The sequence below is a fragment of the Leiobunum rupestre genome, chromosome 4 (assembly GCF_980474605.1).
Source record: "Leiobunum rupestre chromosome 4, qqLeiRupe1.1.hap1, whole genome shotgun sequence".
Lineage (NCBI taxonomy): Eukaryota > Metazoa > Arthropoda > Arachnida > Opiliones > Sclerosomatidae > Leiobunum > Leiobunum rupestre.
This window is the reverse complement of record NC_143387.1, coordinates 64,012,832-64,084,920: the sequence shown is the minus strand read 5'-3', so window position 1 is coordinate 64,084,920 and position 72,089 is coordinate 64,012,832. Positions and strand designations below refer to the sequence as shown.

Sequence of the window (72,089 nt, the reverse complement as noted above, 5' to 3'; positions counted from 1 at the left end):
GGGTTCTATTTATTAAGTATGTATCACGGAAGAGCTAAAACCGGATTCGAACTTATAACCATGTAGACGGAAATCTTCCCGAACCATTTTCATTATTTATACCAAAGCCAGAAGAATAAAACTGGCCTTGAAAGTCATTTCGGAGGTTAATAACAAAAACACTATAGCGCAGCACACTCCGGAAAGAAGGGAAAGACTGGTATACCAAGCAACAACAAAAACGGCGGAACTAACGCCTCGCTTTACTCACGCGCTTGGGGGCGCCACCCGATAAGCGAGAAGGCTCAATAGACGGAGAAATAAACTTATGCAGAAGGTTGACTTCTCCGTGATGCTTCCAAAATTCGCAAAGGAGCTTATCGCAATCCCGAAGAGGAGCCCCGGGATGATGCCCCTCCCCGCGCCCCCGGGAACAGGAGGTGTTAGGTCCTTCCTACCCGAAGATAAGATCCTCGATAACTGGCTGAGGTTAAAACATTCTTACTATTTTTGGAGTTCGAAACTGACATTAAATACATAAAAAAAAATAAAAATTCCCAAGGGCGATACAAAGTCGAAAATCTGTAAACATGGTTTAAGCTAGGAGCAACAAACACAAGGAGAACGCAGCTAGCCTTTAAACACGCGAACGCAGTGTTGTGTACAAATTTCATTGGACGAGCCTTTTCGCTGAATATTTTACGGAAAGGGGGAAGACAATAAAAACTTGTTGAGGTTAACGGTAATAGTTAGTGTAGGGAGCTGTTGGCTCGAACGCGTGGCATGCAGGGCTTGCCACCACCCTCCTACGCATTGTAACCCGGCCACCTGAATTAATGGCTTCAAAAGTCGCTCGACGACTTAGGCCTAAGGTGGTGCCTTGGGTATTAGCCTAGCTGATTATTATTATTAATTTCCGAATTTCCCCCTTCCGACGGCAGCGGGCGCTATAGCGTTTAACCAATGAAAAATGTACGCAACAAAATCCACGACTTTTGACGGGTTGCGTTCTCCTTGTGTGGGGTGCTGTGTTTGTTGCTCCTAGGTTTAAGGAACTTAATAGTATAATGAAAAAATTGAAAGGATTACTTAAAATACTTCGTAATTCGGAATTCCCTTGGAAACCGAGTCGGAGTGCAACCGAGCGTGGCCCCGCTGAAGAGACCGAAATCGAGATTACAGCGTGGAGATCTTTTTCATCGGAGATTTCGCGAAATCCTACTGAAAATAACGGATCTGTTAAATATTTAAATAAGGATTTGGCATTCCACTTAACCAAATCAGAGACTTAGTTGAAATAAAAGCAAGAAATAATTATAGCCATCACGTTACACTCATTTGAGGGTTTCCATAGTCGTGATACATTAGGAGGAGATTCGTTTCAGAGAAAAGGAATTTCAACAGTTAAGCTACGTGTATCACCGCTATGGCGACCTTCTGTATGGGGGATTGTGAGAGGGGGAATAAGCTCGTAGCCATGTTTCTCAGGCTTCCACCTAGGAGCAACAAACACAGCACCCCACACAAGAAGAACTCAACCCGTCAAAAGTCGTCTATTTTATTGTGTACAGTTTTCATTGGTTAGGCCTAGGAGCAACAAACACAAGGAGAACGCAGCTAGCCTTTAAACACGCTAACGACGGGTGGTGTACGAATTTCATTAGACGAGCGGCACGAGCCTTTACGCTGAACGTTTTACGGGCGAGGGGGGGGAAGACAATTTCCGAATTATCCCCTTCCGACGGCAGCAGGCGCTAAAGCGTCTAGCCAATGAAAAATGTACGCAAGAAAATCCACGACTTTTGTCGGTTTGCGTTCTCCTTGTGTGGGGTGTTGTGTTTGTTGCTCCTAGGCTAGACGCTTTAGCGCCTGCTGCCGTCGGAAGGGGTAAATTCGGAAATTGTCTTCACCCCCCGCCCGTAAAACGTTCAGCGTAAAGGTTCGTCCAATGAAATTTGTACATAACACCGCGTTAGCGTGTTTAAAGGCTCGCTGCGTTCTTCTTGTGTTTATTGCTCCTAGCTTCCACTGTGTTTTCAAATACGATTGATAAAAAAAATATATACAGCTATTACACCAGAAACAAAAGGTTTGTAAGTAAGCGCAATAAGCAGTGAAATTTACATCGTTAGGCGTGAAATGTTCACATCCGCTGTTTGAAGGGAAATTGGCAGCCTTTGGAAGGTACGTGTTTCATTTTTATGGCGTAGTTGGATGTATTATTAACTTCTAGTATGACTTTGTTCCCACGAAGATAGATTTTTTATCATAGTTCACCTTACATATTTAATTACTTATATGCCATAAATCTAGTTTTCGGATCTAATTTATTTGAAGATTTATAGCCAAATTTCGGCGCATAGTCAAAAAGGCGGCAATATCTGGGAACTAATGTATTTCTCGAGCTTGCTTACAGCAGCGTTTGCTAAGAGGCTTCATCCAGATTTGGGACGATAACTCCGCCTATTATAAATCAAATCTCGATACACGCCAGAAATTGTAATACCACCAAGAATTAATTGGAAACCTCGGGTGCGTCGAGTTAACAATAAAGTTTTCTTATTTTAAGAATAAGGTTTTGAATAAATCTTTAAATAAGAACCCTTTAAAATCGTGTGGCAATTTGGCATAGTCTTATATATCCGTTTATAATCTGAAATGCTAAGCCTTGGATTCGTTTAAAGTTCGTGTAATTTCAATAATAAGTAAATACTTATGAAGCATCCTCTATTTGAGAAAAATTCTGTTAATTTAAAACAGTTCTAAAGGTTTATGAGCGGTAATTTTTATTATTTTTAAATCGCAATTTGTAAAGTTTTAAGGGCGTGGCCATCTTGAATTCTTGTTATAAGCGTGTTATAAGCTATCTCCAGAGCAATCTTAGGAAACTGGCAAGGTTTCTAATTAACTTGACGATGTTTGTCAATCAAATTGTTAATAACAATTTTATTGTAAAAAGGAAGAAACATATAAAGCGCTTCTTCTTTAGGAACCTCGGGTTCCAGATAGATGGGCCTAGTTAGTTGAGGTTGATAACACTTGTAGGGGTGAATGTCACCCGAGGGACATCTTCCCGCGGCGAGCAGGCTTAGCGAGTTAGCGTATTAAAATGCCGAGGCCCGCGAAACTATTCGCCGAGGCCTAACAAACCGCTAATGCTTAGAAGAGCAAAAACGTTCTATAGCTACCACATAACTTTCGGACATATTTCCCGCAGTCTAGACAGTTCGTATATAAATAAAAGTATTAAAACATAAGCCTCGGTTCGTTTTCCTTTAATTAAAAATAAACGAGTGAAATTTCGCGGCCGTGTTTATTCCAGTGAAAGAATTTTTCGAGCGGTTCGAGTGAAGTTATAGGCCTAAGAAGGATGAACGGGGTGCGTCGTAATTGATGATTTTATATTTTAAGCGAGTCAAAGGCTTAGCAGAAATTTACTCGGAAAGAATGTTTCTAGCAAGTTTTCCGCCGAACTTAATTCGGTGTCAAATAATTCCGCCTCTCTGCAATGTAATTTATATAAGTACCTATAAATATACGAGGAGTACCAGCTTTCGCGTCCCGTCATTATCTCTATAGCGGAAGGCTAATGCTATCCACCTTTTCCCGCCTAACGCCATCGCTTAGAGTGCAGGCCCGCCATTTTGAATGAAACTTCGTGAAAGAGATTGTATAGAGCTTACTCTCCCGAAATGCGCTCTAGGCTTGTTTTTATAGGAAATGAGAAAGGGAGAAAGCTCAGAACCGCCAATAACAACGTTTGAACGAAAAGCAAAGGCTATTTTATCGGAAGAACGAACCTTAATCATTAAATTTGGTAGGCAACTTATAATCGCGACCTTCGCTCGCTATACGCAGTGAAATTGAACAATTTCTAATGATTTGCTCTCCGAACGATTATGGACTCGTTTACAATAGAGAACGGGCGATATCGACAGCCTATAAATTAAATTGCTTAACGCGTTGGAAATTCTGCCATTGGTATCAATTGAGTTAATGTACGCTTAAGCTTTTGGAGCGCGTTTCTCGCCACGTATTCCAACATTGTCTCAATGGAAAACAGGAATGAAAATGGTGTTAAAAGTGTAATGGTTCCGGCTATACAGAAAGTTTTATAAGCGACGTAAAAATTATCTAATCCTAAAGCCCCATTTTCATGCTCGCTGGTAGCGGATAAAAATCATCAAAATTCGCATCCGCCACTCGCAAGCGTGAAAATAAAGCTAAAATATCTGTTTGAAACAGATCGACGCGGAAAGTGATAAAGTGTATAGCTGAAGCGGAATTTTCGATTTTTACGCGCTACCAGCGAGCATGAATATGGGGCTTTACGTCTGGCTGTCACTCGCGCTACCCCCTCATTGTCGTTCCCCAAATTTTCTATTTGGCTGCCGCTGCTACCCTTCGTCCGATTTGTCCAATATCTTTCCGCCGTTACCCCCTTGTTGTCTGGCCCCAACTGCCTTTCCCGCCAGCCTGAGAGGTTACTTTCAAATTTTTGTCTCTTTTCATTTAATGATTTAGCTATTAAATTTAACGAGAAATAGCTTTAAATGTTAAACGATCGAATGTTTGGAGTGTTAGGAATCCAATGATGGTTCTGGAATGTCTCTACGATGAGTAGCCACTTCGCTAGATCACTACCAACGATTTAGCGTAAAACGTTCTCGCTTCTTAATGAATAGCTTCGCTTTCTCTACCAATGATAGTTGATTGAGTTTACATATTATATCATAAGCCTATCATAAGGTTCCCATAAGCAAAGATCTAGGCCAAATTTTTACGATCACATGCCCGTTATTAAGAGGTAGGTATCCAAAATCTGCACCTCCTAGTGGCTACGTCCTCAACTATGCATTTCTTAAATAAATTTCGCGAAATGCATTATGAATACGTAAAAATTTTTCAACTTAGAACCACGCGGGTTAATCTCCCCCGCGAGCCCTCAGCACCGTAGCCAAGGCTTATTCACATTTTTTTTGCTTTAAAACTTAAAATTAATACTTATCTTTGCAAAATGATTCATAAGAACCTAAAACTGGCTTTTAGAAATAACAGTTGTGTTTATGAAGGTATTTATTTTTAAAATTTGAGATTTAGACGCGTTTTGTGTGGCATTTATCAAACCCGAGCGTGGCTGCTCTGCCAAGTAAGAGAATATTTTCGATGTTGAAATTATGAAAACGAAGATGGCGCTACTGCCCTATCGTCGTACGTTAAGTTACTTCTCTCGCATGGACAACGCCGTTAGCATGGGACCCTATGGTAGACTTTTACTTATTATAACAAAAACAGTTCTTCGAATTGAAAAAACAGTTTAGAGCTCGTTAAATGTGCAGCCTTAAAGGGACATATATTATTTTTATTGTCATTCCGCCTTTCAAATCACAGTCCACTGCTCCTCCAATTTTGCCCACAAAGGTATCCATATTTATATTTATTTCCTTCCCTACACATTTAACATAAAAAATTTAAAATTTATTCTTATTATTATTTTATTTTTGTTGCAGATTATTGCAATAAATAAATAATAAATAATAATAAATTTTAAAATTTTTATGTTAAATGTGTAGGGAAGAAAATAAATATAAATATGGATACCTTTGTGGGCAAAATTGGATCAGAGATTTTGTTTAAAAATTGGAGGAGCAGTGGACTGTGATTTGAAAGGCGGAATGACGTCATTCTGTTGTTCACAGGAATATTTTTTAATACTTTAAATGAATTTGACATATTAATCAACAATAAAAATAATATATGTCCCTTTAAGGCTGCACATTTAACGAGCTCTAAACTGTTTTTTCAGTTCGAAGAACTGTTTTTGTTATAATATATGCCCATTTATGAGACGTGGTGCTTTACAAGAATTACATCCCAATTTTATAATTTGTTAAAAAATTAGTGCTTTCTAAAATTAAAAATTAAATGTTTGTAGTGTCTCTAATAAAAGTGCATAGAAAAATAATTTAAAACTCAAAAAATATTGTTATATTAGCTCAACCACATAAAACTTATTACCTTTGCTGCGCAAATACTCAGCCCGTCGTTTTGCCTCCTTGGAATTTCAAATTTTAAAGCTCGAAAATTATTAGTTGTCAAACTTATCAGCCGTCAAAAAATTAAACATTCAAAAATACTGATAGTTTAGTTCCACCAAAGATAATACGTACCCTATATTCGATATCACGGTGCTTTTACATTGACTATACGCCATGAAGCTATTACCGAATTCCAGGCGAAATTCCGAAAAGTCGGGCTCCTAAATTATGGCAGTGATAATACCCAAGGCCCAAAATGTTAACCTAACTTTTATTTAAATCGATTTAGAATTACCAAATACCGTAAAGTGACAGAACTTAGGTTGAAATGAAAGCCAACTATATTATTAACCTTTTATCATCGAAGATTTGTTCGTTTTAAATCATTATGTTTAAACATGTTAGAATATGAAATATAACATTTCACGCGGCCAGTTGGGCACGCGGCATTAAAACCGCCGTCAAAACGAAGCCGTGTCGGCAAGTTGGCAACTTTTTTCCGACTTCCACCCGTTCCCGTTGCGCATGCACGCCAATCTGAAACGTAAAATGGAAAATGGATGCCTCGAAACCGTAATTTCTTGGCTTCAAAAACTTATAATTTCTCGGCGTTATTGATTAAATTATAAATCGTGAAAAGACGGGCCTATGAAGTGAAACACGCTGATTTTAAATCCGTTTACAGAATTAAAATACGAGAAGTGGTTAGGCCCAAAAAAGGCCTAAAAGTAACTCAAGCTGAGTTGACGTCTTCCACGACCAAACCGGTAAATTGCCAATATACGCGCAGCAGAGGTGGAAATGGGGGGAAAAGATGAGCTCTAAATATACTCCGCGGCCGCGGAGTATAATGGGGACCTTACGATAAGCTTAAGATTATATGCATATCATATTAAACATGATTTGGTCTCAGGCCTGTAGCGCACAAGGGAAATTCCTTAATTTCTACTTAAATTCATGATAATAATTAAATCTGAACGAAACCAGATCGTAGAACAGATTAATAAATAAAAATAGCACCCCTCCGCTCGTACTCAAGGTGCCATTACTATACAAAACGTTTCCAGTTGTGTTGGTCGGTTACAAGATTAGCCTGGTTAGCCAAAGAGTCCAACTACAATCCATATTCAATTAAGAACAAGTCAAATAAGTTCGACATTCCCTTTATACACGCAATTTTTTGCTGAAGGCCGATTTTATTCTTCCAAATGAAAATAAAACAAACGTTACGAAAGTGAGAGCATCGACGCAAAAAAATCTCCGTTAGCGATGGTTTTCATTAGGGCAAAAAACCTCGAAAGCAAGCATCGACCCAAAAAAATATCCTTTATGGCTGGTTTTCATTCGGGCAAAAAATTTGAAAAAAAAAACTCCACGTCGGCGAGCATTGACTCAAAAATATTTTATTAGGCCTATCGGGGAAATTATAGAGTCGACGCAAAAATATTGTTTTAGTCTAAAGCATAGTTTCCACTGGGCAACGAAAACAGATTTTCGGGGGACGAAAGCCAATTTCTATTTTTTTCGCCCGTAAAGTTTTTTAGTTAATAAGGGCTCTCAAAAATTTCACGTGACTTCTAGACCATTTCCTCTCCCTGCAGCATGGCGGCCAAGGCAGCCAAGGCGGCAAAGCCGAACAGATGGAAAACTGTAAATAATGAAAAACTAATAGAAATTTTTTTAAAAAAGACCGATATTATATGACGCAAGTTATCCTGACTACAAAAATTTTATCAGGCCTAGAATTTTATCGAACTGTTCAGGTGACATTCGAAAGAACCTACATGGAAATGTAATAACTTAAATTTTTTTTTATAAAATTGATATTTTTCAACAAGGCTTAGCTAAAATAGCTTTCTCTGTCACTAAACCGCATTTCAAGGACTAAATTATTAAAATATCCCTGTTTTTCGCGTTTTCGAAGAATTTCTCGAATCAAACATCTTTTCTTATATTTTAGTTTCTTCAAAATATTGGTCGCTAACAAAAAAGTAGCTATAGATTACAAATTATGAGATTAGCTCGAATCGAGTCATTTCTTCTGGGTGCCATTTTCTTTTCCACATACAAAATATCGGCCGTATACTACATCCAAAAATATCGGCCGTAAAATATTTCAGTGAAAATGCCAAATCGTCACAAAACCGAAAACGAAATATTTTTGTTACGAAAAACGAAAAATTTCGGACGAAAATTATGCCCAGTGGAAATTATGCTTTATCGAGGAAATTATAAGGTCGACGCAAAAATATTGTTTTAGGCCTATCGGGGAAATTATAGCGTCGACGCCAAAATATTGTATTAGGCCTATCGGGGAAATTAAAGCGTCGACGCCAAAATATTGTATTAGGCCTATCGGGGATATTATAGCGTCGACGCCAAAATATTGTATTAGGCCTATCGGGGAAATTATAGCGTCGACGCCAAAATATTGTATTAGGCCTATCGGGGATATTATAGCGTCGACGCCAAAATATTGTATTAGGCCTATCGGGGAAATTATAGCGTCGACGCCAAAATATTGTATTAGGCCTATCGGGGAAATTATAGCGTCGACGCCAAAATATTGTATTAGGCCTATCGGGGATATTATAGCGTCGACGCCAAAATATTGTATTAGGCCTATCGGGGAAATTATAGCGTCGACGCCAAAATATTGTATTAGGCCTATCGGGGATATTATAGCGTCGACGCCAAAATATTGTATTAGGCCTATCGGGGAAATTATAGCGTCGACGCCAAAATATTGTATTAGGCCTATCGGGGAAATTATAGCGTCGACGCCAAAATATTGTATTAGGCCTATCGGGGATATTATAGGGTCGACGCCAAAATATTGTATTAGGCCTATCGGGGAAATTATAGCGTCGACGCCAAAATATTGTATTAGGCCTATCGGGGATATTATAGCGTCGACGCCAAAATATTGTATTAGGCCTATCGGGGAAATTATAGCGTCGACGCCAAAATATTGTATTAGGCCTATCGGGGATATTATAGCGTCGACGCCAAAATATTGTATTAGGCCTATCGGGGAAATTATAGCGTCGACGCCAAAATATTGTATTAGGCCTATCGGGGATATTATAGCGTCGACGCCAAAATATTGTATTAGGCCTATCGGGGAAATTATAGCGTCGACGCCAAAATATTGTATTAGGCCTATCGGGGATATTATAGCGTCGACGCCAAAATATTGTATTAGGCCTATCGGGGAAATTATAGCGTCGACGCCAAAATATTGTATTAGGCCTATCGGGGATATTATAGCGTCGACGCCAAAATATTGTATTAGGCCTATCGGGGATATTATAGCGTCGACGCCAAAATATTGTATTAGGCCTATCGGGGAAATTATAGCGTCGACGCCAAAATATTGTATTAGGCCTATCGGGGAAATTATAGCGTCGACGCCAAAATATTGTATTAGGCCTATCGGGGATATTATAGCGTCGACGCCAAAATATTGTATTAGGCCTATCGGGGAAATTATAGCGTCGACGCCAAAATATTGTATTAGGCCTATCGGGGATATTATAGCGTCGACGCCAAAATATTGTATTAGGCCTATCGGGGAAATTATAGCGTCGACGCCAAAATATTGTATTAGGCCTATCAGGGAAATTATAGCGTCGACGCCAAAATATTGTATTAGGCCTATCGGGGAAATTATAGCGTCGACGCCAAAATATTGTATTAGGCCTATCGGGGATATTATAGCGTCGACGCCAAAATATTGTATTAGGCCTATCGGGGAAATTATAGCGTCGACGCCAAAATATTGTATTAGGCCTATCGGGGATATTATAGCGTCGACGCCAAAATATTGTATTAGGCCTATCGGGGAAATTATAGCGTCGACGCCAAAATATTGTATTAGGCCTATCGGGGATATTATAGGGTCGACGCCAAAATATTGTATTAGGCCTATCAGGGATATTATAGCGTCGACGCCAAAATATTGTATTAGGCCTATCGGGGAAATTATAGCGTCGACGCCAAAATATTGTATTAGGCCTATCGGGGATATTATAGCGTCGACGCCAAAATATTGTATTAGGCCTATCGGGGAAATTATAGCGTCGACGCCAAAATATTGTATTAGGCCTATCGGGGATATTATAGCGTCGACGCCAAAATATTGTATTAGGCCTATCAGGGATATTATAGCGTCGACGCAAAAATATTGTATTAGGCCTATCAGGGAAATTATTGCGTCAACGTAAAAATATTGTCCTAGGCCTAGCGGGGAAATTATTGCATCGATGCATAAATATTGTATTAAGCTTGGTTTCCACTAGGGTGAGTGATAAAGTATTTTCTTTACGCGAGTAAAAATGATTGTACGTTCCAAGCATTAGGCCTAACAGCGATTTTTTTGTCGACGTTCCCCTTGAGGCCCTTTTGAAAGCTAGTCCTTACTTCTGGGACCTCTTTAAGCTCAAGCGGAAATAAAATTAGGTTGCGCGTCCAGGCTCTGTAAATTAATATTTCGAATTGCTGAATCGCTTTTATCGAAGCGCTTATTAGAGGCGAAGAGATTCCGCCTCGTTCTCATTCTGAGCACCTTGAATTTAAGGTATCAGGTCTAGTCCGAATATTAATTTCGCTTATTAAAAACCAGCGACAAACAGTTCGCGTTAAATTTTGAAAAGACAAAATTGAGGCTGTTGGGGAGGGTTTTCCCATTCAATTTGAACTTCCCTTTCTCTATCGGCCGCGTTAATGCGACACAAAAGCGATTAACGGCAGCGAAATTTTCGTCCTTTCGAAGACAGCAGACAAGGGGGACGATTGTTCGCCTATTTCCAACTGTTTTCCAAAGAAATAAAACGTCAATTTGAGCAGAGTCAAGGACGTCAGAGCGGACGAGGGGGCTTCGCGAAATTAAAAAAGGAGGGCTATTCTTTTCATCCCGAGCGAGAACAAAATTTCGAGTCTAATCTAAATTGAAAATCTTGTATTTGACAGATTCAATTAGTTGGCGGCTAATAGCGTTCGAAGATTTACGATTATTAGCCTCAATTCTTTCGCTAAAAGTACGAATTAAACTATAGATTTCTACAGAAGGAGACGAAATTAGCGGAAATATAAATCCTCTAGTATTTTATAACTAAAAATGCGCGCCGAATACCCTGGTTGTCCCACCTACTTTTGATTATAAAACTGTTTTTCAACGAGTGGGTTTTAAGTTTGCAAATCAAATTTAAAGAGTTGATTCATTAACATTTGTAGACTTTTACTTGGATGCTTAATGGGAGTATAACCCCTCTTGTTTGGTAGGGAGCGCTTAGACTATACCGAGTAGATTACAAAAGCCTTCCTAGCGAGGGGCGGCAAGGAGTTAGTTTAGATAGGGTGTATAACCTTTTTCGGAAATTGGGGGTAAGACCCGATCAAGAAACTAGCCATTTCGAAAGCCGCGTTCACACCTACCCTCAGAAACGTTTCGATCATACCGTGTGAGCAGTCACAGTTCCAAATAGCTTCGGCTCAAGCGCGTCGCCGACCAGTTTGACAGGGATTCGCGACGTCATCGCATCGTATACCACGCGCTTCTTTAAACAAACCAATTGTACTTCTTTAGAAACCATAGTATTTCAATAAAAAAAAATTATTCTGTTTACATATGTTTTCAATTACCATAAGTTACATCGTAACAAGGACGCACGTGCGCGTGTTCAATTTTCGTTAAAATGTACTTGAACTTGAACTTGTGAACAAAAGCGTGTTCCTAAAGCTACGAACCGCTGCGAGATCAAAATGTTTCCGTGGGTACTAAAGCCCCATTTTCATGCTCGCTGGTAGCGGGTAAAAATCGTCAAAATTCGCTTCCGCCACTCGCAAGCATGAAAAGAAACCTAAAATATCTGTTTGAAACAGATCGACTCGGAAAGTCAAAAAGTGTGTAGCTGAAGCGGATTTTGACGATTTTTACCAGCTACCATCGCGCATGAAAATGGGGCTTTATGAAAGGAACTTAAAAAATATTTCTAATATATCCATTATATTTCCATTAATCTCCAACATTTCTCAATTAGCTCCAACATTTCTCAATTATCTCCACCATTTCTCAATTATCTCTTAAAGTGCTCAATTATCACCAATATTTCTGAATAATCGGTAACAATTATCCAATATTTCTCATATTATTCAAAAATTTATATTTTAGAAATTTTAAACGAAGAAAATATTAACATTTTGCTCTTTTTCGAGGTTTTCAATATTTGTTCGGCTTTTTCAAATTTACAATATTTTCTTATGGAAATACAGAAACGTTGAGAAAATTTTATTAAATTTCATTGTCAATTTAAATATGATGATTTCCAAAATCTGTTTCCTACATTTGTAAGGAACAAATTCGACAACTGTCCTTGATCCCCGAAAAGAGTCTCTCAAGAGAGTAACCGAATTTCGACTCTTGAAAATTTCCACCCGAGAGTATTAATACCATGGAAACTGGTGCTTAAATGTGGAAAGAGACCAACTTTTACCAGAATTCGAAACTACGACTCCGTAGAGGCACTCGACTTAATTATCTCGGCCTTTAAATAGGTCGACGACGAAATGGAAAAATATAGATTTATAAAACACATACTCGGCTCCCGAACCGCAATCAAAATTCCATTACAACGCGTGACGAAATTAAAATATTTGAAGTTCTCTCGGTTGATATACTTGGTAAAAATATTCCACCGCTGTCTTAATTAGTATAATTAATACGCCGTTGGATGTAATTTTAGAATAGACGAATCCAATATGAACGTGGACTTCATTTAGATTTTAGACCAATGGGATCATTAATTATTAGAAAGACAGTTCCCCCGCAAATGCTTTCTAAAGTGGTCATCAAAGGTATACACCGCGGCGCCGGTCTTAGAGTTCGGACAACGGGGAGGGGGGTCAGAGGGAGTTATCCCACGTAGCCATAGAATAAACGCTCCATTTAAGCAGATCGTCCAGACGAGATATAATAGAAACCTACGACGGCAGAAATTTCGTCCGATAAACACGATGGTTTCGACGCGGTCATCCAATTTCAAAATCCTCGATTGGCCAGGTCAGACTGACGCCTAGATAAGGACAGAATGGGACAGAGAAGCCGAGATTGGGGACTTAAGAGAGAAACGAAAGGGTCTGGGCTAGTTTCGAACGGCGTCCGCTCTTATCCGAAACGATCCGATCCGATTCGCTTCACTCCCATTTAATCAAGTTTTATTAGCAACGTCCGCAGCGCCGACCCGCCTGCGCTGCTGTTTTCAGAATTTGCCCAAAAGCGGACACCTTTGTTTCGTTATATATATAGCGGTGTTTACCATGAATCCGCCATTCGAACTAACTATAATTCTCCAAAGGCACCACAGGGAAGACAATGTCACAATGGAGAACGAGCGAAGGTTGTTTAGAGGTGTATCAACTGCGATACCGGGTCGGAAACCTTCGGTGTAAACCAGCAATTTGGTGTCAATCGTTTCCTAAGAGAGTCATTCAAAGTACAAAGTTTATTTGTCGATATATACGATCGAGAATTTATGAATGTATATACGTGGAATCAGGAAACTACATAGGTATACACTTGGAATGTCCAAGGAAGATTTTTACGGCCGTGATGAAGCTCGTAGAAATGGGCGTGTCTTAAAGCGGGAAACTCACGAGAAAACTCTCGCGCCTCGCTACCCTAATTCGATGAATACTCGTCATTAAGCCTACTCATGGTTATTATATTATTAGCTTACCTGATTATCTCTTTTATAAACATAAAAATACCTGAAATTCGGTATCACTACGCTTCTTTCGCGAAGAACATTATAATTACTTCAAAATATTAAGTACGATAACAAATTGACGTTTTTAAATCCATTGTTTTATAAGCCTTTTTTGCGCGGGAAGATCGCCTATTTATTACCATGACGACGCATTCTTTTCGCGTCACACCTCGAGCCAATGAATTTGAAATGTCGTGTTACGTTTTACACTTGACGTTGTTAAGCCCCGCGCTTTCGTATCACCGTCCCAATGGAACCTTAGACATTCTATAGTTTCCTGGAGGAATGAGTCTAAAGCTTGTTTTCCACTAGCGCGCGTAATGCTTGTTTTCCACTGGCGCGCGCAAAGACGCGTTTCTCAGCTTTGAAACGTTCAAACGTTTTTACGCGCGTAAAGAAAATAACATTATGACGCGCGCTAGTGGAAAACAAGCTTAATAATGTTATTTTCTTTACGCGCGTAAAAACGTTTGAACGTTTCTAAGCTGAGAAACGCGTCGTTACGTGCGCCAGTGGAAAACAAGCTTTAGGCTGCATTGGCATCGCGTGGTCAATACGCGTGGCGAAATGGGCTGGCTTAGCCGATGTCGAATGTAATCATAGATATAGGAAACGTATATAAAGGTCTAGATAAAATATTTCAAAGGGAGTGAATACGGAGGTGACAGCTAGCAGAAACGCGTAATTTCTGCAGGCTATCCTTATAAGGCGCTATCTATCGGTAAGAAAGCTCGTACTATCGTCTCGAGAGCCATTGTCTCCTGCTTAAAAATGATACTAAAAGTCACCAACAGATGGTGTCTAAAGACTACGGCCTGCGGAAAGGTCAAGCACTTAGTACTAAAATGCTTAGAGAGCTCGCGCTCTTGGTCAAGTGCCTTCCTCGGTGTCTGCTAGGTGTCAATTCCGTATTTTCTGTTAGGCTTAGACGCCCCGAAATTTATCTAGACCTTTATATACATTTCTTATATCTATGAATGTAATATACTGAACAAATTGATTGACTGGCAGCGTCGTTAAAGGGGAATTGTCACCAAAACCAAAGTTTACGAGGTTCTTTTACAGAATGATAGAAAATATATTAATGATTATGTCCCTGAAATTTTATAGTTATTGGCAAAGTATTTAAAACGTTACGCTACTTTTTCCGCAACCTACATCAAACGGCACCAAAAATTTCAGAAATTTATCACTTTCGCCTCGCAGCAAGAGGAGCCGGGTTCGATCCCAGCTTGTGGCACTAGGTGAAAACAACTCCTTCTGCGTAGAGTTTGCAAGTTCTCTCCCCACTAATTAAAGGGGTTTTCCCTCGAGCTCTTCGGTTTACCCTTCTATACAAATTTGTTGAGGTTAACGGTAATAGTTAGTGTAGGGAGCTGTTGGCATGAAAGGCTTGCCACCACCCTCCTACGCACTGTAACCCGGCCACCTTCATTAATGTCTTTAAAAGTCGCTTGATGTCTTAGGCCTAAGGTGGTGCCTTGGATATTAGCCTAGCTGATTATTATTATTATTACATCATAATATCTAATTAAACTATTTACTGTGGGCGTTATTTTCGACTTCAATTCTAACGTCCATTAGGAGCCCCAGGAATATCAGTACATTTATCGTACACGTTAGTTTCAACTAAATCCTATAGGATGGAAAATAAAAGTCTTAGATTTGCATGTTTAGTTTTGAGATAATTATTAATTACGCACACGACTTCATTTTAAAACTCGGCCAATAGACGGTGACACTTCTGAGGACTATTTAAGATTCACCCATAACAGAGTCGTTCATTATATCTGACTCTCCCGCTAACCAGTATAAATTGAATTATACGAATTTTCAACAACCAAAAAGGTACCAGCAGACTTTGCATATTAGGGTGTTTCAAAAAAATGCAAATATCGAAATGTTTTGGTGCACATTGATTTTCTTTTTCATTTTGGTGGGAAAATTACCCACGAAAAATTTTACGTAAATTCATTAATATTTAGGACTGCCTCAACGAGCTAAAGTTTTACCATTATAAACAAACCCATTTATAAGCAAAAAATAATGATGTCACTCAAATACTTTAACTGAACGAAATATTTAATATTTATTACTTACTTAAATTTACACAGGGTTTATTATAGTAATAAGTACCGGTACACAATAAAATAATTGGCAGAAATCCCCACAAAACCAGGTCCTAACTTGTGATTTTCAGCAGTTATGACCTGGTTTAGTGGGGCTTTCTGCCAAATATTTTATTGTGTACCGGTACTTATTTCTATAATTAAACCTTGTAAAAACTTAAATAAGTAATAAATATTAAATCTTTCGTTCAAGTAAAGTATTTGAGTGACATAATTATTTTTTGCTTATAAATGGGTTTGTTTATAATGGTAAAACTTAAGCTCGTTGAGGCAGTTCTAAATATTAATGAATTTACGTAAAATTTTTCGTGGGTAATTTTCCCACCAAAATGAAAAAGAAAATCAATGTGCACCAAAACATTTCGATATTTGCATTTTTTTGAAACACCCTATTGCATATGATAATCCACATTAATTAAGGAGAGAGGATGGCGAAAAGTCCTTTTCCAAAACTTTGAAGAGAATTCAAGGGAAAGTAATCGTTGAAATTGAACTATATCGCCCTTTGCTATACCTTTTTATATAACCAAGATTATGGACTATCGTTCAAAGGATCGGAAACACTCCGTCTTTGCGACGGAAAGTCAGAAAAGATATTTCGTCTCTTTCGAATAATAAAATATTTAAAAGTTTCTTTAAATCCGTTTCAATATAATTAGAACCGCGATTTTCCCATTTCAAAACCCGAAATTCTAATTAGGAAAGGAAATAAAGTATCTTTGATGTCGAAAATCCAACAGTCCCCCTTTGGGAATAAAACTTAACTTGAAGTAATAAAATACGGTCCTACGAGCTGATATAAATTAAAAGCAAAACTCCAAGGATAATAAAAATTTCATTTTGAATTCCGTATTTTCGCGACGATTATACTTTGATCGGATAGTTTTCCAATATGGTATAAAATAAATTACGCGAATTCATTTTAAAGTATATATATCATTTTGAAGGGCCAAATCGAGTCATCATCGAAATTCCTTTTGACATTTTAATTAAAACATTTCATTTACTAAAAAATTAATTGAAATTTTGAAATGAAAATAAGGAAACTCTTTCTCTAGCGAATTAATTGGAAACCCTGGAAATGTCACCATTTATGTAATTTTTGGATCAGATTTACGGTGGTTGGTTTTTGGTAGAACATTTCCATGTTTAGAGATAAAACTATGCTAAGCATTCAAGATTTTTTTAGAGCACGTTTTGGATTAAATCTCTGGTTAATGCTTTGATAAATCTTAAACTTGACGCACGAACTCAAAAACAGACTTTTTTTTTAAATCAATTTCTATTTTTGAGAATGGCATAAGATAAAATGATGGTGTTTGATTTATTACGTTCAATAAATAGTAACTCAAAATCTGTTCAGAGCCATCTTTATCGATATTTATAGCTCCTTATAAGTAATGTTTTTATATTATTAATTAGTTTTAACACTTCTACCCAACAAACGCAAATAGTTCCTATGGATATCCAAAGGACATTAGCTTGGATATTCATGATGTATTTAGGGTATCCATATATCCAGTTTTGACTAGATATCGAGATGTTATGGGTTTGGAAACCCAGTATAGATATCAAAACTCACGATATTTAATATCTGGGCACGGCCAACTTCGGTCACGCGCTGCCGCGCTATAGGGGCCCGCCCAATCGTTTCCAATCCTATGTAAATTAGCGTGAGTAAAATAGTTACATATTATCCTGCTTGGATACGAAGAATATCAACAATCTAGAGTAGCCCACAGGAGGGGAATTTGAACTAACGCGCAGTGAAAAATATACTTATCTTGTTGCTACTGAATCTTTTCTTACTAAACATGTTCGAATAAGTTGTATTATAATTTTTAAAATTTTACAGATACAAGAAATAGTTCAGCAAAATGGGTTTTTGAGTGCGACTAGGTGGTGTACGTTAGGAAGAGACGCGTTGTCAGTGAGTGGGCGCCATTTTCGAACGCGTTATTTGAGTTGATTGCAAGATACGATTTTGGATTGTTTTCATGTTAAAAATGTACCAGAAAGGAAAATATGAAGGTTATAAACATATTGGTAGGCTCTAATTAAATATATTTACCCAGAAGCGTATAATAATATTATTAGAAACGCGTTTGAAGTTGTATTTTTAAGTCATTCAATTAGATTTTCTTTAAGTGTTTTTACTAAAATGTCGATAAACTACCAGTTTTTAGTTTATATTAAATTGCGTTTTTAATAATTTATTTTACATAATGTGAGAGAATTTATAAATGTCGCACTATTTAAAAGGTTATATAATATTGTGGCATTGCCTTCTTGTTGCATACCGTATTGCAAGTCAAACACTAGCAATGTTCAGGAAAGATTTATCTTTCCACGAGTATCCAAGTGATGAAAGTCTTCGCACATTTTGGTTAAAAAACTTTTGCCTGTAGCCTGCATTTCAAAGATGATCATTATTTGCCAGGTTGGTACCTATCAGTGGCATAGCGACAAATCATGGGCCCCCTGTGGGAAATCGTTATGGACCCCTTTGAAAATTTTCAACTTACTTCACGAATTAATTACTCTTTAGCAATTTAACAGAAATTAAAAATTGATGGAAAATCTTTGAAACGAAAAAGACCCACCAGTCAGAGCTCTCCACTCCTAGATTTAATAAAAACAAGACGTACGACGGTTCGAATACACACAATCCTCCTGATGTGTTAAGTTTGTTTGAGCTATTTACAGCAACCTGCAACGCCGGTGACATAACCAATATATATCCACGGCCATACTTATTTGCACTTATACTTATTTGTTACTTCTGTGGTCACACTTATTTGTTTATTCTGGTCAGACGTTGAGTATCACATTTATTTCTTACACGTTGCAAGCATCGCGTACTGCTCCGATAAGTGTCACACTTATTTGTTACTAATGGTCATACGTTGTAAGCATCGCGTATTACTCCGATAAGTGTCACACTTATTTGTTACTTTGGGTCATATTAGAACGGCCTTGGAAAATGCCAGAGAGAAATTCGCGTATAGTCTCTATAACCACGCGTATTTCCAATGTTGGAAGTTGAGGGGGGTACGTATACGCTGTCCAAAAAACCTTACTTAGAATTAAAATTAAGCAACGTAATTGCAATTCTAGGTTATATGGAAACCACAGCTATTCAAAAATATAACTTTCATGAAAATCGGACTTAAATCAAAAAACGTTATGTCGACTTTCAGGCGGAAATATAAAACCACGAACATTGGGGTCCCTTAAATTACCCCGAAAGTCATACTTAACATTAATATTTACTGATATAACCGAAGGGATAGTTCCTCTGAATCCTAACCTATATAATAATAATTTTTTTTACGTCACCGGACTTAATTTTTAACAAAATATCAACCACACAAAGCCAAACTACCGAAAACGGTAAATTGGGCAAATGCCCAACTTCTTGCGCTTCAATTTCAAAAATTTATGAAAGGCTATCAATGGCGAGATATGTACACTCGAACGCGATATTATTGACTCTTCTAGCCTTAACCGTTGAAGAGATATGCGCGACACGGCGGCATCGGCGGCATCGGCTACACTGTACGTGAATCTAATACACACAAATCCTTAGGATTGTGTGTAAAAACAGGATAGAGGTAATCTCAAGTACCGAAGCCAGCCTTTTGTTTGTATTATCATATCTTTCATGCAAAGTGCGTAACCCTTCATTTGCAATTCTGAAGGAATCTATAACTATAAGTCTTAAAGTTTGTCCTTTTATTTATTTATTTGTATGTCATGTTCCTAGAAACTCGAGAACGGTTAGCTCTAGAGCTTTGAAATTTTAACTCAATGTTCAGGGCCTGATTTCCAACTTAACGCGTCTAATTAAAAATTTCTGAGATGGTTATTAATCCAATTCAATTTTATTTTTATTGTACTCGACTTTGGACTTTCGCCTTTTTGCTTCCCATATCTATTTTTCCGCCTGGTCTCGGTTTTCAATTTTTTCCTCGACTTCCACCCTTTTGCTTCCCTTATCTCCTCTCTTGAGTTCCTTGCGCTCATCCCGACCTTTAAACTTTTTTTAATGGGATAGTGTGAAATTCGTAGAAGGGGAGTTAGTGTCAAAGAAAGGGACTTCGTAGAAGGGGAGGATTAGTTGGATTTTTAAGTAGTTCAGGACTTTTTGCTACGCGTGTTACATGTGTTACGTTTTTGCTACGCTTGTTGCGTTTTTGCTACCGTTTTTGCTACGCATGTTGCGTTTTTGCTACCGTTTTTGCTACGCTTGTTGCGTGTTTGCTACCGTTTTTGCTACGCGTGTTGCGTGTTTGCAACCGTTTTTGCTACGCGTGTTGCGTGTTTGCTACCGTTTTTGCTACGTGTGTTGCGTGTTTGCTACCGTCTTTGCTATGCGTGTTGCGTGTTTGCTACCGTCTTTGCTACGCGTGTTGCGTGTTTGCTTGCAATTTTTGCTACGCGTGTTGCGTTTTTGCTACCGTTTTTGCTATCGTTTTTGCTACGCGTGTTACGTTTCTGCTACAGCGTTTACCTTTCTTACGTACAAATCAGATCTAATTCATTAAAACTAAGACCCCGGGCGAAGCCGGGTATTAAAGCTAGTATATAATAAAATCAAGGCACATATTTTGCCAAAACTTGAGCTTTGTCCCGTATTTGTTTGTCATAACCCAAATCATGCTAAATTAATTGCAGAAATCATCTGTAACAAATTAATCCCTCCCGTTATTGAAAATTTAAGTCGTATAATTTCTGATAAATATGAAAAAGTTAAAGAGCTGGTATACAAACCTGTATCTAGAAAAGTATACAAACTTCAGTAACTTTACCTTTGTTGTAGATGTTTAAATTTCGGTAAATTTGTATTTCTCTTGTTGAAAATATGTTTGAAGTGAACTGTTGTTAATTTCCACGGTTTTTAATCATATTGTAAAATGATTTCATGTAATATATTAATTATCAACACATAATATCATCATACTATAATATAATGTCATACCATAATAAAACAGAGTCATAAAATGGGGTTTTGTAACTTTTTCAAGTATTGCGCAATAATACAGGGAACACCCCACATCTACTGGTGATACACGATTTTTTGTAATATAAATATCCATATAAAAAAATTCAAAGGTTAAAATTAATAATGTATAATTATAAAAGATTTATTTACCCTTTCGTTGAATAAAAATTTCAAAAAATATACAAAATACTTTAAATACTTATAATGAATCAAACGAAACAAAAATAAATATTCGTCTCTAAATGGCGCACCTAGCGGTAAAATGAGAGCTCCGTAAACACCCAAAATTCAGGTGATTGGGCCAACCGTTACAGCACGTGCGATCGAAGTTGGCTGTGATCTGGGGGACATACTAGAGATATTGAAAATAGCCTTTTTCAGTGATCAATTTATTTAAGATAACAGTGTAATGATGAGAGAATCCTTAGCTAAAAATTCGTAGAGCTTCACCTTAAACCCATTTCCGACGATACTTATAATAAACCAAAGTTAATTTTTTAATCAGAAATATGTATGAAAAATTTTATTTTGCTGAAACTGATTTTATAAGCGTCTTCTGAAAATTGTTTAACGGCGCGATTCAAATATCTCTAAATATTGGAGAAGAGGAAACTCCAAATTATATTATTTATAAATTACATTATATTTTAATCAAAAATAAAGGAATTACAATTAGCTAAATATTATTACCCTCCCACTCTGAGGACGACAAGTAATTAACAAGATATAGCACTTAAAGATATAGCAGCCGATAATCATTTGGTATTAGAATCGACAAGTATAAATAAGAGATAAGGCGGCTACTACTCTGGAAGCGATATATTGGAGCTTTCCTCCGGAGCATTGAAGCGCGGCGCAAAAGTATCCGCTACGTGTTTTGATTCGACGGCCACTTTGCCAGACACTCTAGGCTTGGGTGGACCCGCCTACGTGGCTCATAGCATCTCCTAATCCTGGAGACTCTGGGGATAAATATATTGCCTAGGTAACCGAAAACGTAGTTCCCTTTTTCCTAATACTCCTACACTTTTAGAGGTAATCAAATTTCGAGGCTTAATAGTTAGTACCTCCAACAATTCCATTCAATTTACTTTCAGCCATTTATTATTTGTTCTTTCAGTGGACCCTCTGCCTTCGTTACCAAAAATAGTTTCATCCGGGGCAAATTAAATAGATGGGAAAATGGAGAGGATTAAAAGTGTTATATTTTTATAACCCTGGCCTGCGTCAAGTTGGGGAGAAAAATAGTCAGAATTTAACAATAACAATAATGAATCTAGGGTCTACTCAGAAATTTGAGGCCTATTCTAATAATAATAATAAGCTTTGCGTATACCCAAGGCACCACCTTAGCCGCGAGTCATCTAGCGACTTATTAGACACACAGACGGTCGTCTGTGTGTATATATAGGTACCCTTACCAAAATTATGTTTCGAAAATAAAACCTTAAAAAAGACTTATTCAAAGCCCATAATAAATCCCGAATAAGTCTCCCACAGTCCAAAACTCTAACTAAAAATATACTTAAATCTAGATGCAATCAAGTTTTATTTAGGTTTCTTTAAGCTAGCCTTAAAGAAGACTAGTTTTTAGCTCTATTTAAGATCCCGTTTTGAGACTCGTTTCAATGTATTTTCATAAGACCTATAATTAAGATTTGTTTTTTTTTGCGATTTGTTTGAGACTTGATTTAAACACCTTTTTCGTGATTTCTGGGAGATTCGGTTTAAACCCAAATTTTTTATTTGTAGGGACCCAATTTAGTCCCGCGTTTTACTATTTGTAGTAGACGTATTTTAAACTTGTTTTTTTTTGCGATTTGTTTGAGACTTGATTTAAACCCCTTTTTCGTGATTTCTGGGAGATTCGGTTTAAACCAATATTTTTTAATTTTTATGCAACCCAATTTAGACTTGATTTTTTCGATTTGAAAGACACTGCATTAAAATTCGCTTTCTGTGATTTGTTGGAGATTCCTTTCAAGCCCATGATTTAAGACCTGTATTTTACTATTTGTAGGAGACTCTATTTATACCGGCGTTTCACTATTTGTAGGAGACTCTACTTAAACTTATTTAACGCGATTTTTAGGAGACTTAATATAAACTAGGCTTTTGAGGTTTGAAGCAGCTACATACGATTTTTGGGAAATTGTCAGACATAATAGAAGTAAAAACCGTTGAAGCTATAGCAATAAACATAATTCCAGCCAGAGATTCCAACAGCAGACCGGTCACGTCCTCTTAGGGTTCATCAGAACTGTGTAGGAACTCTGGATATACTGGTAAATCTGCCGATATGAGTAAAACTAATATACAACCAGGGTGCCCTATATGTGAGCAGTCCACTGTAATTTATAGTTAAATTCTTCACCAATTATTGCATGGCGGTCGCTATACAGTAGACCACTTTCGGGCGTCCGTTGTAATCCAACGTTAAGATAATTATTAAACACTGAATCAAAAATGTTCAGCTGCCATGCTGGATTGCAAGTTCAAAATCTCCAGACTTCATGGCTGGCTCTAGATGCTAGGCTACTTTTAACTCAGCTCAGTTTATTTACACACTTATATTTAGAATTAATTTTACTTAAAGGAAATATCCTAGTTTAAAAATTTATATATATATTTATATTATTTAGAATACTTAAAATTTTTAAACTGTTATTTTATTACAAAAATTTTAATTCTAAGTATGAGAGGGTTTCAAGTGAGTTGACCAAAATTAGCCAGCCAATCCCTTGTGACCATTTTGTCAAGACTCAAGTTGCAATCGATCATGGCAGTTGAACAATAAGCTTTTAATAACCTGTTTAATATCAAACTTAAGCGGCCATTATAGTAAAACTCATAAAGTAGAGTTCAGTTACTTGGAATATACTATAATATAATTCTAATAGTATAGGTCAGAAGTATAGTACAGTGGAACATATGAAACATTTGGTGTATCGTTGGGACAAAACTACATATATTTATATAATTGGCACCTCACTGCGCCGCACGAGAGTCGAGAGCGAAACTCATTTTATAGAACATTAAAAATATAGCTAGAAAAGAGGATCCAGTCAAAAGTTCAACATTAAATTTACGATTACTTTTTTTTAACTTCAAATTGTAACCTCTAAGCAACTCTCCCCATATGAGACGAAAGTGAAGTCTTAAATAACACTTATTCTAATCTAATATTGTAACCCACAATCAACTCTCAAGTCTCTAGAATTTGGTCTTCCCAAATGAGACTAAAATGAGTTTCATTTAAATAGATAATAATAAAACTCTTTTAGTGAGACTAAAATAGATTTTATTTAGGACCCAAAATTCGGGTCTCAGTTTTTTATGCTTACATAATACTTAAAAATCCTTGATCCTTCATTGAGACTAATTAACGACTAAAGTAAGACTCACATTTTGGTAAGGGTAGTCTCGGGTTTAACATTAAAACCTCATCCTTCCCCCACTTTCTAATGGGCTTCATGGTATGGCAAAATCAATATGCCCTATACTATTTTTGCGCATTTTAAGCTTAAGAACGGTTTATACGATTGATTTAAAATTTTTAAAGGAATCTTCGTTTAAGAGTAGGTTGTGTGCTTTTGCATATTTTATTAAATTAATTACTAAATAAGTCTTTAAAATTAATTTTAAAACGTTCTTGTAAAACTTGATACCACCATATATCGATACAACTACCGCTCCAAATATTTTAACCTTGGTAGTCTAGCCTCTATTATGTCTCTACTCATCAAAAATAAAATGGCGTATCCCCACGATGCACTAGCTCGTGTTTTAACTAAGCCTTAAAATATTTGTACTTTCCTATAAATTACCCCGTGCGTGGTCGAATGGTTAAGTGCGAGAAATCTGCGCTGACCGCCGTTGTGGGAACGACGAGTTCAATTCTCATCAAAAGAGAATAAAAATGTTTATATTTAAGATTTTAATTTGATAATACGTATTAATTTATATCCTGTTTACTTAATCTATACAAGACGGAATCATATTATTATTATTATTATTATTATTCAGTGGCGTAGACAAGGGGGTTTTAGAGGTTCAGACTCCCCCTCCTTGAGCCTAACTTTGACTGTACTACATTTTCAGCCCCTTCTCGACCCCCTCTTAACATTCACATGCTTGTCGAATTTCTGGCTACGCAGTGTTGGGTAAAATACTTTAATTTTCCACGAGCTCGTGCGTGAGTATGAACTAGGCGTATTTCATCGGCTTGATGGTGTTGTATGTAGACTATTTGATGGACAAAGTATTTTTGCTAAAAAAATCAAGATTTTGTTCAAAATACAAAAAGAATTATTTAAAATATAATACTAAATACATTTCATAAAAGTATTTGAAATAAAATACAAAACACTGAAAAAATATTTGAAATAAAATACAAAACACTGAAAAAGTATTTGAAATAAAATACAAAATACTGAAAAAGTATTTGAAATAAAATACAAAATACTGAAAAAGTATTTGAAATAAAATACAAAATACTGAAAAAGTATTTGAAATAAAATACAAAATACTGAAAAAGTATTTAAAATACTACCCAACACTTACTATGTAAGTTAATGTTTAATTTAATCAAGAATGTATTTATTTATACTCAGGGAGAATGAATATGTCGAGACTATCGACGGACACGTTGAGGCCCTAAGAGGGGGGGGGGAGGAAAAAAGGAGGCGGTCTTATTTTTTGCGTCCTCGCAGCAGCGTTAATCGCGCCGAAAAACGTCATTTTTAAGAACCAATGAGATTGCAGTATTATTTGATTTTATTAAAGCGGAGGAGCATACCGGGGGGCCCAACGGGTGGAATTGGAGAAACGCTAAAAATAATCTCGACATATTCATTCTCCCTGAGTATAAATAAATACATTCTTGATTTAATCTTCCTTTCGCACTAGAAACAAAATGTTTCTAATGCAGTTAAATGCATATTTATTAACTCTTTTAACTGGTAAAAATTAGAGTAACCAATGTCCCCCTTGCCCCACCCGAATCTTTCAGTTCGTTCGTTAGTTAATCAAATGGAAAGCAATGATAAAGAGTTGGAAGCTATTTTGACAGCTTACACGCAAAATATGCGAGGTACTCAAGAATATTGGTATAAGCGATGCGGTGAAGCGAAAACAATGTGTTTTTATTATGGTCCACCTACGTGGTTTATAACTCTAAATCCGGCAGAATACGATTGGATTGAGCTACATGTTCATTTGCAATATTTTTACCCATCAAGTGAAAAACGTTCTAAAATTCCAGTTGGTGAACTTTGCAGTAACGATCCAGTTGCCGTAACACGACATTTTCATAATTGGATTCAAGCTGTTTGGCCAAAACTCATTATATGAGTAAAGAAAACCCAGTTTTTGGGGGAAGTTGAACATTTTTTTGGAGGGTAGAATATCAAAGTCGAGTAGCTCCTCATCAAAAGGGACGGTAGTCCCTATGCAAGGTCCGGTAGAGTAGAGCACCTACCCGGGCACTTGCTATATTATCTCGAGTCAGAATGAAGCCGATTTTACCCCCTCGTATCTCAAAAACTATAGGTCGTATCAAAACAAGTGATGTATCGTTTGAAAGGTTACAGGCACGCGACAAACATATAAGAATTCCATCGAACAGGGTTGAGGCGACGTTTCGTAGTAATGGGGCAAAGTTAGGCTTAATTTTGCTTCTTCTTCTTCCTATTCTTCCATCTTCTCCTCGCAGACCGCTCTACAGCAAAAACTACTGAACCGATTTAAATGAAATTTCGTATATAGTTTCAAATTAAGCTCCCATTGTGTCCTGCCGAAGGAGAAGTTCATATCTAGTATAGTTCTTGAGCTATGGTGACAAATGTACAGTTCAGCGAGTCGATAACGAAACCATGGAGTAATAAACACATAAGAAGTACTAAACCGGAGCGATCAGCGATTTAAAAAAATTAATGCAAAAGGTTTGATGGTTGATTCTAGGTGAAAAAGTGGCGCTGTGTTCGAAAGAATAGTCTTGAAGGTTAAAATGCCCGCTATGACGGATATACTTGGAAACTATGTATGCAACATATTTATAGGTGGATTGTTGGTAAAAAGGGGCGCTGAGCTCGATAACAATAGTCTTGCGAGTGTCAGGGTGGGGGTTGTCCGCCATAGGGCTTGTCGATAAATAAGTCCAGTTTATGACGTTTATGGGAATATAATTACAGATCTTGTCCTAGGGCAATATATTAAACATTCGAATGTTACTGATTTATAGGTTGTTTCTAAGTGAAAGAGGTGCAGTGAGTTCGAAGTGTCTCGCCAGTGTCAAGGTGGGCAGTGTTCCACCAGAGGGCGGTAAACGATGCCAATGAGTAATAAACACAGTTTAAAACGTGTATAGTTTAATAACAATCGTACAAGCTTATTTATTAACATTAAAAAATGAATTAAAGAGCAAAATGACGTCACGTTTTCAAAAAATTAACGTAAACAATATCTAAACGTACACAATGTTGTCGAAAGAGCTAGGCAGTTCTCAATATTTTAAATAGGTGAAAGTTCACTTTCCAATTTTGTTTATAAATATTATTTCCGCTTTGTTACGTTTGAAGGTATTATAATAACTTCACTGCTATTGTTATAAACAAAAAGGCTTAAAATCCACCCAAAAACCATTCGGTTAAAAATTGCAAGGTCCTTTTAAACAAAAACGTCACGTCCTATATTACTTTAGGCCATAAAAGTAGTGAAATCAAATAACGGGCAAGATCTGTAATTATATTCCCATAAACGTCATAAACTGGACTTATTTATCGACAAGTGATGTGCTCTGAAGTAATATGCTAGACCTTGCGCGTTCTAAGTGTTTTACTGAGTTAAAATCCTTTGTACAACCATAAAACATTTCAAAGAGAATGGCTAATATTAGAATCGCAGTGTATCAAATATATTTTTATAATATAAATTTTTTGATTTGTTCACTCTTTATACATTGTTAAGAAAACGTTTTATCTTATATTGACCTTTTTCTTTAATTAACTTGGTAAATTATTATTGTACAAAGGATTTTAACTCAGTAAAACAATTAGGACGCGCAAGGTCTAGCATATTACTTCAGAGCACATCACTTGTCGATAAATAAGTCCAGTTTATGACGTTTATGGGAATATAATTACAGATCTTGCCCGTTATTTGATTTCACTACTTTTATGGCCTAAAGTAATATAGGACGTGACGTTTTTGTTTAAAAGGACCTTGCAATTTTTAACCGAATGGTTTTTGGGTTGATATTCATTTTATTTTATGGATACAAAACGCACCGAAAATTGGCGAAGCGCCTAATAAGGTCGTTATGGACTTAATCCAAAAACATGCCACTTGTCCGTTGCCAAACAAGGCTAAAAGCCCAACGTTGTACGATTTAGTATCCAAGTATCAATGGCACAAATGCAATCGAAAAAAACTGGTGATAAGTTTATAACGCATTGTCGTTTCAAGTTTCCCAGAGAAGTTACTATAGTATAGGTAAACTGAATGAAGTTGATACCACTATAAGACATAATGTCTCCGGATAATCGTCGAAAAAGCTTTATTCACTGGCTAGAACAAAAGCTGAAATACAAATAAATGACTATAACCCTGTATTACTTTTGGCTTTCAAAGGAAACATGGACATTCAGTTTGTAACGGATGATAAAATGGCTATTGCACGTGATATTACTTCGTACATTACGAAAAAAGAGAAATCTGACAAAGACAATTTGTGGAATGATTGAACGAATAAAGATTGTCGTAGTTGTCTTTCAGCTTTAGGCCTAAAAGCTATATCGCAACGATAAATCGGCAGTTACGAGGCAGCTGATCGTTTAACACATCAGCATTTGTATGGAAAGTCAGATAGTTTCGTATTCGTGAATACTGCTAGTAAAGAACGCAGAAAGCGCTTACTTAAGCGATATAAAGATTGGCTATCTTTGAAAGAGAATGAGCCCGAAAGCACAGATATTTGTATGAAACAACTAGTCGATGATATTTACCCTAATCGCCCTGACAGTCTATGAAAACACTTGTTTTGTATGATTGGGCGAGATTTTACTATCGTGTGCCAACAAAACCGAACTCAAAAGGACCTTCTGAAATATTAGAATTAAAGAAAGGAGCTGGTTTCGTAAAAATGAGGGTGAAACCTTTTCTATTTCAACATCCAAAACACGTTCCAACTAAATCTGAATCAGATGCTGAAAAATTCTACCTCGGTATGTTGATGCTATTTTTACCCGGGAGAGAAGAAACTTCTTTACTAGGTAATTTTATGTCTTTTAAAGACTCTTTCGAAATTCATTTACCGAAGTTAAAAGATATTATGAAGTATCATGAAAAGTTAAATACTTAAATAGACGTAGAAAAAGCATTAGAAGACGCATTGGCTAAAAATACATCACCTAATGGGCAAAATGATTTTGTGGGAAATATCAATGATAATCCGACTTAAGGCAGGGAATTAATAGAAGCGGAAAACGCAATGAAAGAAGTGAACGCATTTCTTAGTAAAAATTTAATGTTAACTCCCGAAAGCCTTGTTAATCAACTTATACCTTTGTTTCCAGATCAAACGAGTATACTTGAGAATATTGCAAAACATTTCTGCGGCTCAAATCCCCCAAAAGAAGATTTATACGTATTTGTCAGCGGAACTGGAAAGAATTTCTTGATAAAAACTCTGAGAATATAGTTCTATTTAGGCACTTTGAGGAACCAATTTGTGTTGGATTGGCAGCTCCTACCGGTTTGGCTGCTCATAACATATATAGGAGGGGTTACTCTACATCGTTTGCTGATGTTGCAAGTTCAACGTGGCAGAACAGCAAAGTATTGTAAATTGGGTCCCGATTCCTTGCGTGTAATGCGAAACACTTTAGGCCATTTAAAGTTACTAATAATCGATGAAATTTCAATGGTCTTTTCAGCTTTGCTCGCTCATATTCATTTGAGATTTTGCAAGATAACTGGAAAAGAGGAACCATTTGGTGGTATTTCAATTTTAGCATTAGGAGACTTGTTTCAATTACAGCCTGTAAAAGGGGATCCGGTATTTTCAATTTTATCACATATAGAAGCTCGTAAACTTTTTGGTTCAGTTGGTGGATTTAGTTTATTTCGTCAGTGTTTCAAATTTGATGAATAGTTCTTTTTATAAAATAACCTTGGCCATCTTGTTGAAATGTTGCCTCCCCGCTTTAGCTTTGGATCCGTTTTCTCTCCCACTAAAGAGCTTATGAACTCATTCTTAGGCATTGGCTGAACTATTCCAGGGCAACATTTCAACAAGATGGGCAAGCGTAAAGACATTTTATAAAATCAACTATTAACAATTAATAAGAGACAAAAAATGACTATGCTTATGGAGAAATGCTGGCTAGATTACGGGATGTTGAAGTTTTGAAAAACCGTTTAATTCCCAGAGCGGACAATGTTGAAGAGATTGCCGACTATTATGACAGGTTGTCCAAAGAAGAAAAACAATACGTACGACGGTCAGAATACACACAATCCCTCTAATGTGTTAAGTTTGTTTGAGCTATTCACCGCAACCTGCAACGCCGGTATCACAACCAAAATATATCCACGGTCACACATATATACATATTTACACTTATTTGTTACTTCTAGTCATACTTTGAAAGCATCGAAGATTCCTTCGATCAGTGTCACTCTTATTTTTTACTTCTAATAACACTTATTTGTTACTACTAGTCAGCCGTTGAGTGTCACACTTATTTCTTCTGGTTATACGACAAAGACTAGATCGATCATTTTCATACTTATTTGTTACTTCTGATCACACTTATTTGTTACTTCTGATCACACTTATTTGTTACTTCTGATCACACTTATTTGTTACTTCTGATCTCACTTATTTGTTACTTCTGATCACACTCATTTATTACTTCTGATCACACTTATTTGTTACTTCTGATCTCACTTATTTGTTACTTCTGATCACACTCATTTATTACTTCTGATCACACTTATTTGTTACTTCTGAACACACTCATTTATTACTTCTGATCACACTTTTTTGTTACTTCTGATCATATTTATTTGTTACTTCTGAACATACTTATTTGTTACTTATGATCATATTTATTTGTTACTTCTGATCATATTTATTTGTTACTTCTGAACATACTTATTTGTTACTTCTGATCATATTTATTTGTTACTTCTGATCACACTTATTTGTTACTTCGGATCACACTTATTTGTTACTTCTGATCTCACTGACTTGTTACTTCTGAACACACGTATTTGTTTGTTCTGATCATATTTATTTGTTACTTCTGAACATACTTATTTGTTACTTCTGATCACACTTATTTGTTACTTCGGATCACACTTATTTGTTACTTCTGATCACACTTATTTGTTACTTCGGATCACACTTATTTGTTACTTCTGATCACACTTATTTGTTACTTCTGATCACACTTATTTGTTACGTTGAGTGTCACACTTATTTGTTACTTTGAGTGTCACACTTATTTGTTACTTTGAGTGTCACACTTATTACTTCTGGTCATACGCCGAGGACTAGGTAGATCAGTGTCATACTTAATTGTTACTTCTGTTCATACGTTGAAAGCGCGGCCCACTCTGAACGGCCTTGAAAAACGCCAGAGAGAAACGGATGTGTAGACCTCTATAAACACGCGGATTTACAATGTTGGAAATTGCGGGGGTCCATATACGCTGCCCAAAAACCTTACTTAGAATTAAATTTAAGGAACGTTTTTGCAATTCTAGGTTATATGTAAACCGCAGCTATTCAAAAATATAACTTTCATGAAAACCAGACTTAAATTAAGGAACTGTATGTAGATTTTTAGGCGAAAATATAAAACATGAAAATTGGGTTCCCGTAAATTACCCTGAAAACTATACTTAAATTTAATATTTACTAATATAACCGAAGTTGTAGGTCCGCTGAATTCTAAAATACGCGAAAAAGTAGATAAGTCCATAATTAAAAGGGATAATATAGCTAAATCCTAAACAAATTTGAAGAAAATTAAAAACTTACTAATAACTCGTACCGATAGATCTTCGAGCTGAATTCTAACCTATCCAATAAATTTTTATTAACATTATCGGACTTAATTATAATGAAAATATCTACCACATAAAGCAAAATCACCGAAAATAGTAAATTGGGCAAATGCCCAACTTCTAGGACTCGGATTTGAAAACTTTGTGAAAGGCTATCAATGGCTATCAATTCGAACGAGATATCATTGACTCTTCTAGTCCTAAGTCCTAACCGTTGAAGAGATATGCGCGACAAGGTCGCATAGGCGGCATCGGCGACACTGTACCTGATACTAATACACACAAATCCTAAGGATTGTGTGTAAAAACCAGTTTGTTTATTACCAACTAACAAAATGCTCAACACCATAAACATTATGCTTCAAAAATGTGGTAACCCTATTTTCGAAATAATGAGTGACGACAAATACCACGGACACCAAGAAATCCAAAAAACAGTGAAAGATCAGTTAAAGAAATGGGAAAGTAATATCTCTGTTACAGCGGGTTTGGAATCAAGACTGTTGCTTTGCATCGGTGCTCGAATAATGTTGAGGAAAAATTTAAATACTGAAAAAGGGCTTGCTAAAAACCGACGCAGAAGGAGTTATTTCTGATTTTTTGGTTTTATTCGATAACCATGGCACTGAAGAGAAAATTGAAAGAGTTAATTTGAAGTTCGAAATTATGACAAATGTTTCTGTTCGACAAGTGCTCTAAAAAAGGTTGGGTTAAAACATTTGGGCAAAACATATTTTGACCCATATTGAGTCAATTTAGACTACCTGGTTTCTACCTTGGTCAATTCTTCGATTTCATTCGACCTAAAGTCCCGCCAATTTTTTATCACTAGTCACTACCAACAGTACCGGTCGCCGGGCTTACAAGCTAACATCATAAAAGGAGGAAAGTTCATGTATAGAATGGTGATTTTATTTTTATCTAATAGGAGTATTATAGAACTTCATTAGCTAATTGGATTAAATTAATAAGCTATAGCTTTTTTATAATAATAATAATAATCAGCTAGGCTAATACCCAAGGCACTACCTTAGGCCCAAGTCATCTAGCGACTTATAATGCCTTTAAACAGGTGGCCGAGTTACAATGCGTACTAGGGTGGTGGCAAGCCCTTCATGCCACGCGAGCCAACAGCTCCCTACACTAACTACTACCGTTAACCTCGACAAGTTTTTATGGGAAGGGGAAACCGAAGAACTAGGGGAAAACCCTTTCTAAGTAACAAATGTTTTCAATGAAGAATAGTAAATACGATGACCTAATTATTTGCGTCAAATCAATAGCACAACCCTGTTAAAAGGATTCATTTCTGACAAAGTGAATATTAATGAAATCTTTTTTAAAACTAAAGCCGCTGTAGTTCACATAGGAAGTGACTGTGAAAGTGGCCACTACATAGTTGCTCTAAAAACCCTGGGATTGGCAGGGCCGTATTTCCGCCTAGGCATACACAAGATTTAAATAGTTGTTTTTAAATATATACAAATTTAAGTTTATTTTACTCGCAAGTTATTTTAAAATCTCAATATATGTCTGCTCCGTGTGAATGGATAAAACATATCCCACATCGTTTTGGTAACACAAATTCCCACACTTGAAGCTATGATGGGCATTTTTGTTAAACAGCCGTTCGCAGCCGCCCGTTTTTGAGAGACAAAATTGTAACTCCTCTCTTATCGCTCTTTTTGGAGCGGCGAAAATTTGGCTCCTCTCTTATCGCTATTTTTGGAGCGGCGAAAATTTGGCTCCTCTCTTATCGCTCTTTTTGGAGCGGCGAAAATTTGGCTCCTCTCTTATCGCTCTTTTTGGAGCGGCGAAAATTTGGCTCCTCTCTTATCGCTCTTTTTGGAGCGGCGAAAATTTGGCTCCTCTCTTATCGCTCTTTTTGGAGCGGCGAAAATTTGGCTCCTCTCTTATCGCTCTTTTTGGAGCGGCGAAAATTTGGCTCCTCTCTTATCGCTCTTTTTGGAGCGGCGAAAATTTGGCTCCTCTCTTATCGCTATTTTTGGAGCGGCGAAAATTTGGCTCCTCTCTTATCGCTCTTTTTGGAGCGGCGAAAATTTGGCTCCTCTCTTATCGCTCTTTTTGGAGCGGCGAAAATTTGGCTCCTCTCTTATCGCTCTTTTTGGAGCGGCGAAAATTTGGCTCCTCTCTTATCGCTCTTTTTGGAGCGGCGAAAATTTGGCTCCTCTCTTATCGCTCTTTTTGGAGCGGCGAAAATTTGGCTCCTCTCTTATCGCTCTTTTTGGAGCGGCGAAAATTTGGCTCCTCTCTTATCGCTCTTTTTGGAGCGGCGAAAATTTGGCTCCTCTCTTATCGCTCTTTTTGGAGCGGCGAAAATTTGGCTCCTCTCTTATCGCTCTTTTTGGAGCGGCGAAAATTTGGCTCCTCTCTTATCGCTCTTTTTGGAGCGGCGAAAATTTGGCTCCTCTCTTATCGCTCTTTTTGGAGCGGCGAAAATTTGGCTCCTCTCTTATCGCTCTTTTTGGAGCGGCGAAAATTTGGCTCCTCTCTTATCGCTCTTTTTGGAGCGGCGAAAATTTGGCTCCTCTCTTATCGCTCTTTTTGGAGCGGCGAAAATTTGGCTCCTCTCTTATCGCTCTTTTTGGAGCGGCGAAAATCTGTTTTAAGAATTACGATTAATTTTTTCCCTGGTTAACGCTCAAAATGTCGCTTTGCTAACTCAAATCAAAACCAGCGCTCAGGACTTAAATTCAACGGTTCATCCTGGGGATAACTATAGGTTTTAAGGGATAAACGTGGATGGATAAGGGTTCAAACACTGGCCCCAGGCTTTAGGGCCCTTGTAATTTGAACCCACTTCCCCTGTCTTGTCCGGTTTGAAGGCGTACTAGAGTATCATCGTCTGTCGGGGCCTCAAAAATTACACAGCAAAGAAATAAAAACACTTTTACACGAAGGGCCTTGTAACAAAATTGCGTCTAAAGCCTCAAAGGAACATGAAAATTTTTTAAATTATAAACATTTCTTGCGTTTCTTGCTGGCTATTCTGTGAAAATTATTGCAATCATGTACATTTGAAATGAAAATAATATTATTTTTGTATCCTTACTGCATAGGTGACGGAGCGGCTAGCACTTTCATATTGCAGATAGCGGCACTGTTTGAAAACTCGGATCAAAAACTTCGGTGTTGTGTTTGTAAGTTCTCTCCCTGCTGGTTAAAGGGGTTTTCCCTTGAGTTCTTCAGTTTTTCCTTTCTACAAAAACTTGTTGAGGTAATAGTAAATGTAGGGAACTGTTGGCTCGCGTGGCATGAAGGGCTTGCCACCAGCCTCCTACGTGGTGTAACCTGGTCATCCGATTAAAAGGCATAAAAAGTCGCTAGCTGACTTACGCTTAATTGGTATTAGCCTAGCTGATTATTATGAAGATATATGATCTGTTTGCAACAATGTTTAGCGAAGATTTTAGTTTTGTAAACTCAGACGAAATGCATATCTATTTTAATAGATTTTAAAATTTACAAGAACAAAGTCATGGCCAGTTTGACAGTGGTTTCGTTTTTTTTTCAAGCCAATTAATTTAATAACCTACTTTCATTATCGTCGACCCCGTTAGAAGTTTCGCCTAAGCTACATCAACAATTATGTTTTGATAATACAATGCGTATTAAAAGCAAAATTATCTCGAGACTGGTTTAAAGTTGCTATTACACTGTCCATCCTTCATTTAAATGTTGGCACAGAGCCAACGGCCATATTAAGTCGTGTCTAAACAGCCACTGCTTCCCCCATTGTATTGCCCCACATTCTAACAGGCAACGGTGAAGGAGCGCCCAAATAATTAACTTAATTTTGCAAGTGATGGTTTCAGTGGCGGATCTTGATTTTGTGGGACCCCAGGCGCACCCTGATCTCGACGATGAACTTCATCAAAAGCGGTGGCCTCAAAATCGTTGGGTGCCAGGCACGCGCCTTATGCGCCTGTGCGGTAATCCGCCACTGGATTGTTTTATAATTAATCTAACCGGAATGAGCTGGAATTGATGAAAGAAGAATGTTTGAAATGTCTGAAATCCAATGGTGGTTCCAGAATTTGATAAGGACGAGTAGTTTTTGCACTAGAATAGACCAAACAAAACGCTCTCAGCTCCCTAATTCCAGGCAAAAATTTGATTTTTAAAAATTATTTAACTTCTGAATACACATTTAGTTATCTTATAGATTGCAATCTGTATTTTGATTTCTACTACTTGGATCAGTTCAAATATTTTTAAATCTCTATTTATAAATGATAAATATTTCTTTATCATATAAATTTAATGAAAACAATTAATCGAGTAACAATTCATGAGGTCCTTGACGTTTAATGTTTTTGAGTATATTCTCAATTTCTTAACGAAATTAATTTTTGTACATTCATTGATGAATTTTAATTTAATTTTGGGGCAACCAAATTGTAAGCCCAAAAATTTCCAATTTAAAAGATAGAAAAGATTTTAAGGTGGAATACGTCATTTTACTCGGGTTTGGAGAATCGCTACCTGTTTAAGGAGTTGAGGAAGTTTCGGTCCTGCCTGATCCGACCCAATAAAAGTGTTCATTAGGAAAACCGTGGAGAGGTAAAAGTTTCTAAATTTGGTGTAATTGACTATCAAGAAAAACCACTGCCCGTGAGGCGGAGACCGCTCCGTCGCCAAGGTAATGTATGGTGATGGTTATGTTCACTGAATTAAACGATGATATTATATTAAACAAAGAACGTCTGATACTCCGGACATCGTAACTCGGAGATTGCTTATTCGCCTGTTTCCATACAAGCGGCGGGATTTTCCAATTACAGGCACGAAAACTTCCCATAAAATTTCCCAATTAAAATAAACAATTTGTGGCATTTAACAATTTTTCTGGAAGCTAATTTAAAATTGAAGATAATTATTTTTCAAACAAAAATTTATTTTAGTTAAATTTTTGGACATTTTTTTATACCTTGAAAATGGTAATTAATGTTCCATTTTCCATTCTATCGGTAATATCCTAATTAATGGACCTAAATGCCCCAAAATATATATATATATATATATATATATATATATATATATATATATATATATATTGCGGATCCGGTTGGGCCAAGTAATATTTATTGGGATTTTTTCGGACTCGGTTGGGACGGTTAAAATTTATTTTCATTTTTTTCGAATCGGGTACAATTTATTTTCGTTTTTTTCGAATCGGGTCGGGTTGGGTAAAGTGTATTTGGAATTATTTCGGATCCGGTCGGGCCGGGTAAAATTTATTTTGATTTATTTCCGATCGGGTCGGCCGGGTAAAATTTATTTAATTTTTTTCGAATCGGGTCGGATCGGGCAAAATTTATTTTAATTTTTTCGGGTCGGGTTGGATCGGGTAAAATAATTATGATTTTTTTCGAATCGGGTCAGATTGGGTAACATTTATTTTGATTTTTTTCAGATCGGGTTGGATTGGGTAAAATTTATTTTGATTTTTTTCGGATCGAGTAAAGTTATTTGGATTTTTTCGAATCTGGTCGGATCGGGTAAAATCTATTTTGATTTTTTTCGGATCGGGTAAAATTTATTTTCATTTTTTTCGAATCGGGTACAATTTATTTTCGTTTTTTTCGAATCGGGTCGGGTTGGGTAAAGTGTATTTGGAATTATTTCGGATCCGGTCGGGCCGGGTAAAATTTATTTTGATTTATTTCCGATCGGGTCGGCCGGGTAAAATTTATTTAATTTTTTTCGAATCGGGTCGGATCGGGCAAAATTTATTTTAATTTTTTCGGGTCGGGTTGGATCGGGTAAAATAATTATGATTTTTTTCGAATCGGGTCAGATTGGGTAACATTTATTTTAATTTTTTTCAGATCGGGTTGGATTGGGTAAAATTTATTTTGATTTTTTTCGGATCGAGTAAAGTTATTTGGATTTTTTCGAATCTGGTCGGATCGGGTAAAATCTATTTTGATTTTTTTCGGATCGGGTAAAATTTATTTTCGTTTTTTTCGAATCGGCAGTCCATCGAATTTTTAACTCAACGTATCGCGATCGCCGTACAGCGAGGTCAAGCTAAACACTTTTCATCCGGGCACGTCCCTCGAAGACTGGATTTTTTACTTACCGTAATTGTATTTTGTATTAGCTTCCCAGTGTGTATCCAAATTTGTTTAATAAAATCTTAAAACCTTCATTTTCAAAATAAACATTGTGAAGGTCGAGGTTGCCATTCTCAAGGTTGAAATTTCCGTTTACTAAATTTGCCCAATTTGAACACCCCTGATGTCCGGCAAAAGAAACTGATCCCTTTGCGGATAATAACATGTCCCGATGAACCAGATTCATTTTTAATATAGCGGAACGTGGAGACCAGAAAAAACATTTATGACTAAATAAAGATAAAATATTCCTTCGGTGGCTCATATTCAGTTATCTGAACAGTGTAAAGCTCGCGTGTGCATTCGCAAATGCGGGCTTTGTCCCTAACAACCTTTCCCTTTACTACAGAGAGTTATCTCGTTGTTTTGGACCAACGCTGCTGGGGAAGGCAGGGATGACTCATCCTCACTCGCGTTGTCCACCTTCGGAATTCTCCGAAAGTGGCAACCTCTGACCCGAAGGGTTAAGAGCGGGGTAAAGTTACCGGAGACGCTTACTATTGCACCACAGTGAGTCCGCTAAAATTTCTTGCCGGGCTTTCTTCTCCAGCCAATTAGGTTGGAGACCGGTAGCGTCATTCGATTGGCCCACTATATCATGGACGTCGGGACATTGGACACACGCTCGAATCTTTTATATTCTCTCTTCTAGAGAAATTTAATTAAGTGACATGCCTTGTAACAATTGGTAAATATTTATATTATAAATAAAAGAGTATTTTACAGTTTGACTCTCGTACATGGTTTAAACATAAGCCGACAATTTCCAGGCTTCACAACAGTTATCTGACTTGTACGTTTTACAGATAAATCATTTTGTGGAAGTAAATCAAAATAAACAGTTCAAAAATAATTTAATCGGGGGTATGTGCAATCAATAACTGCGAGTCATCTGAGATTTTCTCACCTTCTATGTGTCAGTTTGCGATGAACTGTCTGGATTGATATTAGCTGAACATTAATCTGATTTATCGGAATTATTTTCACGGTTCAGATAAAGCAATTTTATCTGAGAATCGTTTGTAAGCAATAGTATAGACTGTAGCTCACCTAGGTGATGATTTTGGGAAGTGCATTCCATATTTTTAGAACAATCCTACAGGCTCCTGCTAGAGTTCTTTCTAAAATATGAGTGCAAAAACCTACTAATTTATCGGTTAATCTTTTTGAACAACCCACTGTGTACAGTGAAATAACGATATCAGAATCAGAACGTAGTGTTTCTCATTGTAGTGTTAATACTTAATTATACTATCGTTTTCACGTAGGCTTTAGAAAAAATCGTCTTTACGAAAATACCCAAATAAACGCAACTTTTCTGGATGTATCTTATTACAAAGAAAAAATACCGCTAAACTATAAACAACCATAAAATTTACGCTTTGTACAAACTGGCATTTTGGCGCGAAACAAAGTCTATATAAGATAAATACAATTTTGAATATTTGGTATTTAATTTTCAATTAATTTGGCTTGTACTGAATGTAATCGGAGAATTAGATTAATTAAAGTAATATATTAATTTATATACATGTAAATTTCTCAGAGTTATATTGTTAGGAAGACAAACGCTCTCGCATGTAATTAAATATTTACACTTAGCCCCTTTAAAGTAGAGGCATTGAAAACTTGAAACAACATTGAAAAATTCCGCCGAAATTCCCCCATGCAATACACCGGGTGTAACGTTTATCCTATTCTTCCATAAACGCGCTATTTATAATCTCTTAACAAAGACGGCCGCGTAATTTGACACCTTGCTAAACTGTATTGAGAATTTCGACAAGCTTAAGTCATTAAGAAAGTGTGCTGCTAAAAGTTCTTCTAAACAAAAATTAATTTAAATCAATATTGAAAACACTCGCTTCTAACTTGACCGGTTTTAAAGCGAGTGGCGGTTTCAAACGAAACCCTATGGATGCTTTGCCGTATTACACCAAAAAAAACCTTGTAAAGTATCGCCCCCTATCGTAGTTGCAGCGCGAAATATTTATCAGTTTAACCAATGAATTAAATGATCGTAACGCTCAAAATAAAATATCTTAATCCACTACAATCTAGGTTGATAAATATAATGTAGGTTCTAATATTTTAATTTATGTTTGTTCAATCAAAAATATGTGTATTAAAATTTGCGGTTAATATTTGCCGCTAAGCCTCGGTCCTAAGACGCTTAACGTGTCAAATTCGATAGACTAGTTAGCGTGCCCCGCTGCGAATATACGCCAGTTAATTAGTTCCCTTTCGTAAGATTTGGAAATCTCAACCAATCGGACCGAATACACTAGGTTGCGGAGCTATCTATTGTACCATTCAAAAGTCGCTTGATGACTTGGGCCTAGGGTGGTGCCTTGGGTATTAGCCTAGCTGATTATTATTATTAATACTAAACTTAAGCCGCCATTTGCTTTAAAAACGAGACATTAAAACTCCAAGAATGTATGTATTTATACCACGATTGCCTTCAGATTTCCACACTAACAGACCATGTAGGAGATTCGGAGCTACGCTAAAAATTATCTCAACATATTCGTTATCCCCAAATAGAACTAAATAGATTCTTAGAAGTTCGACTTTAATAGTTTTAGTTAAGCTGGTTTCACACTCGACGGAAAATTAGCAGCGTAAAGTTGAACGTTAGTGGTATATCGAATGGGAATTAATTTTCAGCTCGGCGTTTATTATCGTCTTTCCGGCATATTTTCCGTCGAGTGTGAAACCAGCTTTATACTAATTTTTTTCGGTTAAGAATGTTGGGTGCGAAGGCTAGAGCTCGGAATTTGGATAAGAAATAACCGTTTTATTTGTTTTTATCCATAACTGAAAATTTTCCGAATGAAAAGTGCTTTTTTGCATATTAAATCGTTTTAGTAATATCCATAAATAAACAGTTAACCGAAATGTTTATGAAGAATCGAAATTTGGCGGTGAATTTATCTGTTCCGCCGAGTTCTGGGGAAGACACACTGCTCGCCTCGTACTCGCAAGCTCTCTCACTCTCTGCACTGTGCGCCGATACTATCGTCCACAAATCACGAAATCAGAAGCTTTAATTACGCCCAAATACCTCAATTAACTATACCTTATATAAAATAATCTATATTAGTTATAACGAAAGAAAATAAATTTGATTTGATTTGGATTTGATATCTCAGGTCACAGATAGAATTTGGAAATTATCTTCATGCCCTACTAACAGATTGTTCTAGTAACGGTGAAAATGTGATTCAAATTCGCGAATGTTGCGTGTTTCTATTAAAGCATCAGGAGCCTTTATTCAATTAACTGACGAGCGCCATCTCTGAGAAGAAAGAGTAGGGAATTCCCTCATTAACTTGCCACTTTTCTACATTTTTCTCGTTGATACTAAATTTGCCTGCGAGGCATTTCTGGTAGTAATTATTATTCAAAGTGCGTAATCTTTTTCGCCGCATTCCTTATTCATAGTCTAAAATCAAATTACTGGAAACATCCCATAATCTATTTAACCGCACCCTTCTAAGGGTAACTGTCCCGAATATTGAATGTTAATAACGCGATTAATTTTTTACTGGGACGTTAGAATAGATGATATTTGAGTCGATGACGACCCCTCGGCTTAATCAGAACAACGGATACGTTTAGTCAGTCCATTAAGGATAATAGCTGTTTCAGTTTCAGATCCACGCGAGAGCTGTCTATCGCTTTTCGAGATATTAACTGGAAAGCTCTTGGCCAATAACGAGCGAGCAGCAGGTGTTCGCGAGCCCGCTGCGGAAGCGCTTTGATTCATAGGCCCAAATGTCTCATCGATTGGAACTTACACGAAAGGGTCAACTGCGATATTCCGTCCCTTTAGACTCGGCTAATGTGGGGGAAAGTTGCCGTTAGTTTAGTCACCTGAATAGATCGTTTTACCAATACCTGGAAGACCATTGTCTAAAAACACGTGGACAAAGTGAAACCAGTAGTATATAATAAATATCTTACGAGAAAGGTATCCGTCTAACAATTTAAAAGTCACGAAATAGAGACACTACAATAGGCACCTCATCACAACTCAAATTTACTACGTTAATTACACCGCCTGATGATTTTCAATGACGATATTGCGCTACATATGTATATTTACTTAATTACAAATTACTTACTTGATTACAAATTATGATTACAAATTATATAATTATCTGTAACAGTTTTAGAAAATTAGTATGTGATTTATTTACTCTGTGTTATTTAATATTTTGAAAAAATCAACGAGAGTCTGCGAATAACATTAAACTTAATTAACTTAATTAACTTAATTAACTTAATTAACACATTGAACTATGAATAAAATTATAAATTTCTGGTTAAACTTATCTAACACATTGACTTATGAATAAAGTAAAACAATGGTAATAAGACCGTTAATTTTAATAATAAAAAACTCGGTATTTCGGTAGAATATGCTATAGTACGATTTTTCTTATTAAAATTAACGGTCCTGTTACCATTGTTTTACTTCATCCACATTTTTAATAATCAATTTAAAACGGGTCCATAATGATATTTGACCACAGAGACAAACCTTTCCACGGTTGGAACGTACTATAATTATTATAATTTAACTCTAGAGCACTCAAGATCATAATTTCACGATCCATGGTGTGTTTACGCAGGACTCTGAAATTATAGGGCTTTTTTCGAAGTGAAAGATTTTTCTGTCGCATTTAAAGTTCATTTTTAATGCGCTTTAACAAATTACTGACAATCGGTTGTAGAATCTGGTATAAGGAAAAGTATAGTGAAACTGGCTGGAATTGACATCGTCAGTGTAAAGATTTATCTGGTAAAACGTTTGTTTGAAAATGAGCAGTGGATTTCGTAACGGGATAAAGGAAATTTCAATAAAACTACACTTTATAAGTATAATGTTTTACCAATTGGCAAAATATTTACAGTGAAACATTAGTCTACAAAATCTAATCTATTATACACGTTATCATAACTGTAATTCAAAAAAAGTGTCATAAATTACGCAACATTGATATTTCAAATATAACAGTTTTGAAGAGAAAGTTCTCGAAACGTATCGCGAATTAAGCGGATCACGCGCTAGTTCGGAGTCGTTTCGACGCGTTTTACAAAAGGGTTAAGCTTCCGATGGGTCATGTGAAACTTCTGGGGTCGTGTCGGGTTCTGTCAGTTCGTGTTTTGCAGAATCGATCTATCGTAAGCCTCTTAAAGGCTTTCTTAAAGTCCGAGTTGTTCAGAGCGTAAATGAAGGGGTTGACCGTCGAATTCAACCACCCCAACCAAACTAAACTAGTCTGCAGAAAGTCCGGAATGTAACAATCGGTACACAACGCTTTTAGAAGGTACGTGATGGAGAACGGCAACCAGCAGACCACAAAGCCACCGACCACCACCGCCAGAGACTTGGCGACGCGCCTTTCCCTCTGAAAGGCGGCTCGCTCGTAGCCTTCCTTCCGGTGCAAAGGGGACGATCTCTTCATGGTTCTGTAACAGTCACAAATGCCCAGTCTCAACCCAACTGAGCCGTCACCAAAACAATAAAACGAACTTTTGGAAGAGAGAACATGCCTCGTTCGTTTCATTCCCAAAACCAAAAAACAACGCTTCGGTTTATCAAAGAAAGCGTGCCATGCTCTACAAACGGCGAGTTTAACCATTCTCTGGAAAAACCAATATCCTGTCGCGGAAAGGTATCGTATGGGGGCGTATAGGCGAGCGATTGGCGGCTGAACAAAGGGTAGTCAAAACAAAACTAAAGTCTGCTGGAAAAAGGGTGAGCTTCTGCTCGATTGGAATTACAAAGGCATTCCGTGGATTCCTTTCGCAAGCTGGATACAAAATGACAAACTAAAAACAAAGGATGTCTGCGCCAAAGTGTATATAGAAAGGTAACTCACCGGCTTCTCGTTCTGGTTGAGCCGCTGTTGACTCCTTCGGGGTCGCTTTTGGAGGAATTCGCCGCGACGGAGGGCTCCGAAGCGCTGATCTGGTGCACGGACTGCTGTTGGACACTGACGCGAGACCAGCTTCGACTCACCTGAAAAGACAAATTCATTGTTAACAGCGCTCTTTAATTAATGGGGGTGTCGAGGAACTAAAATTCCAATGACTTTGAATTTGCGTCCTTATACCGCGAGGTAACGCTACGCCCACCCCGGCGGATAAATAATATGTCACTTAGCCCGTCAATCTTTCCGTGAGGGTGTCAGTTATAGCCGAAATAAATTACTGGTAGCTTCACGTCGGCATCACGTAGAATGGACGTCATACGCGAAACAATAAGCTCCTCTAGCGATAAAAATGCGAGACTTGGAAACAAATAATCACGCGTCGGTTCTACGCTCAGCAGTACGCGTAAACTATGGCGTCGAGACAAAGAAGTGATGTTCAGTAAAACTTTTTCACGCGGTAGCTTAAGAACTGACACACTAAAGCCTAGTTCCCACTTAGCGAAAAAACCAATTTTCGCGCTGAAAATTGACGCTCGCGAATAAAATTTGCTAAAGTCGCGTCTCCGCGGTATCTAGCGAATGTTCTATTTTTTGACATCCACACCTTGGCGATATAAAGCTTCAGCCAATCAGAAAACGCATTCCCTCGATCTATTCCGCTCCCATCCGTCACTTATTAAGCCTAGGTCTTTAGAAAAGCTGCTCAGCCAACTTGACCAAGTAAAGGTAATTATCTCACGAATAGAATCGTTTATTTATTGAAATTATTAACAGGAACATCCATTTGGTTCATTTTTAACTGATGTTTTATGTTAGGCCTAAAGCATTACTAAAAACCCGCACGAGTTGTTTTCAGCGTTTTTAAATTTTCGCGCTTAAGTGAGAACCGCTTCCCCAGCGACCGAAAAAACGCGTCTTTTTTCATTGCGCGAAAATTTTATTCGTCTCGAAAATTCGCCAAGTGGGAACTAGCCTTTATGAAGAACATAATTGTAGACGAATGACTAAACTTACTGGATGGCTCGACTTCTCGCTCAGGACTTCTTCGGTGGTGGTAGAGTCACCGTCACCTTTCTTGTGTCCCGCCGCAGACACAGACACGATGGTCTGCATACGATTCGGTTGAGTGTTATTAACTTGATTCTCAGCGTCGTAAAACCCAGAGGAGGAACTTTCGGGAACTGTGTCTGTTCTTTTTTTATCTTGCTAAAAAGGGGAGGAAGAATTCGTGATTAATCTACGCGAGTGGAAAAAGTGTTGATCAAAGTGGAACGCGATGAAGGATCGTTCGCGACCAAGAATCCCGAGTTATTAATATAAACACGAAGGATATCTTCAATTACAACCGTTCAATCGTCTCCAATGTCCATAAGTCGAAACTAACTTGCAACTTTGATCATTGGTCAAGATTTGTAGATTTATAGATTTGCGTTAGACACGCGTCTTAGGTCTCTTCTAAAGTCGATGTAACAATTTTCATAAACTAGAATACGCTAATATCGAAGAGCGCACGATTACCGGTATTTTGTAACGGGCCGTAAATAACTCAAATCGTGAAAAACGCAATTCGGAATTCCGGACGATGCTCATTTATAACGCCGCCAATTCAAAGCCTGTCCTGAACTGTCATAAGTCGTAAACAGAAGAGGACGAGTAAATTCCCGGAAACATCGACCAGAACCATTACAAACTAAGCCCCTTTGCCCAACATAATACCGGGATAAGTCCTTGGCGCGAGGAAAGTCGAATCTTTTAAAAACCAACGGATATCAACGAAGGGCGAAATGTTTCTGGGAGCGAAGATGAACGACTTAAACCGCTTATTTTATACGAGAGCCCCCCATTGGTCATAAGGCGCCGAAGTTTCCCACGGGTAAACAAGTCGCGCGGGAATGGTGCGAATCTCACGTTCGAAAACCGACAACCGTTCTCGGTTCGCCAAAGCTAAACTCAATCGATATATCGGGAAAATCCCGCGGAAAAGGATAAATGTTAAAGAAATATGATCTTCGATAAACGTCATTCCGTTTTCGAAACTTTCCAACGTATCCGGTGACACTTGAAACAACTTAAAATCCCTCCTTGGCGGATACGGCCCAACGGTATTTGGTTCGGCGGACGGGCTATATATTCTTGAGCAACGTACAAACGCGAATTCGCTAATTGGACTACGCCTATAAAGTTATATTTCCCAGTAATTCCCTCTTCACTTTACGGTTATGAGACTAAACTAATGAATAAGGTTTAAATATACATCGAGAGTTGGTAGACGGCCCGCCATCTAGTGAGAGCGAGCGCGCCATACGTACTAAATCTTCCGTGATCTAATTTGGAACGGGGTTTCTAGCAAGTGGGCGAGGGTCTCGTTGGATTTATCTCTCCCTATTCCTCTCCAAAACCGCGGCAGTCTCTTTCAAAAGCGACCACCCCTCAGGGTCGAGCTAAACCTACGTAATTAAAGATAAAAAGACTGGCCCGAATTAATTAAAATGAATTTCGCTGTTAGCTTTACCATTAGCCTAATACGGGATTTCGAGCGTAAATTTTCCGGAAAAATGGGACAAAGATGGCCTTTATCTTTTTTTCCAGAGTCCCCCAGTCATTTAAAATAAAACGGATTCGGAAAACGAGAGGTTCTTATTTACGGATGTTAATTATTTGGCCGCGTAAATTGGGAATATGTTCGTTAATGAGGGTTTTCGCGATTACTATCTCGATTGTCCAAATAGAAACCACGACATCCCACGAGCTGATTATAAACGCGACCGGCTTTGTAACCAAGATTGGCCACTAACAATGGGAGGACTAACTTTATAGCGTACGTGAGAGAGATATAATATAAGTGGCCGTACTTCGATCATCGAAACGCGTGGGTCGGTGCAAATACTACTTAAAGCTCGACTATATTCGTCGCATTTTCTATCGAAATACGTTTCATAGCTCGTAAATCTCGTTAACTAGACCTGCCAAAGTAAAAGCGCTTAAAATTCGAGTCGCGGGATATCCGAGAAGCGGCCGTTCTCGTTACTGTCCAGGGATCAGCTTTCTAATTCGGGACACACGCCGGACACGAGAGTCTTCGAGTATGAAAGACGGATCTAATAAGGGCCGCCATTGGCCGCGGCATTAACTTATTGTGCACGAGCGTGTCAGGCGGTCTCTGGAGAAAGGCTCCCGTAATTGATATATTATGTACGTCGACAGATTTGTAAGGGTCTCGCTTAAAAGCTACTCCGAGGCTAATTAGCCAACTAACTATACGAACCGTCCGGAAGATTGTGGCCCTCACTCGCCAGAGTGACCGCGCTGAAGTGTAGGAGGATATCACTTCATTGTGAAGATTTTCAATGAAGTTGTTTAGTTTGGTTTTAAATATATTAGAGTTATTAATAACCTCGTATAAAAGAGCTCTAACATTCAAAATAAGAAGGAGAAGAGTATGGAACGGCGCAACGACCTCTTGAGGACAGGACGTGTTTTTGGGTCACGTAGTCGTAGTATAGCCTGGTATCGAGAGGAGCGGAGCTCGATTTGTTTGTGGCGTTGTGGGGATTGTCTAATTTGCTGAATTTCTGGACGTCTGGACCGCTGAATTTTGAAGGATTCCTCCTAAATAGAAGCTACTATCTTATAAACCGTCTGGATAAAATTGACTAATTTGCTGAAGTGCTGAATTTCTGGACCGGAAATTTTACTTTATTTTCGAATAGTTTTCAAACTGTCTGGACAAAATTGACTAATTTGCTGAAGTACTGAATTTCCCGGTCCAGAAATTCAGCACTTCAGCAAATTAGTCAATTTTGTCCAGACAGTTTGAAAACTATTCGAAAATAAAGTAAAATTTCCCGGTCCAGAAATTCAGCACTTCAGAAAATTAGTCAATTTTGTCCAGACAGTTTGAAAACTATTCGAAAATAAAGTAAAATTTCCCGGTCCAGAAATTCAGCACTTCAGAAAATTAGTCAATTTTGTCCAGACAGTTTGAAAACTATTCAAAAATAAAGTAAAATTTCCCGGTCCAGAAATTCAGCACTTCAGCAAATTAGTCAATTTTGTCCAGACGGTTTATAAGATAGTGGCTTTTATGTAGGAGGAATCCTTCAAAATTCAGCGGTCCAGACGTCCAGAAATTCAGCAAATTAGACAATCCCGGCGTTGTGTGAAAATTCGGAATTAAGTTCTTCAGCGTTGGAGTGCAAGTTATTTACCGAATGGTTAAAAGGATTTCCAACGAACTCTTCAGTTTACCCTTTCCGTTAGCAAGATCTTAATTAGACGACATTTACACATGTAAGCTTTTAATTTTTAATGTAAAGTTGATATCTAGCGAAGCATTTAGATAATTTTAAGTTGGAACAAAGATTGTGAGCTCATGAGGCATGAAGGGCTCACTACAAATTGTAACCCTTGTTTCGCGAGTCTTTCAATTGATAAAATATACAACTGTATTTTAGTTTTTAATTCCACGGCTTCTGACAACCAAACAGAAACCCAGCAATTAGTTCAAATATGTCAAAATCGTTCGCTCACGTTTCGACGATGCATGATATAACTTAACGTAACGCGATAAGGAAGAGTTTGTACAAACGTTACTAAATGTTCAATTTGGGAGTGGTCGCTGAAATGCTACATCACCTATCATAATTCTTTACTGGAAAATAAATTATCAATTATTTTAAGGTACACTATCAATTTAATACTTGTTTTTCTCATTTATACAAGTATGATTTGTTTTCTAGAGGTAAAACAATAAATAGGCTTGCCGTCGGGTTTTGGGTTCGGGTTACGATTTTCAACCCGAAATGTTGTATTGAAGACGAAGTCGTAACAATTGTTTAAAACAAATCGTAAGCTAGGGTAAGGAAGGTTAGAATACTTTTGCATAAAAGGTGGTGGCACAAAAAACTCGGGGTATAAGCTGGCAAACCCCCTAAAATCGACTGACAGCTAGAGAAACCTGGACGACTTTTCGATGTTTGGATTTAAGACTTAACTAGCTAGTAGATGATATTATAGGAACCGTCCGCTTAAAGCAGACGATTTAGGGGCAGTTGCCCGCTTGTACCTTTTGTTTTGTGAAGCTCCACCTTTTATCCAGAAATATTCCAAGAGTCGTATCGTGGTTAGCAGGAATCCATACCGCAAAGTGGCGCAGTTGAGAACTCAAAGGCCTCCCCACCAATTTTTGTATGGTGAGCGGGGGCCCCTCGCGCCGCGGACCCTGCGGACCATCAGCTACGCCACTGCCGCAAGCTTGGAATGCTTATTCCGCCCGATTTCCGTCTCGATGTTGGGGACCACTGGCTCCACGTCATTCTGACGTCATACAGTAAGTTCATTATTTTACCCGTTTTATCCACTTCAAAATCTACCACCCTAATTTTTCCTTAATTTTTGAAAATGCAGACAACACAACAAAACAATAGTTTAGATTAGCATTCCAAGTCGGTGTTATAGATTCCTGCACGTATAGACAATGCTCATTGGCTAACAGCAAATCAGCCATGCAAAAGGCTCTTTCACTCTTGCTTAAGTATTGTCCAAACACATATTTGTTAAAACTGTGTTCCTTTTTTACTAGGGGTGTGCGAGTTTCAGTTTTTGCCTACTGAGTCGAGTTCGAGTTTCAAATACTTTTCTAGCCGAGTTTGAGTTCGAGTTTGAAAAATGTATAAGTTAATTGAAACCCGACCCAACCCGACGGCCAGCCTAATAACAAATAAATGAATTTCATTTTAAAAGAAATTTACTGATATTAAGTTTTATCTTGCTATTATAATTCAGTATTTGTTACGTAATTTAGAGGTTGTGATGTGTTGGAAAAGTACGTTATTGACCAATATCTCCCAGGATCCACCCGCGTGACCAAACTTCATGAATTAGAGATAAAACGGCGGGTAGGTTTAGAGCAATGATATCACCTTCACAAAAAGGATTACACTACGAAAATGAGGCCCCTCAAAAAGGAGAACCGTAACGACATTACAACAATTTGAAATTAGGTCTAGCTTCTGTATTTTGTCATAATGACAATGGAAAAAACATCGCCGATACGAAAGCTTCTCGCGAATCCCGTAATGACGCTCCAGTTCCGCCTTTGAGGAATCTCATTTTCGGAATGCCAATCTCCCCCCCCCCCCCCCCGTGGCTCCTACATCATTTACGGAACCAGTCATCCATTTTATCTCTAGTTGGCCTTTTGTGATGTAACTCCCGTCTGATCTGTCGAGAAAAATGAAGAGCTAAAGGTCGAGATTCGTTACAAAAGTAAATAGAGGTACTGAACAATCCTATGTTGATTGACGACCTTGAATTTCGTTTTTATTGGAAGTAACTGTATTAATTTCTGGTCAGCTTCGCGGTTCTATCTCAGTGATGACCATGTTTGCGATAATAAAGATCGCCTTTTTAAAGGTCGCGATCACCATGTTTATAATAGTTATTTTTTATTATCATATTTTAGTACATTTTGAAGATAAACATTTTGAAGGTTGAGATCGCCATTTTCAAGGTCAAGATCGCCAATTTGGGCGCCACTTTTCTAACTTGAAAATCACATTTATATAAAATAATTACTACCGATTCAAAACCAAATAAACCTTAAAGGCCAACATTTTTGACAAACTTTGTTGGTGATTGTAGTTTTCGACCTGTTTTGTGAAAAACGTTGAGTTTTGGTTCACACGCCCCTCGAAATGTTTCTGAGATTTCGCGCAAAGAAAATGATTAAAAAATACCTCTTCTATTACGAAATATGTAAATTTATATTAATAAAGGTATTTATTATCCATATAATTATTTTGTTTTGTGTAATCAAAAGAATGTGTACGAAAATTATGAAACATTTGGAGCTAAAGCTCGGTTAGAAAAACCGGTTCTTTTTTAAACGGACGTAAACAAAATCATTTGTGTGGCCAATTCGTTTTGAAAATAATTTATCCTTTCACTGATGTTGACCAAGAATGTTTGAAAAAATTATTGTCTCGTGTGGACGCGAAATCAAAAATGAAGACGATTCCTGGTTTTAGACCTTGTCTGATTGGACGGTCTTCAATCGACACTACGCTCCAATTAGCGGTTCCTAAAATAACTCTACTAGCTAATCAAAATCCCGTTGTCGATGGTAAAGCCTAGGTAATTCAATCTGATCCCATCACTAGCAGAGTAACTCAACCTAATGCCGGAAATATTAGCAGCCACTAGTTCGGGAGAGAAAATCAAACTTCTCGAGGGCCGTAATGGTTTCGTATGGTTTAATGTTACTTCTTGTTCGGTACTCTGACAACAGTCGAACGTGAATGCAGTCTTGTCCACAAACTGATGGAAATGAAATGTAGAGAGTCGTATTTTAGCGCCGAGAAGTTCGCTTTTGGATTTCGAAGCCCAAGGTAAGAAAACAGAAGGGTTAATAATAATCAGCTAGGCTAATACCCAAGGCACGACCTTAGGCCCAAGACATCAAGCGACTTCTAATGCCTTTAAACAGGTGGCCGGGTTACAATGAGTAGGAGGGTAGTGGCAAGCTCTTCATGCCACGTGAGCCAACGGCTCCCTACACTAACTATTACCGTTAACCCCTACAAATTTTTATGGTTAGTAAAATGACTAAATTATGTGTAAATTTGACTCATTCTCTTAACATCTATTGATTATAGGTCTCGGAGTTAGACCTCTATTTTAATTTTTGGACCTTTTGAAGAATTTTGGAAACCCTTTCCATTTTCTAAAGCACCCAAAGTATGGTGCTTCATAATCAAAATTTAAAAATCAACGCTCTCTGTAACAATTTTCGGTATAATTTTAATGAATTTACCAGGTAAGTCCCAAAATTATTAACTTATTTTAATGTTTTGGGGGCACGTTGCGTTGGTAGGATTTGGGGACCACATTTCTTTCCACCGGGTGCCACCTTTTACTTCGTTTTGTACATTAGGATCCGGTGATCACCAAGAATTTGACCCCAGGTCATGGTAACGATACAACAACTATTACGATGTTAAATTAAACATGGATTTAAATCTACAGAAGACATATATAAAATAAACCCCAGTGCCTTTCAAACCTGTTATTCCCAAAACCAAAAGACAGTGCTTTCAATTAAATGACCCACCCCACAAGGACTATAATAATAATAATAATAATAATCAGCTAGGCTAATACCCAAGGCACCACCTTAGGCCTAAGTCATCAAGCGACTTTTGAAGCCATTAGATCAGGTGGCCGGGTTACAATGCGTAGGAGGGTGGTGGCAAGCCCTGCATGCCACGAGATCGAGCCAACAGCTCCCTACACTAACTATTACCGTTAACCTCAACAAATTTTTATGGAAGGGGAAACCGAAGAACTCGGGGAAAACCCCTTAAACCAGTGGGGAGAGAACTTGCAAACTCAACGCGGAAGGAGTTGTTCCGAGTTTTCACCCAGTGCCACAAGTTGAGATCGAACCCGGCTCTTCTTGCTGCGAGGCGAAAGTGCTAACCACTCCGTGTTTATTTCAAGAACCTCAAGCTTCTGGCCGTGCGGCAACTGTCTCAAACGAAGCCTCCTTCGCAGAAACCACGTACGTTACCAAACAATCATTTTGAATAAAGGTTAAAATCGAACTTATAGACCAGGCATTGAAGAAATTGTAAATTACCAGAATTCTAGAAACATAATGATGATTGAAGTTGTAATCGCTATGATGACCACTATTACGGGCATCATAGATTTGACTATTGACCATAGGGACGAGAACTGGCTATCAAACTCGCCAATAAATAGCACCCTTTCCATGATGATGACTATCTTTCAAGATATATAAGTGAATTAAAATCGAAGGAGAAGACATTGTTGAGATAGATAGTGTCGTAGACTAAATTGCCGTGAAATACGTGTATTCGGATCTGTCTTAAGCGTATCAGTTCCTTATCATTCGCGTGTTACATTTTTAGAGGCAGCCACACATTTTCACTGGACTGCGTTCTCTTAAAATGCTTCGTCGTCATAGTGAGCGCGTGCAACGAGCCGAACCGAGGCAAAGGATAATTAGCTTTTAAATTTTTTATTTTTTCGCTAGTGGCGCAACACGTCAAATCTAAGTCACTCCACACTTTATTGCAACTAACGCAGACACTTATGGAATATAATTATACGCTTATGGTTCTATATTTTGGATTTTGTTTTGGATGTGGTCGAGTAAAGTAATAGGAAAATCGTTCGTTGATACATTTTGTATACTTATATAAGTAAGAAGTAGAAGTTAGAATTTAAACGAAAATCAATATGAAAATGCAATTTATAATCGAGGTCAAGAAGAGAAAAGTAACGCGAATTTTTACCTAGTTTAAAATTTCTTCCAAAACAACTACGTTCAAACTTTCTAGGTTAAACTAGCTAAGTGCTTATAGGCACACCCTATATATAGTATCCTGTATTTAAAGTCTTAACACACTAGCAAACTCACTAATAGAAATGTATATAAATGCTTGTATTGCCAAAATTAAGAGCGCAATCTATCAAAGTTCAAGCAATTTTCGAGAATTAAAATTGATCCAGGACATGGAGGAAAGACTCTATGCGAGTGCACTAAGGGGTTTTCAATATACTAGACCGAATGCAGCGCCACGCAGTTGTCAAGGTGTCATTTATACATACTAGTAATGTTTTATATAAAATATCTGATTATGTTTAAAATATTATTTTGTTGAGGATATGAATACATTATTGATTAAAAACCGAAATAATTTATGTAGACCAAATGTAAGCCCTTAATTTTCCCTACCGGCTACAGCCATCCGCGGGTGGCTGGTCCTTTACGGGATAACCCTTTGTTCCGACCTATAGTTCAATGTTCGATCTTTAAATGACACCTCTACAAGCCATCCCCAATATTCCCGATAAATGCCCCCCAATATAACTGATGAATTTTCCTCAATATTCCTGCTGAATTTTCCTTAACGTTCCCGATGAATTTCCCCCAATATACCCGATGAATTTCCCCCAATATTCCCAATGAATTTCCCCAATATTCCCAATGAATTTCCCCAATATTCCCGATGAATTTCCCCCAATATTCCTGGTGAATTTCCCCCAATATTCCTGGTGAATTTTCCCAAATATTCCTGGTGAATTTTCCCAAATATTCCTGGTGAATTTTCCCAAATATTCCTGGTGAATTTTCCCAAATATTCCTGGTGAATTTTCCCAAATATTCCTGGTGAATTTTCCCAAATATTCCTGGTGAATTTTCCCAAATATTCCTGATGAATTGTCCCCAATACTCTTGATGAATTTTCCTCAATATTCCTGATTAATTTTCCTCGACATTCCTGATGGATTTTCCTTGACATTCCTGATGAATTGCCCAGAATATAACTGATGGATTTGTCTCTATATTCCTGATTAATTTCCCCCAATAATCCTGATTCATCTTCCCCAATATTCCCGATGTATGTCCTCCAATATTCCCGATGAATTTTCCCCAATATTCCTAATGAATTTTCCCCAATATTCCTAATGAATTTTCCCCAATATTCCTAATGAATTTTCCCCAATTTCCTAATGAATTTTCCCCAATTTCCTAATGAATTTCCCCCAATTTCCTAATGAATTTCCCCCAATTTCCTAATGAATTTTCCCCGATTTCCTGATGAATTTTCCCCAATATTCCCAATGCATTTTCCCCAATATTCCTGATGAATTTCCCCTAATACTCCTAATGAATTTCCCCCAATATTCCTGATGAAAAATGTGTAAGAGGTTGTTCCTACCTGAACGAGTACGGCTTGTCTCTTGTGGGCGGCCACGAAAATTCTCCAATAGACGTAGATCATGAGAGCGCACGGAATGTAGAAGGAGCCCAGGGCCGAGTAGATGACGTAGCCTTGGTCACTGTTGTAGGTGCACTCGGACGAATTGGAACGGCCCATCTCGTGCCAGCCAAAAATCAACGGCGGGAAAGTTATCAGAGCCGACAGGACCCAAGCCACGGCCACCATGATCAAAGCCAATGTCACTGAGGAACAAAAATTAAGAAACGAAATTATAGTTCCAAGGAGCTCTTAGGAAGGTTTCTGATCTAAAATTCCCGACTTTTCCAGGTTATCCCTGAGAAATGTTGGCCAATATTCCTGTTAAAGTTTCTCCAAAATCCCTTAAAATTTAATAATAATAAGTTAGCTTAATACCCTAGGCACCGCCTTACGCCTAAGACTTTTAAAGCCATTAATTCAGGTAGCCGGGCCACAATGCGTAGGAGGGTGGGGGCAAGCCCTAGAACATAGCGCTGCCGTCGCCTATATTTTATCTGGCGCCGAACCGCCGCCGCTGAAGGACCTCTTACTTTTCGGCGCGTTGCCGCCGAAAATTTCTTTGAGTTTTTCTACTTAACTTAATTTTCTTTCAAAAACATTTTGGATTTAATTTTTTTTACATTTTCGAAAGGAAGCCACCGTCATCAAAATAAAAAAAAACCGCCGCCTCGTGATTTTCGCAAAACGCCGCCGCCAACCCAAATAAAATCGGCGCTATGCTCTAACAATCCCTAAATGACACGCGAGCCAACAGCCCCCTAAACTAACTTAATATTCCCGTTGAATTTTCCCCATTTTTTATAAAGAATTTTCCTCAATATTCCCGATGAATTTTCCTCAATATTACCGATGATTTCCTCCAATACTCCTGATGATTTCTCCCCACTATTCCTGATGATTTATCCCCACTATTCCTGATGAATTTCTCCCAATATTCCTGGTTAATTTTCCAAAATATTCCCCAATATCCCGGATGAATTTCCCCCAATTTCCCCCAAAATTCCTGATGAATTTTCCCCAATATTTCTGGTGAATTATCGCCAATATTGCCGATGAATTTTCCCCAACATTCCTGATGATTTACCCCCCAATATTCCTGACAAATTATCCCCAATATTCCTGGTTAATTATCCCCAATATTCCTGATGAATTATCCCCAATATTCCTGATGAATTATCCCCAATATTCCTGATGAATTATCCCCAATATTCCTGATGAATTATCCCCAATATTCCGGATGAATTATCCCCAATATTCCGGATGAATTATCCCCAATATTCCGGATGAATTATCCCCAATATTCCGGATGAATTATCCCCAATATTCCTGATGAATTTCCAACAATATTCCTGATGATTTACCCCCCAATATTCCTGATGATTTACCCCCCAATATTCCTGACAAATTATCCCCAATATTCCTGGTTAATTATCCCCAATATTCCTGATGAATTATCCCCAATATTCCCGATCAAATTTCATAAATATTCCTCATGAATTTTCCCCAACATTCCTTATGAATTTTCTCCAATATTCCTGATGAACTTTCCCGAATATTTCTGGTGAATTATATACAAATTCCTGATTAATTTTACCTAATATTCCTGATACATTTCCCGCAATATTCCTGATGAATTTTCCCCAATATTCCTGGTTAATTCTCCCCAATATTCCTGATGAATTATTCCCAATATTCCCGATGAAATTTCATCAATATTCCTCATGAATTTTCCACAACACTCCTTATGAATTTTCTCCAATATTCCTGATGAACTTTCCCCAATATTTCTGGTGAATTATATAGAAATTCCTTATGAATTTTCCCCAATATTCCTGATGATTTACCTCCCAATATTCCTGACAAATTATCCCCAATATTCCTGGTTAATTATCCCCAATATTCCTCTGAATTATCCCCAATATTCCCGATGAAATTTCATCAATATTCCTCATGAATTTTCCCCAACACTCCTTATGAATTTTCTCCAATATTCCTGATGAACTTTCCCCAATATTTCTGGTGAATTATATAGAAATTCCTTATGAATTTTCCCCAATATTCCTGATGATTTACCTCCCAATATTCCTGACAAATTATCCCCAATATTCCTGATGAATTATCCCCAATATTCCCGATGAAATTTCATCAACATTCCTCATGAATTTTCCCCAACATTCCTTATGAATTTTCTCCAATATTCCTGATGAACTTTCCCGAATATTTCTGGTGAATTATATATAAATTCCTGATGAATTTTCCCCAATATTCCTGATGATTTACCCCCCAATATTCCTGACAAATTATCCCCAATATTCCTGATGAATTATCCCCAATATTCCCGATGAAATTTCATCAATATTCCTCATGAATTTTCCCCAACACTCCTTATGAATTTTCTCCAATATTCCTGATGAACTTTCCCCAATATTTCTGGTGAATTATATAGAAATTCCTTATGAATTTTCCCCAATATTCCTGATGATTTACCTCCCAATATTCCTGACAAATTATCCCCAATATTCCTGATGAATTATCCCCAATATTCCCGATGAAATTTCATCAACATTCCTCATGAATTTTCCCCAACATTCCTTATGAATTTTCTCCAATATTCCTGATGAACTTTCCCGAATATTTCTGGTGAATTATATATAAATTCCTGATGAATTTTCCCCAATATTCCTGATGATTTACCCCCCAATATTCCTGACAAATTATCCCCAATATTCCTGATGAATTATCCCCAATATTCCCGATTAAATTTCATCAACATTCCTCATGAATTTTCCCCAACATTCCTCATGAATTTTCCCCAACATTCCTTATGAATTTTCTCCAATATTCCTGATGAACATTCCCGAATATTTCTGGTGAATTATATATAAATTCCTGATGAATTTTCCCCAATATTCCTGATGATTTACCCCCCAATATTCCTGACAAATTATCCCCAATATTCCTGATGAATTATCCCCAATATTCCCGATTAAATTTCATCAACATTCCTCATGAATTTTCCCCAACATTCCTCATGAATTTTCCCCAACATTCCTTATGAATTTTCTCCAATATTCCTGATGAACATTCCCGAATATTTCTGGTGAATTATATATAAATTCCTGATGAATTTTCCCCAATATTCCTGATGATTTACCCCCCAATATTCCTGACAAATTATCCCCAATATTCCTGATGAATTATCCCCAATATTCCCGATGAAATTTCATCAACATTCCTCATGAATTTTCCCCAACATTCCTTATGAATTTTCTCCAATATTCCTGATGAACATTCCCGAATATTTCTGGTGAATTATATACAAATTCCTGATTAATTTTACCTAATATTCCTGATACATTTCCCGCAATATTCCTGACGAATTTTCCCCAATATTCCTGGTTAATTCTCCCCAATATTCCTGATGAATTATCCCCAATATTCCCGATGAAATTTCATCAATATTCCTCATGAATTTTCCCCAACACTCCTTATGAATTTTCTCCAATATTCCTGATGAACTTTCCCCAATATTTCTGGTGAATTATATAGAAATTCCTTATGAATTTTCCCCAATATTCCTGATGATTTACTTCCCAATATTCCTGACAAATTATCCCCAATATTCCTGATGAATTATCCCCAATATTCCCGATGAAATTTCATCAATATTCCTCATGAATTTTCCCCAACATTCCTTATGAATTTTCCCCAACATTCCTTATGAATTTTCTCCAATATTCCTGATGAACTTTCCCGAATATTTCTGGTGAATTATATACAAATTCCTGATTAATTTTACCTAATATTCCTGATACATTTCCCGCAATATTCCTGACGAATTTTCCCCAATATTCCTGGTTAATTCTCCCCAATATTCCTGATGAATTATCCCCAATATTCCCGATGAAATTTCATCAATATTCCTCATGAATTTTCCCCAACACTCCTTATGAATTTTCCCGCAATATTCCTGGTGAATTTTCCTCAATATTCCTGATGAATTTTCCTCAATATTTCTGATGAAATACCCTCAATATTCCCGATGAATTTCGCCCACTATTCCTGATGAATTTCTCCCAATATTCCTAGCATTTGTTTATTAGGTGAAAGAACAATTTATAACTACCAAAACAATATTTAAATATTTGAGACTAGAGATGCTACCAGAAGCTTATAATATATCTCTACGAGATAAGTATTCTTCTAGGACATAAAAATGAAAAATGTCCATTCGCGGGCTCGAGAGGGGTCTTCAATTTTCATTGAACGCGATTTTCCCGCCAAAACGCGGATGTGGACACAGCATCACGGATTAAAATTTATGCATTTATTACTCCACTTGGCAATGTAAAATGAAAAACTTTTAATTCATAGGCATATTTAACGATTTATTAACCAAATTTTCCTTATCTATTAGATTGAAAAGTAAGTAATAATACGTATTGCGCCACGAACTATTTTTCACCTGAAACGTGTTTTGATAAACCAGCGGAAGCCTGCGTGGGTCGAGATATATTATAAGCTTCTGATGCTACTCACGCATGGTTTGGTTGACTAAATGAAATCCCAAAATTTGTACACAAAATATTTAAAATCCCCGACTTATCCCAGCCTTTTATTTTTTCATTTTGGAGATCCCTGACTTTTGCAAGTCAACGAGGTTCCGTACAAACACCGTTCCATTGGCCAGGCATAAGGGCAGCTCAATAAATAAGCTTTTTGACATTAATAAATGGTCCAGAAGTATGCTAATCTAGCGCCCTTTGACCCGAGGAGCGGGTTAAGCGGGGAAAACTCGCGGTTCGCGACAAGGGTCGCGTTAGTTTCGCACTTTCGTTAAAGTTAATGGGATGGAAATGACAAGTTTCTCGGTTCAGATATTTTAAGAAAGAAAAGTAATTAATGTCGACAAAGATTTTATCTTCCTGAAAAGGAAACGTCTAGCTTTCATCCTTGCGGATAAATATTTCACTCGTGACGAAAGTACGTCGGTTGAAGCTCTCACTTTATACCCGACAGCTCGCATTATTCACGTCAAGATCCTATAGCAATAGGCTAGTTTTTTGGTTGAGAAAAGGGTAAATCTATAGTGTCATGGTGACTAAAAATTAAAAACCAGAGATTCGACGTGGAGGCAAATTTCATGGATTAACAATAACTCACAGGGATAGTTTTCTTACATAGAACTATCATTGCCAGCCAAAAATACGTTTGCTACAAACTCTTCCCCCCTTACAGTCCTACACTCCCCACTTTCCGCCCCAAAAACGATTCAAATCCGGATATAGTAACGCCATCTCGTATCTGAAATCGACACTATGGTTTTTTAATATGGTTTTTAAAAACGGCGATTGTCAGTAAAATTGGTCCGCAGATTATTTTATTCGGAATTTAAGAGGATTTGTCATTGTTTAAGCCGTAATTTTTTTTATATCGCATAGGTAAATAGCAATTAGCTTTACATCAATAAAAATTCAACAGTTATTGGATTCTATTATTATTATTATTATTATTATTATTATTAAAAAAAAATACCTGATGTAAACATTTAAAAAACTAAAAACAGAAACGCGATGCAAAAATTCATTAGATTTCGCGGCGCCAAAAAAACTACCCGTCTGCTCGCCGAATTGAATCGTTTCCGCTTAGGCCTAGTTCTGATTTCACCCGCTTGGACCGATGGCGTTTGAATCAAACTTATTTTCGAAGAGAACTATCCCTGTGAGTTATTGTTAATTCATGCAAGTTTCAAGAACTAAAGATGATACTTCGAAATTATCGGGACTATAGTCTATCAAATAATGGTTCAGACGCGTACATAGAGATGGAGCTACCAGTTTCAGCCACCATGAAAGTGAGTTACTACGGGGTTATTATCTTTCTTAATAATAGCGGAATTATCGACTCACCGCTCCGTTTGAGGACGTACGTCAAGGGGGAAGTGATGGCGAAGTATCGGTCCAAACTGATGCAGCACAAGTTCAAGATCGAAGCGGTGCACAAGAGAACGTCCAGGGCCACCCACAGCTCGCACACTTCGCGTCCGAGAACCCAGCCTTCCGTCATCATGTCTATGACGGCGATGGGCATCACCAGCAGACCGACCAACAAGTCCGAAACGGCCAAAGACACGATGAAGTAGTTTGTCACCGTTCTCAATCGACGAGTGGTCACCACCGCCAAAACGACCAAGGTATTCCCCACGATAGTGACCACTATCAAACAACACAGAAAGATGACCAACACGATGGACCAAGGGTCGTTGGGGAACGGAGGAATGGCTGCTTCCTCTTCCATGCTCGATTCCACGCTTTCCATAATCGTAGCTGTTGTAAACGGTCTGTCAGGATGGCGGGGAAAAACGTTAAAGGATGGTTAGCGACTGCTGAAATGGAGACAGTACCATCAGTTACATTCTAAAGAGTCTAACGATATAACTGTTCAAAAGTACATCAAATATTTCCGGTACGTAGTAGATTCTCCATTGAAGTTCCTATTCCATTTTGACCCTCAAAATATGGCGTAAATGGCGCCGATTTCCTGCTGGAAGTGACAGAACGGAGACCCTCAAATTATGGCGTAAATAGCGCAGCCTTCCTTCTGGAAGTGACATAGAACGGAGACCCACTAAATATGGCGTAAATGGCGCAGCCTTCCTGCTGGAAGTGACATAGAACGGAGACCCACTAAATATGGCGTAAATGTCGCAGCCTTCCTGCTGGAAGTGACATAGAACGGAGACCCACTAAATATGGCGAATATGGCGCATCCTTCCTGCTGGAAGTGACGGAATGGAGACCCTCAAATTATGGCGTAAATGGTGCAGCCTTCCTTCTGGAAGTGACATAGAACGGAGACCCACTAAATATGGCGAATATGGCGCATCCTTCCTGCTGGAAGTGACATAGAACGGAGACCCACTAAATATGGCGTAACTGGTGCAGCCTTCCTGCTGGAAGTGACATAGAACGGAGACCCACTAAATATGGCGTAAATGGCGCAGCCTTCCTTCTGGAAGTGACATAGAACGGAGACCCACTAAATATGGCGTAAATGGCGCAGCCTTCCTGCTGGAAGTGACATAGAACGGAGACCCACTAAATATGGCGTAAATGTCGCATCCTTCCTGCTGGAAGTGACATAGAACGGAGACCCACTAAATATGGCGTAACTGGTGCAGCCTTCCTGCTGGAAGTGACATAGAACGGAGACCCACTAAATATGGCGTAAATGGCGCAGCCTTCCTTCTGGAAGTGACATAGAACGGAGACCCACTAAATATGGCGTAAATGGCGCAGCCTTCCTGCTGGAAGTGACATAGAACGGAGACCCACTAAATATGGCGTAAATGTCGCATCCTTCCTGCTGGAAGTGACATAGAACGGAGACCCACTAAATATGGCGAATATGGCGCATCCTTCCTGCTGGAAGTGACGGAATGGAGACCCTCAAATTATGGCGTAAATGGTGCAGCTTTCCTTCTGGAAGTGACATAGAACGGAGACCCACTAAATATGGCGAATATGGCGCATCCTTCCTGCTGGAAGTGACGAAATGGAGACCCTCAAATTATGGCGTAAATGGCGCAGCCTTCCTTCTGGAAGTGACATAGAACGGAGACCCACTAAATATGGCGAATATGGCGCATCCTTCCTGCTGGAAGTGACGAAATGGAGACCCTCAAATTATGGCGTAAATGGCGCAGCCTTCCTTCTGGAAGTGACATAGAACGGAGACCCACTAAATATGGCGTTAATAGCGCAGCCTTCCTTCTGGAAGTGACATAGAACGGAGACCCACTAAATATGGCGAATATGGCGCATCCTTCCTGCTGGAAGTGACATAGAACGGAGACCCACTAAATATGGCGAATATGGCGCATCCTTCCTTCTGGAAGTGACATAGAACGGAGACCCACAAAATATGGCGAATATGGCGCAGCCTTCCTGCTGGAAGTGACATAGAACGGAGACCCACTAAATATGGCGAATATGGCGCATCCTTCCTTCTGGAAGTGACATAGAACGGAGACCCACAAAATATGGCGAATATGGCGCAGCCTTCCTGCTGGAAGTGACATAGAACGGAGACCCACTAAATATGGCGAATATGGCGCATCCTTCCTGCTGGAAGTGACATAGAACGGAGACCCACAAAATATGGCGAATATGGCGCAGCCTTCCTGCTGGAAGTGACATAGAACGGAGACCCACAAAATATGGCGAATATGGCGCAGCCTTCCTGCTGGAAGTGACATAGAACGGAGACCCACTAAATATGGTGAATATGGCGCATACTTCCTTCTGGAAGTGACATAGAACGGAGACCTACTAAATATGGCGAATATGGCGCATCCTTCCTTCTGGAAGTGACATAGAACGGAGACCCACAAAATATGGCGAATATGGCGCAGCCTTCCTGCTGGAAGTGACATAGAACGGAGACCCACTAAATATGGCGAATATGGCGCATCCTTCCTGCTGGAAGTGACATAGAACGGAGACCCACAAAATATGGCGAATATGGCGCAGCCTTCCTGCTGGAAGTGACATAGAACGGAGACCCACTAAATATGGTGAATATGGCGCATACTTCCTTCTGGAAGTGACATAGAACGGAGACCCACTAAATATGGCGAATATGGCGCATCCTTCCTTCTGGAAGTGACATAGAACGGAGACCCACTAAATATGGCGAATATGGCGCATCCTTCCTTCTGGAAGTGACATAGAACGGAGACCCACTAAATATGGCGTAAATAGCACAGCCTTCCTTCTGGAAGTGACATAGAACGGAGACCCACTAAATATGGCGAATATGGCGCATCCTTCCTTCTGGAAGTGACATAGAACGGAGACCCACTAAATATGGCGTAAATGGCGCAGCCTTCCTGCTGGAAGTGACATAGAACGGAGACCCACTAAATATGGCGAATATGGCGCATCCTTCCTGCTGGAAGTGACATAGAACGGAGACCCACAAAATATGGCGAATATGGCGCAGCCTTCCTGCTGGAAGTGACATAGAACGGAGACCCACAAAATATGGCGAATATGGCGCAGCCTTCCTGCTGGAAGTGACATAGAACGGAGACCCACTAAATATGGTGAATATGGCGCATACTTCCTTCTGGAAGTGACATAGAACGGAGACCTACTAAATATGGCGAATATGGCGCATCCTTCCTTCTGGAAGTGACATAGAACGGAGACCCACAAAATATGGCGAATATGGCGCAGCCTTCCTGCTGGAAGTGACATAGAACGGAGACCCACTAAATATGGCGAATATGGCGCATCCTTCCTGCTGGAAGTGACATAGAACGGAGACCCACAAAATATGGCGAATATGGCGCAGCCTTCCTGCTGGAAGTGACATAGAACGGAGACCCACTAAATATGGTGAATATGGCGCATACTTCCTTCTGGAAGTGACATAGAACGGAGACCCACTAAATATGGCGAATATGGCGCATCCTTCCTTCTGGAAGTGACATAGAACGGAGACCCACTAAATATGGCGAATATGGCGCATCCTTCCTTCTGGAAGTGACATAGAACGGAGACCCACTAAATATGGCGTAAATAGCACAGCCTTCCTTCTGGAAGTGACATAGAACGGAGACCCACTAAATATGGCGAATATGGCGCATCCTTCCTTCTGGAAGTGACATAGAACGGAGACCCACTAAATATGGCGTAAATGGCGCAGCCTTCCTGCTGGAAGTGACATAGAACGGAGACCCACTAAATATGGCGTAAATGGCGCAGCCTTCCTGCTGGAAGTGACATAGAACGGAGACCCACTAAATATGGCGTAAATGGCGCAGCCTTCCTGCTGGAAGTGACATAGGAACCATTCAAATAGTAAGGGATCCGGCTTTGAAATTTCCCCTACCACTCCTTTATCTTCAAAATTGGGGGATGCTCTTAGCCAAAGAGGAAAGGCTGGAAACGAACTAATATCTTTAGCCTTTCATTGTGACTATAAGCTATCTATAGGGGTTCTACGATAAGTTTGGTCAAGATGGCGGCCATTGCTATGGCTAAGGCGAATGAGGCATGAAGCTAGCTTTGCCACTATGCAAATGACGACGTCAAGTGAAAGCTAACCAAAGCCAGCCGCGATCGTAAGCCAAAGCATTGTTTACGACAGAGGTCACCTGGCAAAAACAAGTAAGCGCCATTTTGGAAAATTTCGAGTTAGTGGTTAGTTGAAGGCTTAGGACTAATATTATATTTGTTGCCAAAATATCAACGCCCGGAAGAAACATTTATCAGTAAAATATAAGTATAATAACATTTGATTATTAAACTTTAAATTTGCGCGCAGTATGTGCCAAAAATATATAGTTTTACCACTTATTTGGTTTTGCCAAGGTAATAATAAAATTTTCGGATTTTGGCCATTCCACTTATTTGGTTTCATTATGGGAATATTCAAGATATTGTTCTTTCAAATCAATATAATTCTCAAGATATTTGGTTTACCATGGGAATATTATTTACGATGTTGCTTTGCAAAGATCACTGTAAAGCCACTTATTTGGTTTCTCTTTGGATATATTTCGCGAATCAATTAATTATTTCTATGCAATAAATAACCACAAATAATTGAAATATTTGAAATTCTCTCTTTTGGCGTTTATACGGTTTTGTCACGGGACAGGCGTAGCGTCAACCTGGATTAGCCTAAAGGGAATTTATGCGACGCAAACATTTTGAAAAATGATAAGCTTTCGAGCAACAACGCTACGATTATTCGTCGACTGACAAAAGCGGGGATTATACTCTCGGTACATAAATATACCTCGAAGCGACAGAGATGGTAAAAATACACTTCTTAGTCCAAGGCTAATATTTGGCTAAAATTACTACGACAATTACTATAAGTGTCTCGGGGCTTAATACGCCAAAATCCCAGCTCGATCAGCCCACGCGCTACTAAACAAACCTTTCAGTCATTTTCCTTAAGACCTCTAATACTGGTTACCACGAAAAATACAAGTAGCTACGTCATTTAAATAACAAGGAATAAAGGAAGAAAAAAACAAAGCTACTGTCTCGTTAGTAATGAAATAAAAAACACAAATGTACAAAGACCAAAACAGACTCAAACAAAACTAGTTTCTAAAGTAGTTTCTTTTCTTTCTTATTGCATTAAAGGGAATACCAAAAGCCAACTCTAAAAAAATAGGGAAAAAATCTCCTTTTTGCAAACCCCAAAGGGCAAATGAAGAAAAAAAGACCAAATATATATCTTCCATCTACAATATTTGCCTCTTTTTTACTTTCATGCTTCTTTGCCAAAACAAATAAAGAGAAAGTCCGGTAAAATAAAACAAAAATTAAATTATTAAATTACACAAAAAAAGAGCGTGAAAAATAACTCGGTAAGACTCTACGAGACACTTTTCTATTTATAATCGCTCGATTTTCAAATTTATGAAATATATAAATTTTATAGTTGATAAAATATACCTTAAAAACCGATGGAATTAATCCATAACAACAGTTTCTTTCGTACGAATGAATTTGAAGTTTAATGGGGAAATGTTTGTCCGTTTAAACAAGTAAACACGTTTCGAAACTTAATAAATCACGAAGTCTATTCCCCGATGGGATGGTTTCTTGTCTCGCGCGCCAAGTACCCGGACGTCGGGAACGAAGGAATAGTTTCGGTTTAGCGATCTGGGCACACAATCCTTCGGCTCGAAGAGTCCAGTAATTTCCGTTCGTCCACCGGAGTCATTGTCGGAATCCCGGATCGCGAATGTACACTCACCGAAGAGAGAGAGGAGATGTTGAGGCCACCTTCTCTATATCGCGGTCACGATCGAATGGGGAAAATTTCGCCGGAATGTCTTTGGGATCGCGGGACAGGAGGCGCTCGCGACGCCTATATTGATTTGACTTTGCCGCCTTCGCTGCAGATTTGCTCTCGTCCGCCAGAGAGAGGGGGGGACACACCTTACTTTATTCCATCCCCCCTGGCTGCTCTAGCTTCACCTTCCTTCGGAGTTACTACTCTCTCTCTCTCACATGTCCCTTCTCGGGAGCGGGTGATGGAGATGGGAGACAGTGAAAGAGGAGCGAGAGGAGAGGAGTCATCTTCGTTATCCCACGTCCCTCTCTCTCGTTCTAGCGGACCATAATTTCATTGTTACTTGTCGATTGACATTGCTAGAAAATGTTTTCTTCTCTGGTGGCAAAGTCGTTATCGTTCGCGCCAGCTCCTGCCGTCGACACTTTAACAAATGCTTTCAATAAGTATGACACTCTCGTAAAGACTTTGAGAAGGACCCGTTAGAGGCTGAAATTCTTTCTTTCAATAACTGCCTAAGTGTGCCTTACTTATAGACTTGCGGTTTAAGTATCAGAAGTATCAAATATTTTGGGAGGGAAGTATCCATTTTGGATGTAAAAATGGAAACTTCGCAGGCTCGACTCTAGTGCTCGGCAGTCAATTAATTTTTATCCATGAATAAAATAAGCTCGCCTATATTTAAATAATATTTATTTAAATAACCAATATATTGGTTATATTTGAATATAACTTGTAAAATGTTTAAATAATCGAAAGTGAATAAGCCTATTATTTAAATAAAACAAACAATTATTTAAATAAATACCATTTTTATTTAAATAAATGGTTGGTTGTGTAAAAAACATAATTAAATAAGTTAAAATGATATTATTTTTACCAACGTTTTTTAAATAAATCGGAAAATATTTGGATAATGAATAAACAATTCCGAGCACTAGGCTCGAGGCAGTTTTCCAAATGGCCTATTTGTCCTCCAAAACGCGGAGGCATACACCGCATCATGGCTTAGGCTAGGCGCCCACTGGCTCTCCGTTTCGTATCCGTCCTGCCTTCCACAATGCATTGTCTCCGTTACGGAGCAAAGGCTTGTGAAACGTAGTACGTAGACGTTACGAAGAGCAGTGAGCGCCTGGCTTAAAAACTTGCTGGGGTTTAAGGTAATAGTAAGTGTAAGGAGGTGTGGCCCCAAGGGCTTGCTACCCCCTCCTGCGTGGTATAACCAGGCCACCTGAATTAAATGCATTGAAAGTCGCTCGATGATTTGGACCTAAGGTGGTGCCTTGGGTATTAGCCTAGCTGGTTATTATTAAGTAACGATGTAAAATATATCAATTTAGGTAAATCCACGTAGTGGCCAACGCGATAAGCCAATCTTTTTTTTTGCGCCGCCGATTTTTTCTCGGCGCGCTGCCGACGGTTTATAATATTCTTTAACAGGGCTACCAGATTGTCCGTTTATATCAGTCCCTTTGCAGCTTTAACAAAAATGTAGTTCTTTCTTTATCACATTTCAATTATTACTTTGCTAGTGCCAACTAGCCCCTGGAAGTAGGCTGCATCAAGCGCCAAACCAAGCAGCGGGGAAACGCGAACATTAAGGTTTGGGTTCGTGTGATAGGTAAAAAAGGACTTTGTAAACCAATCGAGGTGACCAGTGTAAAAAAGTAAACTTAAACAGTATTTAAAGTAACTGCTGCTTGGTTTTGCGCTTGTTGCAGACTACTTCCAGGGGCTAGTAATCCACACTTTGGAGCTCTCTGGCGCTCTTTTAACTCATAGTAAGAAAATGGGGGAAAAACAGGCATGCTTCTCAACTCACCCCTACAACTCCTTAAAATTTTTGCATAACCTTTTGAAACACCCTGTATAATAATCAGCTAAGCAAATACCCAAGGCACCACCTTTGGCCTAAATCTTCGAGCGACTTTTAAAGCCTTTAATTCAGGTGGCCGGGTATATACTCTCTCTCTCTCTATACCCTGGGAACCAGTTTCCAGTTATATAAGGGCCGCTCTACCTTTGACAACGGTGTCAACCACCACGAAATTTACAAAATGTATCCTTTTATCAAACTATAAATCCAGCGCAGCTACGACGCGCCGCGCTTAAAAAATGGGCTAATTCCAGGGGCTAGTAGACCACACTTTGGAGCTCTCTGGCGCTCTTTTAACTCATCGTAAGAAAATGGGCGAAAAAAGGCCTACTTCTCAACTCACCCCCTACAACTCCTTAACATTTTTGCGTTACCTTTTGAAACACCTGTATATACATGCCATTTCTTTAATTTAAGAATATATACATCATCGGTTAAATTTGAAAGTTGGGCGCTCGATCTACTGATTCGAGGAGCGCTTTTCAAAATGTGATTATTTTTCAGTCGCCGTTTCTTCCCTGGAGGTTTCTAAAATGAGAGGATCATCGAATAATATTCTAGCCGTCGGATCATTTGGCGTTATCTCGTTTGAGCAATGTTCGCGTTCGGAATTGTTCTTGGCGCGAAAAATAAACGAGGCCGCTTCCCGACCCTGATAAGATTTCGCATCTAAAAAGCGGAGTTTCTTTGCCTAACTAACAGCGAGATTTCCCCTCAGGCCACCATCAAGACCACCGAACGCGCGAAGGAAAATGGTAGGCAAAAACAAATTTAAATAACAATAATGGAGACCGTTGTGACTCTCGCCGATAAGAGACGCTAGATGGAGGTAGCTAGAAGTTATTTTTTACCGGCGAAATAGCTCCTATTGACCTCTAAAGCGCAATCTACTCAAAGTTCCCGGTTTTCTCTTTAAATATCCGCTTAAATAGTGTTACCATATGTAACATGATCATTCATAAGTATGCCTCTGTATAATATTTCCATATAAAAAAACTTCTCAATCTAGCGCTGTTGAAAAGGTTACCATGGAAACGAAATCTCGTGATTGCGTGACACGAGCTAAGCTACAAATTGACAAAGCCAGAAATGCAAGAGGAATTTTACGAGTTTTCAAACGCCGGTGTGGCCCTTTGAGAGTGTATGACGCGTTTTTCGTCACGAAGTTGGAAGTAATGTAATAATAATAATAATAATAATAATAATAATAATAATAAAAATCAACCATGGCACCACCTTAGGCCTAAGTCATCAAGCGACTTTTAAGGCCATTAATTCAGGTGGCCGGGTTACAATGAGTAGGAGGGTGGTGGACGTCATATCCCGCGAACTAGGTTCCATTAGAAAAAATATTTTGTGGCATACTTAGGAGTGATTATGTTAAATATGCTGTTACGATATGGTGTAACGATAGAAAAGCTTACATTCGCTGATAGCAAGATTAAAGTAGAGGTCAACGATATACCGGGTGTCCACTAAATAATGCTCCACTGCTAATAATTCGAAATCTATTTCTGCTGGAATTTAATATTTTCAGATCGCATAGCTGGCGCAGGGGGTCATTTGATTAGAGAAAATTCAAAGACCTTGATCCATGTCTTCAAGGTCATTCAAAATTTATCTCGAGAACCGTGGAAATTAGAGACTCGGTTCTACCTAAAAACTCCTGTGCCGTCACATTTTGGGTATAAATGGATAATGCCAATGTGAATTGACCAATAAGAAACCCAGAAAATGACAAAAAAAACATCAAGGTTATTAAGTAAAAATATTAAAGATATCAAGCTTAGGTGTTAATAATTTAGGAAGTACTTGCGCTACGGCCTTGAAAATTTGACGACAAACTCACCCTTGTCCTTGGCTATGGAAGCTCTGTTGACCTTGAACCATGTCTTCAAGGTCATTCAATATTTATTCGGATAAGCTTTCGGTTTAGAATACGGTTCTAAATTGTAAGGTGTGCGCCTTCACTTTTCAATTTTCTTTGAACCGACCTTCTAAACCCATTTGGTAAATTTACATCGATTCGATTCTCTTATCAAAAATGAAATTCGGTTGAACAGATAATATGTGGGCAGAATCCCGGAGGAAAAACCACGCCCCTAAGTTTTTACTGGCGTAATCTTTCCTCCATTTATACCGGTATGGGGGGAAGACACATCGCAGGCTCTCTCTCTCTCTCCCAGACATAAAAAAATGGGAGACCATTGGTTTGTATGTTGTGTGGGAAAGATAACCAAATTCTTCGCGGACTTTGTTCGTCGCTTTGGGCTTCAAACAACTATACTATCCGATATTGCTATAACAGTTATACGTGACTCAATCTCGCAGTTGAACTTTCACATGTATTCGGTGCACTCATTTATTTTTTTTAGGTATATTTTTAAATATATTAATTATTAATTTTTAAACAACAACAACAAAAAAACTTTCTGTTAACGATGTCATTTTTGATTGAGTTGGTACCCTGTGTGTTTCGCAACCTTTTATTGTAAAGGCAGTATACTTTTTTAATTTTTAATAAAAGTAATTTCATTCATTCTCTCTCTCTCTCTCTCTCTCTCTCTCTCTCTCTCTCTCTCTCTCTCTCTCTCTCTCTCTCTCTCTCTCTCTCTCTCTCTCTCTCTCTCTCTCTCTCTCTCTCTCTCTCTCTCTCTCTCTCTCTCTGAAAAGCTGCGTTGCCAGACGTACGATAATTATCGTACATGTCGATAATTTCGAGCTAATTATTAGGTCGTACGATATTTTAAATGGCGTACTATATAGTACACATTTTTCGATAATTCAGCTTGCGCGTACGATAATGTACGATAATTCTTTTAATTTACTGAAAACCAGTTAAAACTGTGACTTTTAAACATAAGTTTTCAATCGGTCAAACCCAAAGGGTAAGACACTCTGTGAACTCGGTGTACACTGCCGTACCTTTGACAGTGCTAAATGGAACTCGCGAACTCTTGAAAATATGTAACTTTAACAGTGCTAAATGCACGAACTCGGTGTACAGATTATCTGAGACTGTCTTACCCCTCGGTCGAACCTTAAGTTTAATTAAATATTTTGATTTCACAAAATAAAGGTCAATATTTCACACAAAATTCAAATATACCGCCAGTTTTATATTTGTTTCACGAACTGGCAATTCGTTAAAACAGAGGCTTTAGTCGCAGCTACATATTCTCTGTTGAGCCTAAATGAATTCTTGATATTTACTGAACGAAGAACACTTTGATAGGGACTTTAAACGATAAGGCGTAGGAGTAGACAATGTTATTTTGTTATATTTTTATAGTTCGGCCTACGTAAGTTATTTTCCCGTGACAACGCTGTTAACGCGTTATGGTGAGAAAAGCTTTTAAAAGGCTTAAACCCGACGTTTAAACGTAAAAGCCATTAGCCAAACCGCCCCACATATATTCTTTTTGGCGCGTATTATTTTCTCGATTGTGCACGATAGAAATGCCCGAATCCCGGGGTGCCGGAAGACGGGCATTTTCGGCCTATTTCTAGGTCTCTCCT

The 72,089-nt window shown here is 38.1% G+C and overlaps 1 protein-coding gene across 1 annotated transcript; it reads right to left on the bottom strand.

Annotated features, from left to right (window-relative positions):
- Positions 1-43,214: 43,214 nt before the first annotated feature.
- Positions 43,215-66,408, bottom strand: LOC149948736 (5-hydroxytryptamine receptor 1B-like). Its single transcript, XM_090172669.1, has 6 exons — positions 66,352-66,408; positions 60,781-61,211; positions 54,830-55,074; positions 45,093-45,284; positions 44,025-44,164; positions 43,215-43,611 (listed from the first exon to the last, which is right to left on the bottom strand). Exons 2-6 carry the CDS (start codon positions 61,187-61,189, stop codon positions 43,260-43,262), a joined length of 1,338 nt encoding a protein of 445 aa, XP_090028795.1. The 5' UTR covers positions 61,190-61,211; positions 66,352-66,408; the 3' UTR covers positions 43,215-43,259.
- Between the last annotated feature and the right edge of the window lie 5,681 nt (positions 66,409-72,089).

Excerpts from the sequence above, each read along its gene's own strand:
- LOC149948736 (XM_090172669.1), bottom strand. The coding sequence starts at position 61,189 with ATGGAAAGCGTGGAATCGAGCATGGAAGAGGAAGCAGCCATTCCTCCG. Across the intron at positions 45,285-54,829 it reads GACAAGCCGTACTCGTTCAG|CAAGATAAAAAAAGAACAGA; the intron begins GTAGGAACAACC and ends TCCCCTTTTTAG. Across the intron at positions 44,165-45,092 it reads GCGAGAAGTCGAGCCATCCA|GTGAGTCGAAGCTGGTCTCG; the intron begins GTAAGTTTAGTC and ends TTGTCTTTTCAG.